This window comes from Tasmannia lanceolata, unplaced genomic scaffold (assembly GCF_043159265.1).
Source record: "Tasmannia lanceolata isolate RefF3 unplaced genomic scaffold, GAP_Taslan_0.1 ptg000024l, whole genome shotgun sequence".
Taxonomy (NCBI): Eukaryota; Viridiplantae; Streptophyta; class Magnoliopsida; order Canellales; family Winteraceae; genus Tasmannia; species Tasmannia lanceolata.
Genome location: NW_027518701.1, coordinates 10,930,809 through 11,002,897, shown reverse-complemented (window position 1 = coordinate 11,002,897; position 72,089 = coordinate 10,930,809). Strand labels below are relative to the sequence as shown.

The following is a 72,089-nucleotide window of genomic DNA, read 5'->3' as shown; positions in this document are numbered from 1 at the left end:
GATTCATGTCCAATAATAAAATTAATATGTACTCAATTAATAGTATGCCACAAAACCTTAAGAACGAGGAATAAAAATGGTTAAAAGACAAGTAAGGGCATACACAATGTGTGTTTGGGTGCATAAAAATAAACCAGACATGCATATCACAAGAAGATATTTTCTGCAACTAATGTGTCCAAGTAAGACCAAACAAGTATCAATTGTGAGAAACCGAAAACTACAACTCTAAAGGGTCCAAAACCTACTCACAAAGGGAGGCCCTCAAGAACATTTACACATGAGCTATAAGATTCGATCCTCAGATGGGTTCAAAACCTATGCCAATGGATCCGGAACACCGGAAAACCTTAGGATACATTCCTATCTTGTAAAAAATTACCCAAAAATGGGTCCAAAAGGCTTGTTATGGAAAAATTCAAATATGTCCTAAAGTTCAAATCTCAAACAAGCAGAGAAGTGAGACCTCTGAAACTTTTACCAAAAGATAAAGGGGACCTAGAGGGTCATGGAACATGTTTCAGTTTGCTAAGAGTCGGACGGAAAGAAGACTATAATGGCCACACAAAATGTTTTTAGAAAACTGGTTCAGGATAAATTCACCCCTGCTGGATTTATTAATCTTCAGGATAAATCACCCCCCATCTGGATGTTGACACAGGATCATTCACCCCACTTTTGCTACTCATGCGTCACTGTCATGCTGATTATACGGATTATATAAAAGTTTTACTTTTTCTCCAAAGTTTATGAAAGTACCAAAATATGGCACTTTCTTAAAAAATTACCATTCAATGCTATTCCTAAAACTTTGGTAATAACCATGTTATAATTTTTTAAAAATACGGTTGAAGGTCATCTTCCCCTCTTTTAACCCTAAAACTTTCGGGATAAATTACAGAATTGCCATCGATCTTTAAAACAATGGTTCTCACTCTACAGTCGTCATATTGACTTGAAACTTTAGGGGAAGGATCATCGGCCAAAGAGGAAGACAATGGTACCGACTACTCGCCGGAAAACATTGCCGGTCACTGGCTAGAATTACTTTTCTGGCAAAGTACAAAAATTGGTATTTTTCATCCAAAATTCAAATTTTCTTTGATTCCAAAGCCCACAACCTACGTTTTGATACCAAATGTTATTCTAAAACATTACTTAACGATCCCTTTGGATCTTTGGCGTTGAAAACAAAGAAAATCAATATTGAATTGAGATGGGTTTGATGTACCTTTAACCATGGCTTGTGCTTGAACGTATGTAATCCGACAATCCTCGTAGCTTTTCTGAGCACAGAGGCAGCCCAGAAACGCCTCTTGATACTTCTCTTACCTTGCATACCAACAGGTCTATGGGAAACCTCTCAAAAGTGAATTCTTTCTCTCTCAATGAGTTCTAGTGTTGTGGCGTGTGACAAGAGGGACCAAGGGTCTCTTTTATAGGCAAAAGCTCCCATTGAGCTTTCCTAAAGTGCCAAATTTGTTTGGCAATTAAACACTAAATAGAAAGTGATATTTGAGCTTAGTTTCTTTCACCAAACGTTTCCGAAGTTAAGATATAACCCTATGAACGAAAGGCTTCTAAACATGCAAGGCCACACTCAAACTAGCGAGCCTAAACTTAGCAATCCTTGTCTTTTAGGGATTCTATCAAGTTTAGAAACACTAGACTTTTTAGAAACTTTCAAACCTGGCATGTGTGTTTGAGAAAATCAAGGGAGCTTGGATTGAGGCAATTGGACCTTTGTTGGAGTATATTTCAAGTCTAGAGGGAGTGAAAAAAGATCCAAGGGTGCATGGACTTGAAGCCTAGAAGCAAAGTTGAAGTTCAAATCGTTTCAATTGCCATTAGAATGTAAAGTCCAGTCCAATGAATTAGGTTCTTTATAGGCTCAAAAAGGAGTTAAATAAAGTCTTGAGGAATGCTAGAATATAGGGAAAAGACCCATGGACCAAAAGCCCAAAAGATCGAGAAGGAAAATCCAAAGATGCGCAAAATTTGCCAGGCCAGTCAACCGGGTCAGGGTCGTCGACCGTGAGATGGGTGCTGGAAAAGATGAAAACGACTAGCCTCACTGGGCCGATCAACTGAGTAGGGCCGGTCGACCACGGTAGTGTAAAAAGTATAGCCGTTGGGTTTCAAACGGCTAGGTTTTGTAGCTTCGTAGATTTAACAAAAATGTCCTCCAAACGGCTAGTTTTGAGTTCCAAGACTATATAAGGGTTCCCTAACCCTCTAAACTTAATAGCAACACCTCCAACTAATTTTGAATATCATCTTGAGTTAGGAAACCCATTTGAGCTTATCTTGAATCATATTTAAGGGATTGGACATAAGATCCATTTGTGTACCTTCTTGAATATCTTCTTTCTTGTAATCGATCATTGAAATTGGCAAGTGGTAGGAGACGCGGGGCCACCTGAGCGAATGTTGGGAGATGCATAGCTATCTCCAACGGCAAGTGGTGAGGAGCATAGCCATCCTCAATTGTAAGGGTTTAATCCTCACCTTTATGGGGATTTGGTTAGTGAAGCCATCAAAGTTTTTGGTGGACTGGATGTAAGCCTTAGTGTGGAGTCAAGAACCGAACCACTATAAAAATCTACTGTGCACTCTCTATCTCTCTATCTTATTTGTGCATTTGATTTTTATCTTCATTATGCATATTGTTTAAATTTTCCATTTACAAGGGAAAAAGTTGCCACTTTGGGATTTCACTCCATCACATAGTTTTACGAATTACAAAGTTGCACATTTTATCCAACGATACATTTTATTGGGACCAACAATGCTTTGAAATGTTGAATATATGATCAACATGTCCCAAATTGTGGTTAAAATGCCTGCATATTGATCGATAGAAACACCAATAAAAATAATGACCGTAAAAAACAAATGAAGAACATGAGAAAAGATAAAGGTAATTCTTACCATTGTGACTGCTCGTATTTTAATGGAATTTCCCTTTAACTAGTATTTTAAATTCTAAGACATATAATCTGTTAAGGAGAAAGGAATTTGTATTTTTACCTTGCTCACATCAATTTGAATTTCAGCCATGCTTTCAGCATACTTAGAAACAGGTAAAACCATGCCGAGGGGTATCTTTTCACTAGATTGTATGAAACCTGGGCAAAAAGTATTGAAGCAACCTGTGTTTTGGAAACCACCTTTCTGTACATAAGAATGTAACTAAGTTAGTTAGCTAGGTCAAAAGTAGAGCTAAGTAAGAGGTTTTTGAAGCTTACATTCCAGTATGTAAATAATCGAGTTTTATGGTCACCAAAAAGTCCTAGATGCACCTGAGAGATCAAATTAGATTTCACATATATAGGATTCTAAACTAAAAATGTGAGTTTAGACATTTGATGAGTAGATAAAAACACTAAAAATAGTCCTAAATTTAAAAATCAAGGATCACCTTGTATATATTTTTATTTTTAAAGAAGATTTTAGTTTTATTTACATATGGGAGAAAGAGGCACAAGTATATTCGTCTAGGCTCAATGATTGGTATTTTGGATCGAGGTGAAACACAGTCACTGAGCCCCTTGTGTTGGTGCTGCTCACCCCATACTTCATCTTAGACAGCTTCAGTTTCTAGTAAACTCACTGAGAATTTTAGTAGCCAATAAAAAAAGGATTACAATATCAATTGTTGTAATTGAATTTGATATATGTGCAATATTAAGGAAGACTTGTGTCAATCAATTGTCATATCTTACAACATGTTCTAAATAGTGTTTGATTGAGCAAAGAGAAAACTTACAATCCATCCTGCTACAATACTGTCCTGTTGGTTCTGAACCCAAGTACCAATAAGGCTGAATTGCTTCTCTGAAAGATATAGATCATTCCATGTATTCAAGAATAATCTAGTTCCGTAATACGCTTCCCCAGAAGTCCTTACCCATGCAACCTGGGAAACATATAGCTACCATTACTCAATTGTTTACATGTTAATGTGATAAGGTATTCAACAACCTAGAGAATAAGTGACGTTAAAGGGAAAATGAGAAAATGAGAGAGTAGGCAAATTAAGTGCGAGGGAAGAGAGTAGAAGAGAAAGAGGGAGAGGATAGAGAGGGGGGATTCTTAACAAATTTGGAAACTTCCATTGGTTCATTCTTGTCGTTCTTGTATGTAAGGATAACCATAATCTACTGTTCTCTTCAAATAAATTTCATAATTAGTTGTTTTCTATCATGACTAAAAATTGAATTGAAATAAGAATCAATTTAATGAAACATAGTAGACATCTAAATATGATCTTCAGCGTCAAATCTTTCTACTTGTTATTCTTTCAGTGTCAAATCTTTCTTCTACTCGATTGCATCCAATCCTGTTCTCTCGCCAGTGGCTTGAGTATGGAAAATACCAGCTATGGGGAGGGTTCGATTCTTCACTTGGACAGTGGCATTAGATAAGATTCTTACAGTGGATCATCTACAGAACCGGCAAATATTGATGATAGATCATTGTGCGCCTTGTGTGAGGCAGGAGAATCAGTTAATAATGTGTTCTTGCATTGCAAAATTGCTAGATTTGTGAGGAGCAAAATCTTAGGTGGATTTGGCATATCATGCGTTTCCCATCAAAGCTAGCAGAGTTAGTGGGGCGTTGGTCTTTGAGTCATTGGAGAAGAAAGGGCAAAATCTTATGGCATGTGATCCTATTATCGACAATATAGGTACTGTTGAAGGAGCGAAACCACATAGTGTTTAGAGGACAAGTGAAATCTCCTCATTTCCCAAGCTTAGAGTATGAAATAGTAGCGAGGTGAGGCCGATGACCTCTCCAATTTGGGGTTCCACCGGTAGTGAGTATTTTAGGCTAAATTTTGATGGTTCTAGCTATGGTAATCCCGAGATGGCCAGGGTAGGAGGCCTTCTAAGAAATTAAAATTGAAATACGTTATGGGCATACTCGGGACCAATAGGGATCGTGGACTCTTACGAAGCAGAAATTGGGGCGGTGCATCAAGGATTAAAGTTGTTGATGGATCACAACATTTATGATAAGGTGATAGTGGAAGGTGATTCCTCATTCATAATAAGATGGTTGAAGGGAAGCTCGTCTCATCCTTGGAGATTTGCAAGATGGATCGACGGGATCTTGGATTGGGTGGAGGGATTGTCATTCCCATTTCAACATGTGAGAAGGTCAGCCAATAGCAAGGCCGAACAACTAGCAAGGGATGGTGCTTCTAGGGTAGAGTTGGAGCTCTTTGATTTCCTCCCTCAACGTTTTTTTTTCTCTCTTTTGTTGCTTTCTTTTCTCGTGTATATCGCTATTGTTGTTTCCTTGTCTCTTGTTTCTTATGGTTATGTACTGTCTTGATCATATTGTAAACACCTAAAATTAAAAAAGAAAATCTTTAAATACATAAATAGAAAGTGTTTTACTTATTCTCTACTTTTAAATAGCACAATCACCTTCTTTTTGTAACCACAAAATCATGTTATTAATTTTTTTTTTAAAAATATTCTCTTACCTCTTGGCAATCCAATCAACCAAATACTTTCTCCCTTTATCTCCCAATTTGTCTCACCTTATTTTGAAACCCAAAAAAAAGATGTTATCTTCGTTCTTACAACAAAAGGAAAAAAGTAAAAAAAAAATCTCTCCACCCCAACGACTTTTTCTTCTCTCAGGCTCCGTTCACTTGTTTTCCCGGGAAAGAAAAAGAAAATGTTTCCCGGGAATCTGAAGTGGCATTAGGAAAAGAAATCCAGGGAATCTATGCAGGAAAAGGTTTCCCTGGACTGTTCACTTGCGCAGGAAAAGGTTTCCAGGGAAACTGCTTGCCCTTCTTTTTGCACTAGTTCCCCAGGGAAACAACGGAAATGAAATCCCTAAAGGGGAGGGAAATGGGCTTTTCCATGTCATTTTTTTACTTATTGCAGAAATTTCACATGTGTAATTCTATTTTCACTGGAAAGCAAGTGAATGCTAGAAAACTGTCTTGTCAAGGAAAAAAGAGGCTGTTTTCGAGGGATTTGTTTTCCGGCGAACACAAGTGAACAGATCCTCAATGTTTTCTCCTTCTACAAAAGGACGAAAACTCTGTCTTCCCTAGAACCTTTTCATTATTACCACTACCCCATCACATCTTTCCCGTTTTTCTTCAAGACACTCTTATAAAGGAAGAGACAAAAGCTCCCATTCTCCCTACTCTCCTTCAAGAAAAGACAAAAATACTCTCTTCGTTTATTAGTCTCCCTCTCTCATATTTCTACAAAAAAGCTTTTATACACAAACCTTTTCTATCTCTCTATAATCCAAGTTCTTCACAATCAACTCTATTTTCTCATTATTTCAATCTTATATCCCGGGGCAACACACATTACGTCACCGACATCCGTACGATCTTCACACAGGGCCTCCCAGGCCCACTTCTCCGCTCGTGAGAAAATCCGTACGATCTTTACACACAAACCTACTTCTCCGCTTGTGACGGCTTCCCCATCAACGATCGGAACTGTGAATAGCAACAACTGGGAAGCATCAAATCCCTTCTAGTTATTTATTTTATCACAATCTTTTGCTTGCGCATAGTCATGTATTTCATTTCATACTTAATATTCATTTATAGTCCATCTTTCTAATCATCTGATTTATTTCATTCATTTACCATTTTTTTCACCTATTAATCAATAACTTTTACTTTTATGCACAAATAAAATAAATTTCAATTTTTGTGTTTTCACATACCTATCGCCAGGTTTCTCCCGGTCTATCATAAATTTAATTCATTGCCATTCAAAAAAATTGAAACATAGTAGACTTAGATAGTGTTGGTCACCAGGGTTATTTGAATCAGATGGATGAAAAGGAAGAGGATATTTCCCTGTATTTGAAAGAGATTTTGCTCTAATAAGGTCTTCTTTTCGAGTCCTCCGAATGGGAACCGTTCCTCTTGGGCACCCTCCATCCTTGAGCCCAATTTGCAATGGTTTCCCAACTGAGGGTACTCCATCTCTCGTCTTCTCTTTCTCAAGGGACTTGGGTCTTATCTGTATATAAGAAAACATTCCATCACTAAATACTAAAATTAGCATTCCATCACTCAATGCTAAAATAGAAAGGGTAAATATCTATCACGATTGGTAAGTTGTGTCCTTAATTACATTTTTTTTTGTAAAATTGTATTCACTTTTTTATAAATATTATTTTTCAACAAACTAATCTAAACCAACTACCCAAAAAAATATACACAAGAGAGAGCTTATGTTATCATATGAGGCCAAAAAATATATACAGGGAATTCAAGACATCCATATAATTTGAAAAAAAAAAAAAAGGTTCTCCCAAAGTTAAAGTAAATGATTTGATTGATCTCAGTTGATTTTCACTATCAATAAAATGTGCTTCTATAAAGCACTTAGATATAAACAAAAGAGATATGATAACTATGAAGGGTGTTAATCCTAATTTCTCTTAACTAACTAATCTAGCTTGGTAAACTAATGACTAATCTTGTCATGCCCATATTGTCCGGTTCTAGGTCCTCTACGCTCCTCGGTTTTATTTTTCAGCAGCACTAACCGTCCCGGCCTACTCCTGCCCCTTGGAGATACTAAAAACATGTCTACAGGGAGAGGAGAAATCCACATGTGTAGCCTCGTAAATTTTCCTGCCTTTCTGATGTGGGATCTTTCAAATCTATCCCTCTATTGATCTAATGGTAAGATCTTGTTAGATCTGATATATGTAACGCCTTGGCCCCACACCATGCAAATATGGTCCGGTTCTGGATCCCAACCTGCTCTGGTTTTGTTTTCCCCGCTGAAAACGCGTCTGCACATGGAGAGAGGAAACCACATATATAGCCCAGTTTCTTTCTCTCCCTTTCCTATGTGGGATCTCACAATATATCTTAACAATTACAATACCTGAAGCTTGTAGTTCTTAAGCAATGGATGATCGAAAGCAGGTTGCTTGTAGAAGTCAACACAATCAAAGATATCACCATCTTCTGTCTGCAACAACCATTAAACTCCATCAAATCTCCCATTAATCGATTGATCTTCTTTCATTTTTATATGGTAAACTAACTAGAAATTGCAACTTCAATGTTTTGCAGCAATCAAATGATTCTCCCAGATTGCCACATGTTTTCTTTTTCATATCTATCTTTTTTTTTCTTCTTTTTCAGATTTCCACTTGATTCTAGGAACAAAAGGGGGGAAACCGGAAAATAAATCACGATTTTTTTCTTCAAAAATGAAAATAAAGAATTTCAATACCAGCCATGCATATGCTATAGTATGCTTGAAATAATGAGTTTGCGTATTTGAAACAAAATTGCATACCTCAATGCTCATGATTGCTGGTTTATTGAGAAGCTTGAGCTGTTTCTCCAGCTCTAAATCTTCTTCTCTAGTCAGATTTCTTCCTCCTTCCACTTCATGATTTCTTAAAATAAGAACCGATAAAATAGCTACTAGCAATAGCATGCCCTTGGAGCCCATATCCTGACCAAAACCCTCAACAAAAGCCATGTTTGCAGTCAACCTTTGCCCTTGGCCATTCATATATAACAGGGACTCATTGTCTAAAAATGGAAATAGTATCCGCTTTCAAATCCATGCATGAATGTAGAATCGACTCAAAAGTATCAATATATTTCTCTTTTCTAATTTGGAAAAGGTAATAGTAATTTTAGTAATCAACAGCAGAAAGAAAAGGACTGCTTGCGTATCTGTTGAAACTGATTTGGCACGTGTTGCATAATATTTGTTGTTCATGCATGCATAAAGCTGGCACTTATGGTAGGGATGCAACATGGGTCAGGTTGGGCCTGGTTCAACCTCATTTTGGATCGGGTTGGGTTGGCATTTCCTCGAGTCGAGTTGGGTTCAGTTACGGTTGGGAAAGGCTGGCCTATTTAATTTCGGGTTGGATTAGGGTTGAGGCCTTGGGCAATCCGACCCGACTCAACCCAACACAACCCGAACCAGATCTCTATCCTTTAATTTTATCGTGATTTTCATAATGTTAGGCCATATTTGGCTACCACGAATTTTTTTTTCTTGATAAACCCGGGTTTCCAATTGGTTAGAGAGGGGTTGGGCAGGTAAAGTGGCTAAAAATCAGGAAAACAAAAAACAGGAAACTAGGATTTCCAAGTGATGAGAATGGCTAAAAAATCAAGAAACAAAACCTCTGCTCAAAATAGGATCGACTTTTTCCTGATTTTTAGCCATTTACTCAGGCTCATCTCAATTGTCCCCTCTCAAATCTCTCTCCTTCTCCCACTGCCCTATCCCTCTCTCACCACTTGGAACACCGATTTGTCATGAAAAAAAAAATCCTACCTGCTAGACATGCCCTTTGATGAGGTATAAAAAGAGCCCTCCAATCTCCAATTGACATGTGGCAAAGAGGCAAAGACGAAATTACAAGTTAAAGCCGGGCGTAAACCCGTAATGACGCTATCAAAGGGAAGCCCTAAAGTAGCCTCTACCCAACCACAGGGCGACACCTGGTCCAAGGGTAAATAGTTAATCTGGCACCTTGGGCTCCCACTAAAAATAGCCCTCATAAATCCAAAGGTAAGGGTCCGAATCCCAAAAAATTACTATTCACAGCTTTACTTTCCTTATCCTATGCAGTTGCTGACTTAGGTATCGGAGGACCTATCCGGAGTTACCACTCCGAGTTGGTCATCTGACCGGGTGTTCCCTTGTGCGGGACATAACTCCGTGCTGAACTAGCCTTTTAGCATCCCAAATCATCGATTATCCATTCACAACTCAGTTAGGCCGATCCTCCTTTGACTACCACATCTTGTTACCAATTTTGACTGCTGGCCCCAGTATGGACACCCTTCTCGCGGGTTCTACCTTGACATTGGTTCATCGGTGCTTCCTCTTCACCTTGAGAGCATACTGCTAGTTCGTCATCCTGTTATGCCATCACACTGAGTAAGCGAATTCACTTCTGTAAGCGCTTTGGTACTGACACGTTCAACACCTCATCTGGTAGGGGAAGGCTTCTATCAGCAAACATGCATTTGTAGATACCCACTCTCATGATCAGCCTACATTACGAGTACATCGAACATCAGGCCTTGGAGCCCAATGCAAAGTCAATCGAGTATGAGGCATGACGATGCCCCGCACCAATCCGCCAACCACTGGAGCTCTGTCATCCAAAGAGCAAGTAACACCCTTGATGTTTTTTTTTTATTCTTTTGCAGGAAAATTACTTGGATGGGAGAAGACTCCCATCACGTCTTCTCCTCCCTGATCGATTGGAGTTGATCCACTTTAAGATCAACGGCCAGGATCTTGTCAAGGACACAACTAGGGTAGGAGAAGCATTATCTTGACAATTATTGGCATCCAACTGATGGACTCAAATTTATGTCAATATTCTCTTTTTTTCAAGAAATATGGGCGTGTTCAGCAACAATCATTATTTGCATGGTTTGTCCTTATTTTGTAGGTGAGGAGAAACTGAAAAGCAATAAATCCCTAAAATGTAGTTTGGCAAATGTGACCCTGCCATACCCGTTTTTTCCTTTTCTACAGTTTATGTGAATAAAGGATGAGATTCTTGGGAGCACTTGGACGTAATTAGTTTGGACCATTGTCACGCCCCAACTGGGTCCCTGTGAGGAGAAGTATAGCCTGTGGTGACATAGTAGTGATGGAGTTTTTTAGTGTGGCCCACATTGGTGGGTCCCACATAAGTGGAAAACATTAGTTTTTTTCCTTATTATTCACGAAGGAGTCTTAGGGATAAATCCCAAGTGTTTAAGAACTCTAAAACACTAAGGTGGTAGAAGTGTGGAATGACACAAATTTGTGTGATCTGAAATTCTACAAATATGCATTTGATGGGAACAACACTCATCCATTATAGCTAAAGTTTCATCATAAAGAGGGTCCCTAATCTGAGAGGACAATTGTGCCTGTGATTTCATTGATCAAGCTCTAAGGTCTTCTAGAGATTAGAAGAACACTCTTTCTTGTTTGTGGGAGTGCGGAGATTGACGATGAATTCACCGAGACGGATCGCTGAAGTTTTCAAAGTGGATCTAATTACCATGACTGGAGGTACGCTTCCACATATAATTACTTCATAAGTCTAGTTTAATAATTGGTATCAGAGCCACCTTCGAATAGTGGTGACTGATCCAGATTAATGTGTTCATTCTTGAAATTCCAGATTAATTTTCTATTAATTACCTCTTTCAATTTGTTATCGGGAGCCGAGCAATAAAGACTTCGTAAGTAACCATGGTGCTATGAAGCTGTTGAATGGCCCATCAAAGTTCATAGTACTAGTGATTATGGTCACATTGCGCTCCCTCATCCGTGCCGCAAATGTGTGTTAGCCCAAGGGTTCTCTATGGGTTCAACTAATCACTTTTTCCTTGTCGTTTTGATGTTAGCAAACCTAAATTGATTAGTCTTTATAGACTAATGTGTTGCTTTGTAATGTTGTGTCTTAGACAAGAACTTGACATGTCATATCGCCATTACACAATACAACACAACGCATGGCTTGAGGATCAACACGCACGAAGGAACTAAGTGAGCTTGCCCATATTGGAGGCATCATCTTTGGAAGATGTCCAAGCATAGAACTCAAGTTGAGGATCCCACAAGCAAGCCAAGAACCATATTGAAGATCAAATGAAGATTGGCTCAAGAGTTCATTCAAGAGTGTCTTAAAAGTGGTAGAATGTATTCCTCTCTCTCTTGGACTTTCTCTTGATCAAGGCACATCTTAAAACCCCCCAAAAATATTGTTCAAAGATACTCACAACCTTAAAAAGGATGTAAATAGATAAGTGAATGACCATGGTGGTATACCAACATGTTAGGACCCATATGGCACTCCATTACATGGTATAAAAATGAGTTCCAAAGGCCAAACTGAGATCAGCACCTAAAACCTATAATAACTGGTCCAACATATTTTCAAATATTTTTAAAAATATTTTTAACAGAAAGACATCATCATTTCCATTCAAATCGAGTGTAAAAACGTCGACATCCGACGAGAAACGAATGAGATATGAATTTTACAAGATTGATGCTGAAATTTGGAATCCAGCTACGGAAATCCGTGGTATATTTGAGTCTCTTCTATAAAAATGAAGGTCTAGAGCTCATTTAAGCTCTCTAACACCTTGTCTACCTTTCTTGGATCATAAGACACATACCTTAGCATCATTAAAGATCCTTAATCTCTCTCCAATTCTCTTTGTGCCTTGATCTTGAGCAAAACCTTTTGAAATCGGATTAGGCTTTATTTGTAATCATTTTTTCGAGAATCTTGTGAGCATTACATTATATCAAGCCTATAAAGAGGCCAAGTGTTCTACCATATCTTCTTCATCTTGTTCATTGTATTTTGGCGAAAGGAATGACGTATTTAAGTTCCTTGGAGCGGTTGTGCTCGGATTGAGCGGTGGAGCTCGGATTGTATTTGGCGAAAGAAACGTCGTGTTTAAGTTCATTGGAAGATCATTAGTGAATTACTCAAGAGATCAACTTTGGAAGAGTTGAGTAGGTCTTGGGTTTAAAACTGAACCACTATAAAATCTTGTGTTAAGCTTCATTGTCTCTTCTCTCTTCTCTTCTTCTCTTTGGTAAGTGCTTCTACTCTTGACTCTAAAACTAATCCCTATTCTTGATCTACTTAAAACTGCCAATGAAATATCATCATGTAAAAATGCCAATGAAATTTGGAACTCAATTGAAAACTCATACAACAAAGATATTTGTTTAATGGCATTACAAGAAAAAGATAAAGAATCTTCAAGTGAAGAAAGTGAGATTTCATTTGATGAACTTCAAGAAGAATATGAAAAGGTTTATCATGCATTACAAAAATAATCTTTGAGAAATAAAAAACTTAACAAGTCACTTGATTCTATTTCTAAAGAGTTTGAAAATCTTCAAAAGGACTTTAATGATTTATTGTTTAAAGAAAATAATTTGATTAAAGTGAAAATTTGAAAAATGATAACTTGATTTTGATTGAGAAATTCGAATTCTTAAAAGAAGAATTTTTTTTTAAAATGAGCTCATCTCTCAAGATTGAAAATTTGAAAAATAATATTGAAGAGATGAAAGTTAAAAATAAAAATCTTAAGTTGGAAAATCACAATCTACAAGAAAGTTCTAAATATTTTTGCCATCATGATCATTCTTGTAGGTCATCATGTTCTTCTACTAGCACCATATCTTGCTATTATTGTGGTAGATTAGGACATTACAAATCTAAATGTAAGTTTAGATTTGTAAAAGCTAGTAAGTATGTTAGGGTCGAGAATGATGCATTACATAGGACAAACTTGGATGGACCCAAGTTGTTTTGGGTTCCAAAACCCCCTACTTGAGGCATTTTATATGCTTAGTAGATTTAGGGGTTGTGCTTATATTGTAAAATCTTTTAAAAAATCTCAAGAAGATACATGCATTTGAAGTTGATCATTATTTTGTATCTCATATGCACTTGATTTTCATATCTTTAAAAAAAAAGAAAAAGGGATTCACTAGATACTTCACTTTATGCATCTAGCTAGTTTGTGCTAAAATGATAAATCATTTGAATTCCATACTAGACATGTTTTAATTATTGAATATCATATGTCCAGCCATTAGTGCTTAAAAAATTACATCATTTGAAATTGAATCATATATACAATATGCTTATCTAGCTTTATGGCTATGTATCTATGATGTAGTATTCATACCATTTATGACATGATATATTTGATTATCATGTCATCGTGCATAATAGATTGTATTCTCTCGTAATGGTATGATCATGTACTATAGTCTAAGTGTTTGGTATATCACTTGAATCTCATTCATACATTTAGTAGCCTCATTGACTCATAGGATTTGCCCAGTTGGTTGAAGATAGGTTTCTAAGTCTTGAATCCAAGCAAGTCAAATTTAATATTTGCTAGATTCACCTAGTCTATCACATTTTATTTAGCAAAATTGAAACAAATATGGGTCAAAACACAAAGCTTAATGAATTTCAAAATCTATAATTATTATATCATGAGAAATTCATAAGTTGATTCATAGCCTAAGGTGACTCTCATCCATGAAATTTTTTTAAAATCACTTAGCTTTTGAAATAATCCATTTGAACTTAAAATCTTACATTATTTAAGGAAAAATGATATTAGTTCAATATGAGAAATCCATATGAGTTACCTTTTTCTCTCGTTAAACTAATCATGTCTATGATCCTCAATATGATCATTCATCTGTGACATGTGTTTCACTTGTTGTTTAAAAAAAACACAAAGATGAATAAAACACACTAACAAGTGAAGATATTGTGAAGTGCTAAGAAACTTTGGTTATCTCAAACCCTTTACAACAAACACAGGTATACATAGTTTATGGAGTATATTACATGTTTACTTATCTATGATATCCATATGCTCTATGATGAGTTCACAAAGTTTAAATAATCTTGAATAATCCAAATTTGTGTGAACTTCAAACTAAAGAGGGAAAATCAATTGTTATATTTATTAAATCTCCTTAACTAATGGCAATTGATTCAAATTGATATATATATATATATATATATATATATATATATATATTGCCTATTATATATGTGTGATCTATGTGTATCAAAAATTACATCTCTCAAGCTAGATCACTATATATCATATAAGTTTGAGCTATTTGAGAACTTTAACTAATGAACTCAAACTTGTATTCATGAAACGATGGTCATATAGCCTAACTTGTGCCTAAATATAAGAAATATAACTTATAAATATGTGCTTTAGGCAAAAATGTGTTTTGTTAATACAACTTTATCTCCTAAACTCAAATCCATCAAGAGACATTAAACAAATTGATAAGGGAACATGAAAATGAAAATGAACATTCCCTGAAAGATGAAAACTAGTTTGTTTCTTTAGAAAAATTGAATACAACTAGTTGTCTCAGAGTTGCTTGTTCTAGGATAGTAGGACTTATCAAAATTTACTTATTAGCTATCTTTGGAGTGATTATGTGTTCATTATATTATAGCACTCTATATATTTACTACCCCTTGATTGGTATTAGCAACATAGTAAAGATGTGAAACCTTAAAGTTAAAAGATATTCAATAGGTGCTCATGCCTTCTTTTGAAGTAATGGTACAATCACCTTAATTAAGACATCTAATTCCTTTTGGCTTACTGCCAGCATCTAAACCATGATCAGTATTATATGTCTTGCATTGTTATATTTATACTATATGAAAATATTCAGGGGAAGCATGTTTTGCTTAGTCATGCCATGATTTTCTTTGGTATTAGCAAACATGCAATTGTAGCCAAGGATTCACCTTCAACTATTCACATGAAGACCCTTGGAGACTATATTTAGGACATCCCTTTGGATTCATACCACATATGAGTCAATAAAAAAGGGAGAGCTTTACAGTTATATATGTCATATCTTGGACTTATCATATGTTTCATCAAGTGTATATCTTTTCACATATGATAAGTAATCACATTTGAAACTACATAGCTTCATTTGTGTTGTTGGGCTTGTTTTGTGTCCCTATTCTGAGAACATCTCTCATATTTGGTATTGACAAAAGCCCTTGGCTTGAGCCTTAATGTTATATCTTTCTTAGAAGTTCAACTTATCTTTAATGTGCTCAGACGTTAATCGTCACTATCAATGATAAGTATCTTGTTCTAGAGTTCTATATTGAAAACTCTCTAAAACTCTCCTTCATAAGATCTTGCTCCAGTTAATCACCTCATCTCCTATGAATTACTCACTCTTATCATGTGCTTTTGAAGCTAAGTACATCACTCTCCATGATAAGATCCATTGGCCATGCACTCACTGTCACATCTGTAGCCACTTTGCATTGTCATGCCTTGCCTTATAGGTTTAACCTAAGGCCAATGACAAACACTTAGGGGGAGAGCCAAAGTATCTCATCTTGTGTTTATATGGACCATAGTGATGTGCTCACATTGTCCATTACCCCATTAGTTGTGCTTAAAATGCAAATCCTCTAGATCGAATAAAAAAACTGCTTATCATGCATTGTACTCAATGTTTCTTGTAAAACATTTATGATAAGCATTAGGAGAGAATATATCATTCATGCTCTCATGGGCCATAGAGTTAGTTTGTAGTATTTCTATATCCGTTGCATGTGCCCATCTTACATAACTCGACATAAAACCAAACATAGAACTGTCTTGCAAATGCGAATCATATCTCTATGTGTTGATTGTCCCTATCCCTATCATGTGTATTCAAGTTGATTACCTTATAATCATAATAGTTTTCTAGTAGAACCTTCAACGTCATATTTTCTCAATCATTTTGCTTGTTATGCCATCATTTTTAGTGATTTATGTGTACGCATAACAAAAATTTAGGGGGAGTGCTTAACTATAAAATCTTATATATTCATAGGCTTCATAGGGTTGTGTTTAGAATGCTTTACTACTAAACACCCTTTGATTGTGTTTAAATTTCATATCTTCACTTGCCTTACAAAAAAAAAATTGGTGATTACTTTAGTTTCATATGTTATTTCACTCTTATCATGAATTTTTCACTTTGAGTATCTTATATTCATGATAAGTAAGTAGGGGGAGTGCTCATTGCACATCTTGGCATTATATCTTGAACTTTTACTGTTAAAACCTTCCTTTTTGTTGTTGTCAAAAGGGGCAGAATTTTGGAATTGATTAGGTAGTTCATATTCTATATGCATCACTTGATTTATATTGCCTATTTAGACTTGTGCATATAGTGAGGGGGAGTATTAAAATTCATTTCATATCTCTTTGATATTATTTGTCTATCTATTTTGGTATCTCCTTCCTCCTAATCAATTTGGTTTGCCATCATAGAAAAGGGGAAGATTGTTGTTCCCCATGGGTTCAACTAATCGCCCTTTTCTTGTTGTTTTGACATTAGCAAACTTAAATTGATTAGTCTTTATGGACTAATGTGTTACTTTGTAATGTTGTGTCTTAGACAGGAACTTGACATGTATATCGCCATGACACAATACAACACAACGCATGGCTTGACGATCAACATGCACAAAGGAACTTGAAATACAGGTGTGACAACCTAAGAGGGGGGTGAATTGGTTAATTAAAATTTTTGGGCTTATTTAAATGGATTATTAAAATTAATTTACTAATTAAGAACTTAATAATCTAACCCTTGTTCAAATATTCAAGATAATGAAATTTAGGGTTTAGATATTACTTTAAGCCTATTTGCCCTAACCCTTGTTTTAATAAAATATAAATACAAGAAATGGTAGAGTTTACCAATCACCACAAGGAGAGAGAATCTACAAGGCACAAGATTTATAGTGGTTCGGTCTATCACAAGACCAACTCCACTCTTCCAAGTTCACCTCCTTTGGGCGCTCAACTAAAACAATGAGATTCTTCAAAGGGTGAATCTTGAAGCCGTACACCCGACTCCTCCGATCTTCAAAGGGAACAAACCTTTCCACACGAAGCCTTGGCGAGGGGACACACCATCTTACAACGTCTTCACCTTTCTTACCGGGCCGAAGAGTAGACCCTCACGATGTCTTCACCTTTGTTACCGAGCCGAAGAGAAGACCCTCAAATACAAATGAAGAAAATAAAAGAAAAACTCTCAATGCCTCTTTAGATAGGTGGATTACAAACTTTAATAGCTCACCAACACTCCAAGGAAAGATAAAATGTAAAGCCTATTGAGTTCCTCTTGATAAAATGTGCAAATGCAAGATCAAAGAGGTTTAGCTTTTGATAGAAGGTTTTGGCTCAAGGAAAATGGGATTTGATCTTTCTAAAATGATCAAAAGCTTCTTTAGATAGGTTTAGATAGTGTATATATAGTGTATTTGAAATATGACCGTTTGGGGTTAAAACTGTAAAAAAATAGGTTGAAAAAGTCAACCTGCGAAAGCCCCAACAACTAGTTTGCCCGACCATAACGGTCGACCGAGTCCCCGCGGTGGCTCGCCCCTATCGGGCGCCCTTTTTTATTTTCAAATTTTCTATCGTCGCGGTCGATCGACCCCATGACGGTCACCCGGCGAGGGCTACCTGTTCGCTCAAATTTTGGCTCATAAACCTAGCTGCGGTCGACCGACCCACGGCGGTCGCCCGCCCAAACCCATGACGGATTGTTCTGTTTGAAACAGACACATATCCGCGGTCGCTCGGCTTGACCCGGTCGACCGGCCTAATAATGTTCGTAATGTCCTGGAATTCCAGGTATCATCCCGCTGTCGCCCGGAATAGCCCGGTCGACCAGCCCTGTATAAAATTCCATTTTTATTTAAAAGTTTAGGGGCTTTTGGGCCATGGTCTTTGGGCTTAAGTCCTAGGTTTTCAAACACATTTTTGGGTGTGTGTATTATTTTCAAAGATGTGAAAAGTTAAGTATGAAAACCATTTGAAAACCTTTTGAAAATGCATTTAAAGATAAAATCAAGAGGACTCCAAATAAATTGTAAAAATAAGAACCTTGAGTCTTCTTGGAATGTCTTGGCTCCTTTGCACTTTCTTGGACTTCTTCGGCTTCTGAATGAACTTCTTGACCTTGTTTGGCTCTTATGACTTGTCCTCCAATATTCAATGCATGTTGCATGGTACATGAGGTGTCACCAATGGCATGTTCAACTCCAAGCTTCTTCTTGACACTTGCTTAGAAAATTTATTGGATCTTCATGATTAGCTTCTTTACTTGAACATCTTCAAATGAGGATGTCTTCACTGTAGGTGCAAGCTTTTGATTCTTTTGATCCATGATGCACAAGACATGTGTTGAGAAGAGTTGTGTAATGGCGATTATGACATGAAAATCCTGTATACAACACAACATCTCAAAGCAACATATTAATCTATAAATGCTAATCAATTTGGTTTGCTAGTATCAAAACAAGAGATAAGGTGAATGATTAACCCATGGGAACCCTTGGGCTTACATTCTCCCCCTTTTTGATGATGGCAAACATATTGATTAGGGAGGCAGGAGATATTAAACAAATAGATGAATAAGCATTAAAGACTATAAACAATGAAGCAATGCTCCCCCCTCATTATATGCACAAGTTTAAAAGGATAATGTAAAGCATGTGGTGCATACAAAATATGGACTACCTAATCAATTTCCAAAACTCTCCCCCTTTTGGCAACAAAAAGGTAGGGATATGCAAGTGAAAGTTCAAGTGGGGTGTCAAGATGAATGATAGCTTGTCTAAGCTATATATATGGTATATGATATAACATTTATACTCATAGAATGCTTATCAAAATAGAAAACAAAGTAAAGTGCATGATAAGCCCCTTTTTTTTAATCTAAAAGATTTGTAAGTTAAGCACAACTATGGGGGTAATAGATCATGTAAGCATATCATAATAATCTATATTGTTAGCCCAAGGGTTCCCCATGGGTTCATTCAATCACCTTGTTTTGATGATTAACAAACGCAAATTGATTAGTCTTTTATGGACTAATTGTTTGCCTTGAGTGTTGTGCTATGGACAGGAACTTCACAGGTTAATCCATGATAGCACCAACGCATAAAGATGGCCCATACTTGAAGATAAACCAAACAAAGAACAAAGGAGCTAGAGCATACTTGGACAAACCATACCTTGGAGGATCAACCAAAGAGAAGCTCAACACAATCATCTCAAAGCATTGAACAAACAAAGGAAGATCAATAAAGGCCAAAGCTTGTGGATCAACAACTTGCAAAGGAGTTTGAACCAAATGGTGGCATCATCCTTGGAAGGTGTCAAGCAAAGAAGCTCAATCTTGAAGATCCCAAAGCAAGCCATGCACTCAAAGAGAAGATCAAGCAATTGCTAACTCAAGAGTTCATTCAAGAGAGTAGTAAAAAGGGTAGATTGTATCACCTATCTCTCTTGTATTTTCTCCTATCAAGGCACATCTTAATACCCCTCAAAAATATTTTTTTCAAAGAGACTAACACACCCTTTAAGGACTTAAGTGGATAAGTGAATGGCCATGGTGGTGTACCAAAATATTGGAAGTCATATGGCATTCAACACAACATTGAACAAAACAGAGTTCCAAAGAAACAACCTGGACCAGCAACTAAATCCTATCAAAAATTCTTGAAAATATTTTCAAATATTTTTGAAAATATTTTTAACAGATAGCTCTCATTTTTTTATTATCCGTAGAGTATAAGAATGTCGAAACCCAACAAGAAATGACGGAGATATGAATTTTTCAAGTTGGAAGCAGATTGTTGGAAAACCAGTCTCAGAATTCTGAGAATATTTCTTGGAACTCCGAGCTTGGAACTCCGAGACATTTTTCGGAGCTTCGAGAAAACAACCAGGAACAAAAAAAATACAGCCGTTGTGGCCCAACGGCTAGTTGACTGTTTAATCCAGTTTTGACTATTTTGCCCCCCAAATGATCATATTTAGTTGAGACTTCATATATACCCATTCAAAGGGTCTAAAACACATGATGAACATACTCCAACTCTAATAAACCCTAGAAAATACCTTTGCATCAAATTTGGGTTTTCCTCTCCCACTTCTCTTTGTGCCTTGATTTTGAGAAATCATTTGAGAGTGGATTAGGCTTTACTTTGTGCATCTATTTGAGAGATTTGTAGTGAGCTCAAGTGTTATAATGAAGCCTACAAGAGGCTATCCAAGTGTACTTCAAAGTCTCCACAACTATCACGGGTCTCTAATTTGGCCCAACAAAGAAAGGTGAATCATTGTATTGAGGGTCTACTCTTCGGCCCGTTAAGAAAGGTGAAAACTGTAAGGGTCTTTACTTCGACTCGATAAGAAAGGTGAAGCGGTTGTAAAAGGGTTCCCGATCCAACCCGTTAAGAAAGGAGGATCACTTTTAGTGGATTTCCCCGAGGAGACCAAACTTGGGAAGAGTGGACATAGGGTGTCGCCCGAACCACTATAAATCTTGTGTGCACTCCCATCTTCTCCCTCCTTCTCTTATGTGGTAAGATCTTTACCTTGCTTTACATTTTCATTCCGCATTAATCTTGCAAAGTAATAAGAGCATTGTTGTGTGTGGTGAATTAATTGTTAAATTGGATTAATTTGTTTTTAACATTGGAATTAAATCTTTAAATTCATATAAAGTCAATTCACCCCCCCTCTTGGGTTGCCTAGTGGGATTTCACTTGGTATCAAAGCTAAAGGCTCTTCTATAGATCTTTGATTATTTCAAATTTCTACAAGAGAAAAGATCTAAAATGGCAACCCCTATGGATTTTGAGAAAGGACGATCCTATCTTGTTCCTCCCATCTTTGATGGAACGAACTATGGATCGTTGAAAGTCAAAATGAGGTTCTTTCTAAAATCTATAGGTTATGATATATTTGACATAATTGATAAAGGCTTCACCTTACCTAAAAAATGCAACAAGCTTGCTTTGAATATGTTTTCATTAAACTCAAAAGCTATGATTGCATTGTGTTGTGGAATATCTAGTGATATTTTTGTGAAAATCTCTTCATGTAAAAATGCAAAAGAAATATGGACCACTCTTGAAAATTTATACGAGAAAAATATTTGTCTTAGTGCTTCTATTGAGGAAAATACTACCTTTGGACAAAACAAGATTTCTCAAAAGTCTTTTGCAAACGAGAACAATTTCAAAACTTCAATTTCCGAGTTGCAAAATCAAATTGAAAACTTGAAAATGGAAGTTGATTGTTTGGGCAAAAAATGAAAAGTTTGGTCAACTTAACCAAATTTTGATAAACAAAAATGTTGACTTAGTTCAAAAATGTAAAGTTTTGGAAAATGAAGACTTTGAGCTTATTGAAAAATTTAATTTTTAGAAAGAAGATGAAGAGGAATTAAGAGCTAATTCATCTCATGAAATTGATCGCTTGGAAGATAAACTTGAGGAGATGAAATTAGAAAAATAAAAACTTGAGTAGGAATATAAGACCCTTCAAGAAAAATGTGCTAAACATGTTTGTGATTGTAAACATTCTTGTTGTTCATCTAGTCCATCTACACATGCTTCTATTTGTTGTGATTATTGTGGTAGACTTGGACATTAGACATCTAAATGCATGTTTAGATTTGTAAAATCAACCAAATTTGTATGGAAAATAAAAGACACATCACATAGAATAAAATTGGTTGGACCCAAAATGGTTTGGGTTCCTAAACTCCCTACTTGAGTCATTTCACGTACTTAGTAGATTTACGGGATGTGCTTAAAATGTTAAATCTTTAAAAAATTTGGTTGTATAGATACCATATGCTTAGGTTGATTCCTATGTATCTATATACACTTGTGCCTTATTGATAAATATCTTTTTGAAATTCCAAAGTCTATATGCTTAAACTTGTTTTACAATAAGACTTTGATACTTTGAGTTTAAAATGTAAATATCTTTTAGAGATTTTGATGGAATAGATACCATGTACTTATTCGTTTAAAAATCATGGATCTATATCCTTATACTTAATTGTTATATCTATTGAAAAATGTTCCCTAGATATCCCATTTTGATATCTAGTCTATAGTTGTGCAAAAATTGTTAAATTTTATAAAAACTATGATTTCTAGGTACATGTGCACATCACAAACTCTTTTTTTGTATCTAGGTTGAGCTTAAAATGCTATATCTTTTATAGTTTTTCATGATAGATGGTGTATGCTTAAAATAGATTGATTTCCTTGCATCTAGCCTTATGTGCTTCATGATCACATCTCTGTTGAAAAGAAATAAATTATAGATACACTAGATCTATCTTGCTTGATTATTATGTATCTATATGTATTTGGCTAAGTGTACACATTATGACTTCTATCACTTTGCACCTAGTACTCATCAATATGACAAGCCACATTAGATTACTTAATGTGAAAACCATGATTGATCTTACATGAATATCAACATCTTCATTGCCCTTCAAGTTAAACCCATAAGTGTATATCTTTCATATTTGAACTCTAGTTTGGACAAAATTGGTTTTTGCTAGATTATTTGGTATTTAAAGTGATTTATATATCATTTCTAGCAAAACTAAGAAATTAAATGCCATGTCTAAGAAAATGATCACCTCTTAGACATCTTTTATGCTCTAGGTGAGTAAATATAGTCTCATATTACTCAGCACCTAATTGTCATTACAATCCCCACACAAGACCTTCTTATTATGTGCGTAATATTTATTATTAAAAGCAATAAGAAATCTTTGATCGGTTTAAATCATTTGTATTCCCGAAAGCTTTAATTGAATATACTCTCATGACTAGTATGAACCTTGAAAGTTAGATGATATCATATGTATTTAGTCATGGTAGTTCTCTTTGGAATACATGTGTCCAAGGTGTTATCACTTGATAGGTACATCCTTAGAGTCCTTGGATTCTTCCCTTAAAGTCATATAAGATTACATTATGTAGGAAAAGTTGACAATGAGTCTAGATTCAACATGTAAAACTCACTTGAGTAAAAATTAAAAATTTCATTTGAATCTAGTACCTTATTTGGGCATCTACACACTATGGTGGTTGGTACACTATACTTTGTGATGGGAACACTTGTCTTCCATACACTTTGGTTTTTCATGGGATTATGCACTTTGTACTTAATGCCTTGTCATTACATAGGTGGTTGTGGATGTAAGATGTAGATGTTTGGATCATGTACTTCATTTGTCATGTTCTTATGTCCAAACATGGTAGACTATCCATGGATGTGTTTGATATGGATCATCTCTTTCTCATGAGGTATACTCTCACCTTCATGAGCCATGGATGTCTCTCTTAGACATGGTAGTTTATTGTCCATTCTTCTATGTCTAAATCCTATAGAATTGAGTCAAATTGGTATATTTAAATAATCTATAGTTATCACCCCCGGTTGGTAGTATCTACATAATTGAGATGTCAAACCTTAACCTTAAAAGCTACTCAATTGGTGCCCATAGCCCACTTTGACCAAAGAGGGAGTCGATACCTTCACAATAATTAAAATACTTAATCAATTGGCCTTGTGCCACCATCTCAATTATGAATAGGTATATGTATTTGTGTGATCTCCCTAGCTTGTTTGTATGCTATATACTTAGGGAAGAAAATTTGAAATTGTAGAAAATGATATCACACTTTGGGGGAGCATGAGCCAAAAATTGCAAATCTTTTGTGCTATGCTTGTTTATCATGATGAGCTAGACTATGGCTATCATTTTGATCATGATAAACCGACACTTAGAGAGTAAGTGTCATTGTAGCCCAAGGGTTGAGTCTAACTTGGTATCTTTTGAAAAATATATCCAAAAATCCTTGGAGTCTATGTGAGGACAACCCTTTGGATTCATGCATTGCGTGATTCTTTTTCAAAGGGGGAGCTTTAAAGTTAATCATGTTCTCTATGTCTTATCATATGATTCTAAATGTGCATATCATTCCTCATATGATAAGTACACTCATTTGGAGCATGGTTGCTCCATATGGGTTGTTTTGGCATTGTCTTGTGCTTATATGTGTATTTTGAGTTTAAGACAAGTAAGTCCATAGCCTAGATTTTAATGACATATCCTATTAGACTTACCTTGGATCATCTATTTGATTTCATTTTGTATCATTTTGATATCAATATGTGGTAATTGTCATTCCAAGGATAAGTTTTCATTCTAGTGGTCTACCTTGTGTATTCCCTAGAATCTCTTTCATAGGATCTTTCTTAGAGTTGTTTATCTTAATTCCTATGATTAGACAACCTTACCATGCGTTTCTAAAGTTATTTAGTATATATAATCATGAAAGTTTCTTTGTTGGCCATGTATTCACTTTCATGCCTTTGGCCTATTGTGTCATGTCATGCCTTGCATATAGGTTTCACCTAACGCCAATGACAAAGACAAAGGAGGAGAGCTTACTAGTGTTATATTTAGAATCATATAGACCATAATGACTTGTGTGCATTGTCCATTTTGATATTCTCCACATATTTGTGCTATAACTTGTATATCTTTAATAAAAAAGGGTTTCTGATCAACTTTTTGAATTTTGTGCTAAAACCTTAATATCATTGTTGATCCTCATTAATAGAAGTATATTACACTCGCTCATCCTAATTTCTATGAAGTTGAGTGGTTATCATATGTGCTTTTACTTTTTCACTCATGTACCCATGATATACCTCATTATCATGTCATGAAATGTGCTAAAAGTTAACCATATGCATGACAATTCAAAAGGGGGAGTTCTTAACTTTCATTATATATATTCTTGCTTATCATGATGAGTCTATAACTACACATGACCTCATGATAAGATTCTAATAGGAATTCAAATAGTTGGGGGCTTATCATTCTAAGTCTAAAACTTGCTTAATTTCTTTCATGATAAATAGAATATAAGCTTTAACTTGCTAATCTATTACTGTATTACAGGTCATAGGGTAGATTTATATTGGATTTATACATATACTAAGATATACCCTAAAAATTTGAGCTAAATGGTATGTCTCTTCGTTTTCCCAACATAGGCTTGGATTTACATTTGGTATCTTATTTCTATGTTGTTATGCTCTTATCATGGCATTTATACCTTGTTTATCTTGTATTCATGATAAGAACTTAAGGAGAGCATCTAGTTTCAATGAAAATCTTTGATGCTTTATGTATTATCCTTAAATGTTTACCTTCCCTTTTTTCGATGCCAAAAGGGGGAGAATTTGTGTAATTGATTAGATCCATAATCATATGCATTCTTGTACTATATTTGTTAAATATAACTTATGCATATGTTGAGGGGGAGTAGTCACACTCATTTTGCTTATCTAATCCTCATGAGAGGATCCTCTCACCTCTCTAATCAATTTGGTTTGTCATCATAAAAAATGGGGAGATTGTTAGCCCAAGGGTTCCCCATGGGTTCATTCAATCACCTTGTTTTGATGATTAACAACTGCAAATTGATTAGTCTTTTATGGACTAATTGTTTGCCTTGAGTGTTGTACTATAGACAGGAAATTCATAGGTTAATCCATGATAGCACCAACACACACAGATGGCCTATGCTTGAAGATGAACCAAACAAAAAACAAAGGAGCTAGAGTATACTTGGACAAACCATACATTGGAGGATCAACCAAGAAGAAGCTCAACATAATCACCTCAAAGCATTGAACAAACAAAGGAAGATCAATGAAGGCCAAAGCTTGTGGATCAATAACTTGCAAATGAGCTTTAACCAAATGGTGGCATCATCCTTGGAAGGTGTCAAGCAAAGAAGCTCAATCTTGAAGATCCCAAAGCAAGCCATGCACTCAAAGAGAAGATCAAGCAATTGCTAACTCAAGAGTTCATTCAAGAGAGTAGTAAAAAGGGTAGATTGTATCACCTATCTCTCTTGTATTTTCTCCTATCAAGGCACATCTTAATACCTCTCAAAAATATATTTTTCAAAGAGACTAACACACCCTTTAAGGACTTCAATGGATAAGTGAATGGCCATGGTGGTGTACCAAAATTTTGGAAGTCATATGGCATTCAACACAACATTGAACAAAACAGAGTTCCAAAGAAACAACCTGGACCAGCAACTAAATCCTATCAAAACTTCTTTAAAATATTTTCAAATATTTTTAACAGATAGCTCTCATTTTTCTCATATCCGTAGAGTATAAGAATGTCAAAATCCGACCAGAAATAAAGGAGATGAATTTTTCAAGTTGAAGCAGATTGTTGGAAAACTAGTCTCGGAACTCCGAGACATTTCTAGGAGCTCCGAGAAAACAACCAGGAACAAAAAAAAATACAGCCGTTGTGGCCCAACGACTAGTTGACTGTTTGACCCAGTTTTGATTGTTTTGCCCCCCAAACGGTCATATTGAGTTTGGACTTTATATATACCCATTCAAAGGGTCTAAAACACAAGTTGAACATACTCCAACTCTAATAAACCCTAGAAAAACCTTTGCATCAAATTTGGGTTTTTCTCTCTCACTTCTCTTTGTGCCGTGAATTTGAGAAATCATTTGAGTAAATTAGGCTATACTTTGTACATCTATTTGAGAGATTTGTAGTGAGCTCAAGTGTTGTAATCAAGCCTACAAGAGGCTATCCAAGTGTACTTCAAAGTCTCCACAACTATCAAGGGTCTCCAATTCGGCCCCACAAAGAAAGGTGAATCATTATATTGAGGTTCTACTCTTGGGCCCATTAAGAAAGGTGAAAAATTGTGAGGGTCTTCGCTTTGACCCGATAAGAAAGGTGAAGCCATTGTAAGAGGGTTCCTGATCCGACCCGTTAAGAAAGGAGGATCACTTTTAGTGGATTTCCCCAAGGAGACCAAACTTGGGAAGAGTGGATGTAGGGTGTCTCCCGAACCACTATAAATATTGTGTGCACTTCCATCTTCTCCCTCCTTCTCTTATGTGGTAAGATCTTTGCTTTGATTTACATTTTCATTCCGCATTAATCTTGCAAAGTAACAAGGGCATTGTTGTGTGTGGTGAATTAATTGTTAAATTTGATCAATTTATTTTTAATATGGAATTAAATCTTTAAATTCATATAAATCCAATTCACCCCCCCTCTTGGGTTGCCTAGTGGGATGTCATATATAAACATGAATATGATGTCATTAAGCTCTCCCCCTATGAATTTGTCAGAGGCCCTAGGTGAAACCTATGTGATAGGGCATGACAGTACACTATGGTTAAAAGGTGATTGATTTGACTCTTGGGCTACATTCATATTAGGGTTCTCTTGATGAAATGCGGACAAGTCTCTTCCAGAGTATGAATATACTCTAAAATATAATATAACTTTCGAGTTTGCAAGTCGCTTATCCCTAGAATGTAAGAGCTCCCCCTGACTATGTGCAAGAATACTAAATGTAGTAGTGTAAGGTACATGAACTAGATGATGGAAGATTGATACCACATTTCAATTAATATCTCTTGAATTGATAAAAGTTGTATTTAGAAATCTCTCGAAAGAATCTATCCGGAACTCTTCTACTGATAAATGTTTAGAAGAGCTTAGATCAATGCTTGACCCTTTCTTCCATGTAAGGGCAGCATCTCTAAAAATTCTTTCCGGATTGAGAGATTGGGTACTTGTTTTAATTCTTCACCTTCATCAAAAGGTCATCCTTGAGAGGATGAACATGAAGTGCACATGCCAGCATTTAGTCATGAATCTTTAATTTTCTTAGTCTCTGTTCATTCTTCACCATAGGATTGGACAGAGAAAAATTGTGTGCATCTATCATCTCATTACATCTGGCATGATAGAAGGGGACAATTACTTTAGACAAGCTATGAATGACTGATTATCTGAAATCAATCAACTTGAGTCCTTCAAAGCTAAAATCTTGGAAGAGATGATGAGACATGATAAGCTTAAAAACATTTTTAATACTTTATCAGCTCAAAGAATAGACATTCTCTCAAGAATTTATCATTGGCCTTTGATAGAACCTATAAAGTAAGGCATTACAATACAGAATGGCTATAGATATACCTGTAAAAGTATAGCCATTGAATATTATCATGATGAAGTATATGTTTTCCTTCAAAAACTCATGATAAGAGACACACTTCATAGGCAATGAGATAAATAGCTCAAGCACTATCCTATGAAGGAGAGTTCTAGAGAGTTTTCAAACTCTAGAACAAAATACTTATCATTAGAAATGATGAAACCATAAGAGTATATCCGTCTAAAGCCTAAGAAGATATGACACTGAGGCACAGGCTAAGGGATTTTGTCATAAAAGAGAGATGATCTCGAAATGAAGGTATAGGACAAATCCCAAACACCACACATATGAAGCAATAAAGCTCCATATGGGTGAACTCATCACATGTAATGTGATACCCATATCAACCTACATATGATAAGATGGATAGGACAGATATTTTCATGTATTGCTCCCTCTTTGTTAAAGACTCATTCATGGCATGAATCCAAAGAGTTGTCCTAAAACAAAAGCACCAAGGGATTTTGGGGTGAATGCTTGACAAACAACCCTTGGGCTACTAATGCATGATTGCAATAGGTAGTCGTGTGATACTAAAAGAGATGACCACCTGGTAATCCATACTCCCCCTAAATATGTGCATATATATTACATGTATAAGTGACACTTTAATGCACATATGGCTTATCATGGTAAAGATGTTGGCTAGAAGCCAAAGAGATTAGATGTTTTAATTAAAGGTGAGTGTACACTCTCCAACTTACAAGGTAAGAGGACTAAGAGTACCATTTGAGTAGCTTTTAATTTTAAGCTTACCATCTTTATGATGTAGCTAATACCACACAAGGGGAATTAACTATAAATTATATACATATGTCTATTTAGCACAAATCTATAGGACTCAGACAAAAGACAAGTAGACTATAAAGGATTATGTATGAGAGAGACATCCATGGCTCATGCAAGTGATAATATATCACTTATGGGTAAACATGAGCAAGATATGACATTTTAAGCCTCCATGGACAGTCTAAGGAGATTGGACACAAGTAACATGACACATAGGGTTCATGGTCCAAACCTCAACATCTACATCCACAAGCTCTATAGGCAAAGATACATTATATTAACTCATGTATAAAAATATGTATCTAAGCTCAATTAAGAAAAATGATATAACATTAAAGCACAAGAATTCTAGATACTAAAATATTAAACTTGAAATGAAGTATCTAGAATGAAAAATTCATATGATTTAACATTTAAGCACAATCCCATTTATCAAGATATTTAATGAATGTTTTGAATGGGGGATTTTGGAATCCAAATTGCTTTGGTTTCACTCAAGTTTATTTGCGGGAGTGTATCTTTTCTTACCCAAATGAACTTGTTTGACTTCACAAATCTAAGTTTGCACCTAGATTTGTGATGCCCTAATCTACCACAATATGAGCAAGAATAAGCATGGGTAGATGAAGAGCAAACAGAATCACAAGACTTTGAATATAAACAAATATATTTATCTTTTTCATCTTCAAGTCTATGATTCTTTAACAAGAGTTCTTCATTTACTAGTTTTATTTAATTAATTTTTAAGGCAATTTATTTGTTCTGATAAATTAGCATTCAATTTTTCTTCATTTTCACAAACAAGTATATATTTTTCATTTAAATCCTTGTTTGTGTTTTCAAGGCTTTTATTTTCTATTTCAAAGGCATTGCACTTTTAATTAAGTCATCATTTTTATTTATTAAAATTTTGCTCAATTAACTTAATTTTTCATTTCTTTTTAAACTTTTATTTACTTCCGATTTCAAATTATTAATTTGACTTTCTAAATCGGAGATTGAATGTTTGAAAGAATTTTCATTTGCAAAAGATTTTTGTAAAGTCTCTTTTTGTCCAATAATTTTATCATTTGAAAAGAGACAAACATTTTTCTCAAAAATATTTTCTAATGAATTCCAAATATCTTTTGCATTGATGCATGTTGAAATTTTCTCAAAAATGTTTGGATTTATACCACAACACAAAGTAATCATTGCCTTTGAATTCAAGGAAAATAATTTTAAATCATTTTTAGTACTTTTCCTTGAAATAGAAAATCCTCTTTCAATGACATCTAAGATGTCATAATCTATGGATTTGAGATAAGCAAGCATTTGCACTTTCCAAGCTCCATAATTCGTTCAATCAAGAAATGGAGGAATTAGGGAGGATCGGCCTCTCTTAAAATTCATTTGGAATGTCACGGATCTTTCTCTTGTAGATTTTAAATTTAAAAATATCTTTAAGAGCCTTCGCTTTGATACCAAATGAAATACAGGTGTGACAACCCAACGGGGGTGAATTAGTTAATTAAAAATTTTGGGCTTAATTAAATGGATTATTAAAATTAATTTACTAGTTAAGCACTTATTAATCTAACACTTGTTCAAATATTCAAGATAATAAAATTTAGGGTTTAGATATTACTTTAAGCCTATTTGCCCTAACCCTTGTTTTAATAAAACATAAATACAAGAAAGGTAGAGTTTACCAATCACCACAAGGAGAGAGAATCCACAAGGCACAAGATTTATAGTGGTTCGGTCTATCACAAGACCTACTCCACTCTTCCAAGTTTACCTCCTTGTGGCGCTCTACTAAAACGATGAGATTCTTCAAAGGGCGAATCTCGAAGCCGTACACCCGACTCCTCCGATTTTCAAAGGGAACAAACCCTTTCTGCACGAAGCCTTGGCGAGGGGACACACCCTCTTACAACGTCTTCACCTTTCTTAACGGGACGAAGAGTAGACCCTCATAATGTCTTCACCTTTGTTACAGGGCCGAAAAGAAGACCCTCAAATACATGAAGAAAATAAAAGAAAATTTCTCAATGCCTCTTTAGATAGGCGGATTACAAACTTTAATAGCTCACCAACACTCCAAGGAAAGATAAAATGTAAAGCCTATGGAGTTCCTCTTGATAAAATGTGCAAATCCAAGATCAAAGAGGTTTAGCATTTGATAGAAGATTTTGGCTCAAGGAAAATAGGATTTGATCTTTCTAAAATGTTCAAAAACTTGTTTAGATAGGTTTAGATAGTGTATATATAGTGTATTTGAAAATATGACCGTCTGGGAGTAAAACTGTAAAAAACTGGGTTAAAAAAGTCAACCTGCGAAAGCCCCAACGGCTAGTTTGCCCGACCATCGCGGTCGCCAGCCCTGATCGGGCGCCCTTTTTTATTTTCAAATTTTCTATCGTCTCGATCGACCGACCCTATGGCGATCGCCCGACAAGGGTTACCTGTTAGCTCAAATTTTGGCTCATAAACCTATCTGCAGTCGACCGACTCACGACGGTCGCCCGCCCAAACCCATGATGGATTGTTCTGTTTGAAACAGACACATATCCGCGGTTGCCCGGCTTGACCCGGTCAACTAGCCCGATAATTTTTGAGATGTCCTGGAATTCCAGGTATCATCCCGCGGTTGCCCGAAATAGCCCGGTCGACCGGACCTGTATAAAATTCCTTTTTTCCTTTAAAAGTTCAGGGGCTTTTGGGCCATGGTCTTTGGGCTTAAGTCCTAAGTTTTCAAACACATTTTTGGGTGTGTGTATAGTTTTCAAAGATGTGAAAAGTTAAGTATGAAAACCATTTGAAAACCTTCTGAAAGTGCATTTAAACAAAAATTCCAGAGGACTCCAAGTATATTCTAAAAATAAGAACCTTGAATCTTCTTGAAATGTCTTGGCTCCTTTGCACTTTCTTGGACTTCTTCGGTGCTTGAGTGAACTTCTTGACCTTGTTTGGCTCTTGTGACTTGTCCTCCAATCTTCAATGCATGCATGGTACATGAGGTGTCACCAATGGCATGTTCAACTCCAAGCTCCTTCTTGACACTTGCTTAGGTGCAAGCTCTTGGTTCCTTTGATCCTTGATCCACAAGTCATGTGTTGAGAAGAGCTGTGTAATGGCGATTATGACATGAAAATCTGTATACAACACAACATCTCAAGGCAACACATTAGTCCATAAATGCTAATCAATTTGATTTGCTAGCATCAAAACAAGAGGTAAGGTGAATGATTAACCCATTGGAGCCCTTGGGCTTACAGAACGAAGTGAGCTTGCCCATATTGGAGGCATCATCCTTGGAAGATGTCAAAGCATAGAACTCAAGTTGAGGATCCCACAAGCAAGCCTAGAACCATATTGAAGATCAAATGAAGATTGGCTCAAGATTTCATTCAAGAGTGTGTTGAAAGTGGTAGAATATATTCCTCTCTCTCTTGAACTTTCTCATGAGTAAGGCACATCTTCAAACCCCCCAAAAACTGTTGTTCAAAGAGACTCACAACCTTAAAAAGGACGTAAATGGATAATTGAATGACCATGGTGGTGTAATGACCATGGTGGTGTACTAACATGTTAAGACCCATATGGCATTCCATTACATGGTATAAAAACGAGTTTCAAAGGCCAAACTGAGATCAACACCTAAAACCTATAATAACTGGTTCAAAACATTCTCAAATATTTTTGAAAATATTTTTAACAGAAATAAATCATCGTTTTCATTCAAATCGAGTATAAGAACGTCGAAATCCGAAGAGAAACGAAGGAGATATGAATTTTACAAGATTGGTGCTGAAATCTGGAATCCAGGTACGGAACTCCGTGGGTTCCCACAGAGCTCCGAGAACAGAACTCCAGGGAACCTCACGGAGCTTCATGGGGCAACCTGTTGGAAATTAAAAAATGACCAACGGTCACTACGGAGCTCCGTGGGATGCCTCCGTACTAGCCGTTAGAGACTCCCAAACAGTCATATTTGGGTCTCTTCTATATAAATAAAAGTCTAGAGCTCATTTAAGCTCTCTAACATCTTGCCTAACCTTCTTGGATCATAAGACACATACCTTGGCATCATTAAAGATCCTTATTCTCTCTCCAATTTTCTTTGTGCCTTGATCTTGACCAAAACCTTTTGAAATTGGATTAGGCTTTATTTGTAATCATTTTTTTAGAAAATCTTGTCAGCTTTACATTATATCAAGCCTACAAAGAGGCAAAGTGTTCTACCACAACTTCTTCATCTTGTTCATTGTATTTTGGCGAAAGGAACGACATATTTAAGTTCCTTCGAGCGGTTGTGCTCGGCTTGAGCGATGGAGTTCGGATTGTATTTGGCGAAAGGAACGCCGTATTTAAGTTCCTTGGAAGATCATTAGTGGATTCCTCAAGAGATCAAGTTGGGAAAAGTTGAGTAGGTCTTCGGTTTAAGACCAAACCACTATAAAATCTTGTGTCAAGATTAATTGTCTTTTCTCTTCTTCTCTTTGGAAAATGCTTCTACTCTTGACTCTAAAACTAACCCCTATTCTTGATCTACTTAAAACTAGTGCAAGAAAGTTCTTCAAAGTTCTAAAAATTTTAAAAAGACACCCAATTCACCCCCCTCTTGGGTTGCCTATTGGGATTTCAATGTGCCTGGCCCACCTCCTATGTCGAGCCCTATACAAATGGTCCCATGTGGCAATGCTCACATGTATCGGTATGAGGCCACGTGATGCTATGAAGTTGTTGAATGACCCATCAAAGTTCATTGTACTAGTGATTATGGTCACATTGCGCTCCCTCATCCGTGCCGCAAATGTGCCGGACCCACGTCCTATGTCGAGCCCTATACGAATGGTCCCATGCGGTTTGAGACGTAGCACGTCATCAATATTCTATTTTTTTATGAACTATGGGCGTGTTCAGCAGCAATCATTATTTAAATGGTTTGTCCTTATTTTGTAGGTGAGGAGAAACTGAAAAGCAATAAAAATCCCTAAAATGTAGTTTGGCAAATGTGACAAATTTAAGAATTTCAGTAATTCTTGGATGGTTTACAATAATCTCAAGCTGTGCTTATATAGAGCACTTACATGATAAACATGGAATGAAATTAGGATAATTATAGAAGGAAATAATCCTAATCAAATCTACTTTCCTAATCTCTCTTGCTTGCCTCTTCTAATCCACTTGGTTAATTTATCTAGTTGCTTCATTTAGCCAATTTACCCAATCTACCTCCAAGATGATCCAACGGTGAGATCTTAACCCAATCCAACCGTTGGATCCCACATATTCTACCATGCCCCCTCAAACGTATATGGATTGAAAATCAATATATGTTTGACAATAATAAAAAAATTCCCAATACAATAGAATTCCCCAAATTACAAATGTAATCAAAATCAACCGATTTGATGCACACTTCCAGAAGTCGATGACGAAGATCCTTTGATGAAGACTGATGTTACTGCCAATGATCATTGATGATGGTTGCCGAAGAAGATGCCGCTTGACATTTTGTCACGAAGAGGGCTTAAAAGCCAATAGATCATAGCCTCGATAGGGCTAGATAATACTCAAGCCTTGATGGGGGAGTAGATATGGGTCACTATCGACCAATGCTGGAATGGGCAAGAATTGGGTCACTATGGACCAATGCCAGAATGGGCAAGAAATGGGTAGCAATGGACCGAAGCCGGAATGGCCAAGAATTTTTGTCACTATGGACCGATGCCGGAATGGGCAAAACTTGGGTCACAATGGACCAATGCCGGAATGGGCAAGAAATAAGAAAAAAACAAAGAGATGGGAGGCAATGAATGACACGCGGCAACAAACAGCGGAAGATTTTAATAACAAATATCGGCGATAACATGTAATTTTAAAACATTGGGCACTCCGTGAAAAAGAGTGCGCATATATCAAATGCAGGGACTCTTGTAAGAGGAGTGCAATAAAATATGCAAGGGCCAAGGGGATGAGAAATTAGAATGAAGGAGGTGGCCATATCAATTTTGGGGTAGATATTTTTCAAAGGACAAAGATCAATGGTGTGGTGAAATAAAATTTGGGGTGCTGACCCGGCCTTTTCTACGTTTTATGTGAATAAAGGATGAGATTTTAGGGAACGACTCAGGGGTAATTAGTTTGGACCATAGTTAGCAAAACTCCGTTTTAAACAGTGTTTTGGAAAAAAGAAAAAAACACATTTTATTGGTGTGCCATTTAAAACTTTTACAATGAAAAATATTCCGTTTTCGGAGGCAAACGTTTTAAACATGTTTTAGAGGTTTTATTTAAAAGTTTTAAACACGTTTTTTTGGCCAACTTTCCAATTTTATCCCAACCATATTTTGTAAATGAAAAAAATTTTGAACTCATTTTCTTGTGTTTCCGTTTTTTTTTCTACATTTCTTTTGAACCAATGCCGTATCAAATTCAAATTATTGCAGTGCCCTTTTTTTGCGGAATCAAGTTTTGCTAACTATGGTTTGGACTTAATAAAGATAAGTCGTAGGGTGAAACTTTTTTAGCTGTTGTTAATTAGTCTAATAGTCCTTATTATATGCATTTTTATCATCATAAAAGCCACCATAAATTAGGCTTTCCAAATTAAATTGTCCAATTTGGTGTCCAAATAGTTGTATCATTACTTTTGCATAAAACATGAGCCATTATACTTAGGGAAATGTTATCAGCACTACTGTATTTTGATGAGGGCACTCCTCACTTTATTAAAAGTACGGTATGGCCCGCACCATAGGATGATCCAAACCGTCCATCAGATGGACCACAGCCTAAATAGGTTGTGCCCCAAAAATCATTTCCATAGGTTGATCCTAACACTCCGATCTGAATGTTAGAGGGTTTATCCTAACCCTCAATAGATCGGAGGGTTAGGATCAATCTATGGGAATAATTTTTGGGGCACAACCTATCTATGTTGTGGCCCATCTGATGGACGGATTGGATCATCCTATGGTGCGGGCCATACCGTACTTTTAATAAAGTGAGGAGTGCCCTCATCAAAATACAGTAGTGCTGATAACATTTCCCTATACTTAAAAAATTAATGCTGTTAATTACTTGCAGGAGTTGTGTTCACTTATTGCACCAAGGCATCACTTCTAATAAGCCAAATGGGGCACTTCTATTTCCCGTTATACATGGTTTATAGATATAGATAGATATAGACATAGATATGCATATATTAATTAATGCATTTGATTGTTATGAGGAAAGCTACATGTACAAGGGTTTGAGATCTAGCTAAAGAGTTTTGTTCTGAGATGTTCCATTCTTTTCACGTATTCTTCCATTTCAAGGTCACTAATTAAGGGAATTACTTATGGTTCCCATGAAATTAGGAAAAATCTTTGGTAAATTTTCATAGCAAAACCAAGCAATCTCTCATGGTCGTATGCGACTCATGCCAGACTCACGCCATGGACCAACTTTTAAAAACAGTAGTCTGGTCATTTGCATCATGGTCTTTATTTCTAGAAAGGAGCCACAATTTGAAAGTATTTTTCTTAGACATAAGTACACTTATCCATGATACTTAAAACTATTTTATTGATAATTAATCTGTTTGTTTAATAACCTTGCTTATCTAGCATGTAGGACTCCCTGTTAAATTCTAGAGATTTCATTAAACTTGGATTCTTTACAAAGAGCCCAATAAGTTATTATATAGAACACTCAAAGGGTTAAACATAGTAAGAGATAAGCATAACCAAGGCAAGAGATAAATATAAAATTCCTACATACTAAGATTGGCCTAATTGCTAATTTAATTAAGCTACCTAGTCTAGCTAGCTTTCCCATTCAACCCACTTGTCTAATCCCATTCAACCCACTTGCCTAATCTACACCAAGATAATCCAACTGTCTGATCTGACAAATCTTAACACTCCCAAAATAGAACAGCCATTCAGGGCAAGTAGAAGTGATGTACAAAGGGTAGCATTTCTCACCATCGGCAACAGTGTGATTAGGATAAGGCATGTAGTAATCTTGGAATTTTAAGACCTTAACGTTGCGAATGTAACATGCCTTTCCATAGTCTTCCTTGCCTGAATGGCCATTTCCCTTCATAGGCAAAGGGCTACCTGGTGGAGTATAAGAATGCCCTCCCCTTCCGATCGTCGAAATGTTCATAGCTAAGCAGATCTGGAAGAATTGCTGTGGCCAATATCTCACCGGTTCGTGCTCCGGTCCCCACGGCAACCAACAATTTCCCAAGATTAGATCCTATCAAAAATAACATTACAATTCAAAAATGCAACCAATTGGGTGTAGCTAAAACAATAATCGTAAGAGTAAGGACGGATATTAATAATCTATATATTGTGAAAATCACTAATTACTCCACAAGCTTAAGCTGTTAAGAGTTGGTGTTATTCAATCATTTATGCTTCGACACTCCCCCTCACGTTTGACCCCTCTTTTGAGTGTGGCTCCTCTTCTAGGTTGGCTATATATGCTGATTTTTAATATTAAGGAGTTGTTGGGTTTTGAACCCAGGACCTGCGGTGAGGCAAGTGCTCTATACTCAACTCAACTCAACAAAGCCTTTGTCCCAAGCTAGTTGGGGTTGGCTAAATGAATCCTTTAGAAAAAAAATTCATGAAAACGGTAAAAGGGATCTACCCGCCTATAATCCTGGTTTTAGTTGGGTTCTTCTACGTGGATCATTTTCTTCTATTCTATCCTATCCAAGGTTATGTTCTCTGTTATGTTCCTAGCTATCAAGTCTTTCCTCAGTGTTTCTACCCATGTTATTTTCGGTCTACCCCTACCTCTTTTTATTCCCTCAATTTGGCATGCGTCACCTCTTCTCACTGGAGCATCCAAAGGCTTACGTTGGATATGTCCAAACCATCTTAAGTGGTGCTCTCTCATCTTCTCCTTGATTGGAGCCACCCCCACCTTTTTACGAATGTCTTCATTTTTAAGTCTATCTAACCTTGTGTGGCAGCACATCCATCTAAGCATTCGCATCTCTGCTACACTCATCTTATGCACATGCTGCTTTTTGGTGGCCCAACATTCTGAGCCGTACAGCTATCTTATAAAACTTTCCCTTCAACTTGGTATTGATTTTACGGTCGCACAGAACTCCTGAGGCAAGCTTCCACTTTAACCAACCTGCTCTTATTCTATGGTTAACATCATCTTCAATCTCTCCTTATGTAGAATTGAACCAAGTTATCGAAATATATCCCTCTTAGGTACCTCCTGTCCACTCATATTTACTACGTCCTCGTCCCACCTCCTTACATTACTAAAGTTGCATTCCATATATTCTGTCTTAGTCCTACTTAGTCTAAAACCTTTAGATTCCAAAGTAGTTCTCCATAACTCTAATTTAGCATTTACTCCTGCTCTGGTTTCGTCGATTAATACTATATCATCTGCAAATAACTTACATCATGGCACCTCCTCCTGGATACCCTCCGTAAGCTCATCCGTAACTAGCGTAAAAAGATAAGGGCTTAGAGCCGATCCTTGGTGCAGTCCTATTGTAATTGAAAACTCACTAGACGTGCCATCCGTGGTTATAATACTAATTTTTGCTCCATCGTACATATCCTTAATCACATCAATATATTTAGTAGGCATTTTTTTCCTTTCAAGGACCCACCACATAACACTTCTAGGAACCCTATCATACGCTTTTTCCAAATAAATAAAAACCATATGAAGGTCCTTTTTATTTTCTCTAAATCTCTCCATTAACCGCCTAATCAAGAAGATAGCTTCCATAGTCGATTGTCCGGGCATGAAGCCAAACTAATTCTCTGACACCTTAGTCTCTTTTCTTAGTCTATGCTCAATTACCCTCTCCCAAAGCTTCATGGTGTGACTCATTAGCTTAATTCCCCGATAATTGGTGCAACTCTGAATATCCCCTTTATTCTTATAAATAGGTACTAATGTACTTTTCCTCCACTCATCAAGCATCTTCTTAGTCTTCAAAATATTGTTAAATAATCTAGTTAACCAAACTAAACCTACATCACCCAAGCATCTCCAAGTCTCAATAGGAATATCGTCATGCCCCCTAGCCTTACCTAATTTCATATTTTTCATAGCTACTCTTACCTCTGATATTCGGATTCTACGAACAAACCTCTGATTTGTATCATCAAAAGCGTTATCAAGTTCTCCCAAATTTGCTACAGGTTCTCCATTAAATAACTTATCGAAGTAACTTCTCCACCTCTCTTTAACCTTGTTTTCTTTTACAAACAATCTTTGAGTCTCATCTTTGATGCATTTTATATGATTCAAGTCTCTGCTCTTCCTTTCTCTCATCTTAGGAAGCTTGTAGACATCTTTTTCACTCTCTTTCGAACCTAACATGTGGTACAAATCCTCATATGCCTTACCTCTAGCTTCCCTTTCTGCCTTCTTAGCTTCTTTTCTAGCCAATTTATACTTCTCAATGTTCTCCTCATTTTTACACTTATGGAAGCATTTATAACACTCTCTTTTAGACATAATCGCCTTTTGGACCTCCTCATTCTGCCACCATGTGTCTTTAGACGGCGGCCCACTTCCTCTAGATTCTCCAAGTACCTCCCTAGCCACTTTCTTGATATAACTAGGCATCCCACTCCACATAATATTAGTCTCCTCGTCAAGACTCCAAGGTCCTTCTTTAAGCAGTCTATCCTTAAACATCTTTAGTTTTTCCCCTTTGAGATCCCACCACCTAGTCCTCGGATGTCTAACATCTCTATCTTTTCTCTTCCAACGTTTGATGCATATATCCAACACCACTAGCCTATGTTGTGTGACTAAACACTCCCCGGGTGTGACTTTACATGCAACTTTGTTCTCTCTCCTAGTGAGGATAAAATCTATCTGGCTACAGTTGTTTCTACTGCTAAAGGTTATCAAGTGTGAATCTCTTTTCTTAAAAAAAATATTTGTTAACATCAAATCATATGCCACCGCAAACCCTAGAATATCTTCTCCTGCCTCATTCTTATTACCAAAACCCAATCCTCCATGATCCCTCTCAAAACCTCCATTAGTTCTTCCCCCATGACCATTTAAATCTCCTCCTATAAATAACTTCTCTCCATGTGGTATTCCTTGGACTACTTCATTCATATCATCCCAAAATTGCCTCTTGACAGAATAATTTAATCCTATTTGAGGGGCATACGCGCTAATAACGTTAATCGTCTCTTCACCTAATACTAATTTAATTAGAATAATTCTATCACCCTTCCTTTTAACATCTACAACCTCATCTCTTAGGCTCTTATCTATTATCATCCCTACGCCATTTCTATTCCTCTCCATCCCTGTATACCATAACTTGAAACCCGTATTTTCTATTTCCCTTGCTTTTTCTCCTACCCATTTAGTCTCTTAAAGACAAGCTATATTAACTCTCCTTCTACTTAGTGTATCAACTAATTTCCTCAGCTTACCTGTTAGTGAACCTATGTTCCAACTGCCTAAACGAATCCTACTCTCTTGAACTAGCTTCCTCACCCCCTGCACCCGTCCAGTAGAGTGCGAGGACCCTTGCCTATTTTCCACCACACCTGGGCGCCGATGTGGCGCGTCACTAAGGGTGTGACGGTCCAGGACTTGCCTCCTCACCCCCCGCACCCGCCCATGAAGGTGCAAGAACCCTTGCTTATTTAACACTACATCCGGGCGCCGATGCAGCGCGTCGCTAAGAGGGTTATGCCCCAACGAAAGGCAAGTGCTCTATACCATGTTAAATAACCACTTACTCCAAAAGCTTAAGCTTTTACAGTAATTGGTTGTTTCACATGATATCAGAGTAGGTTTGCTTGCTAAACATGTAATTATTGTGTAGTCTAATATATATGATTAGGGTTAACCGATCCACTTCCGATCGGATCCACCTATGTCTTTGTCAAAATCTGGTCGGATCCTTTTTGGAGTTCATTTTGGATCTTACTTCTAAGTCTGGGTTACGATCCATTTCGAATCGAACTATCAATAAATGTGTCCTAGGCCTTGGTTAAGTTGGACATAATATACGGCCTAGGATTTGTGGAGGGAAGAGGGGGAAAATCCTGAGATAAGAGTACTCATTGAAACAGAAAGCGGGGAAACAAAACAGTTGAAAGTCGGTTTAAATAGGGTTTTTAACGTTATGAAAATTTTCCACGTGAATAGACTTAAATGAATGAAAATATGAATCATGTTTTTACGTTGATGCCCTCCATTGGATTTTGTGGCTATATCTGAGTCACACGTTAAAATAATTTTGGAGGCTTGGAATAAATTCTGAGTCCAATAATCAGGAATCAATTCCCAAAATCCAAAACTATCATACCTTCTAACTGTGAATTTCATCGTAGTTCCCAAAATCAATTCCCACCTCGTGAATCATGACAAAATCTGATGAAATGTGAGCCTTGTGGCTGCTCTGACATGCGACAAAGCATGTGAGAAATGCCTTTTGCGATGGATGCTAGCAAATCCCATCACAAAAATTAGAACATAATTAGCAAAAAAGAATGAAAATAAGTAGCATAAAAATTTACCTTTTGACGTTCTTATATAGAAGCGACAAATTGCCTCTTTGCTTCTCACACATTTGATAGCAACAACTATTTCATTCATAAACTTGATTTTTTAAAAGAAACATTTCATTCATCAACAGTTATTACCTCAACCTCTACTACAACTATTTCACAAACTTGTTCTATTACAATCATTTCATATATTAACAGCAATTACACTCATTTCATCTCAATTGCTCTGTTTATAGGTTCAACCTGCAAGCAAAATAAACCAAGAATCAAATAAAAAATAAATTAGTAATCATGTTGACAAAACATTTTAATTATTGAAAAGCTGGTAAAATAATCAGTCGTATACTTACTAATGAGGAAACCCAAGTAACATTGGCTCCAATGGAATCTCTAATGGTTCTAAATTGTACATACGGTCTTACCAAAGGCTCGCCATGCACACACTTCACAGCATCCAGGTCCCAATGGTAAATCCCCTACTATTTTGGATGGATCTTCATTCAAAATAACTGCTCGTGCCACTTTGATACCAGGTCTTGCGATACTCAACAAAAAGACCTCAGAAACATCCTACAAATGAAATTTATCTATTTAACACAGTCAAATATACTTAAAGCAGTAATCCATGTCGATAGAAATATAATAAACGTGGATACCTCGGTGGACGGAATCATGTGGCTTGTAGAGGAAAATCCAACCGATGCAGCCCTTTCCCCATGGAAAAACCATGTGGTGTAACCCCTAAGCATTCCATCACATACCAAATGTTCGAAGGCCTCTCGTCGATCAACCCATTTGATATGGACGCATTTGTTACATGGACATGAAATCCTTCCATCATGAGATCCATTAGCAAAGGCAAAATGAAGAAATTGATGAACCCCTTTCCAATATGCCGGTTCAGTCCTATCTTTCAACTGAATCCAACTCTTATCCATTACTGTGTTCCTAAAAAGTGCCAGAAATGGAATGGAAATTAATGATAAAAATGGCAAGAGTATAGTTAAGACAAAACGCATAAAGGCGATCATGATAAAGACTAGAGCATCGTAATCATCCTTATTCCTAAGGATGGAACATTTGCTCTCAGCGGAAGCGTAGAGCCAACTTTGTGAAGCTGCTCCAACAAAAAATTTCAGTAAAGCAACGTCTCATTTCGTTCATTACGAGGTTAGGAAAGGGAGCCCAAGAATCCACCGCGTAGTGTGACCTAGCTAACTATTCTAGCATTGCTTAAGCTACCTTACCACTAGACACCGGAGGCAAGTAGATGTGGAAGCCTCAGCTAGAGTTGCAAAGTCAGGTTGAGAGTGCAATCCCCGATTCTTCAATTGAAGAATCTGCATTTAGGGCCCCTCTCACGTAAGTGTCAAATGTCAAATGTCAAATGTCAAGTGTCAAGTGTCAAAAAAAGGTTCTTTGTCTGTTTCTTAGTGTTAGGGGCACCGAACCTCAAACCCCTTCTCCATTACTCAACTGGATCGACACAGTCCCCGCAGCAACACTCGGTAATGAACCTTGATTGGACCTCCTTGATACTTCTCCCTTGAACGGTGCCGAGCTACCAAGGGAACCAAACACAATCGCAGAGATCTCGCCCCCAAACAGGATATCCGGACGGCCGGTAAGCGTAAAGCGCGGCTTTCGAATTCAAAACATCCCGCCTAAATCACCATCCCCGATCTTCGCCCATAATCATTGGAAATCGTATCTCCAAGTGTTTATTCGTCAGCTATCAAGCTCCACGTGGATTGAATCTAGGGTATGATTGATGTCTCTACGATCTTATTCTCCCGCCATCACGCCCCACGTGGACGAAATCAAATGCACGATTGATATCTCCAAGATCGTGGATCTCCACCCCTATAAAAAGGGGACTACGCACTCAAGCAAAGAGATCCAACTCATTCTCTCTTCTTCTCTGGTCTGGTAACTTGACTTAGCTCTCTCCCATTCCCCGTCTATTGTCTGTGATTGTCCGTCTCTGACTTGAGTGTCAAAGTGGTCGTCCGGAGCCACAACTCCTGGCTCGCTGATGCTTTTTCTGTGAGCGCAGGATTATAGGTTCTACGAAGTTAGTTCGTGCAGTCAGATTTTGGGCATCATCAGATTGGCGCCATCCATGGGACCCGACATGCCAAAGTCGAAAGCTACCTCCCAACTCAACGGTGCAATGGTCACGAGAAGCCAAGCAAGCCAACAAGACCACGAACCGCTATAGGAGATGGAAGAGATGGTCACCTCCGGCGACACTCCAGTGACAATGACCGCCTTCAATCAACTCACACAGCAAATTGGAAGTGTTGCGGTCGCCCTACAGCAAGTGCTCCAAAGGATCCCTCTCCAACCAGTGGCACCACCTCCACCCGTGAATACACCGGACGGAGGACTTAGCCCTGTCGAGATTCCAGAAGAGCAAGGATCCTCAGAAGGACGAAGCCCTCAGAGTCAAAGACCTCCTCATCGTCAACAAGGGTCTGCTTCCATCACTAGCCCACCACCCGACCATCGCCGTGATGTTCGGCATCGAAGGGGTGACAACTCAAGGATGGAACCGACGAACCTTGCTCATCGAAATGAGAATCAGAGACCTCCGCAAATAAGAAGCCCAGCGAGAAATATCCAAACAGAAGAGAGCCCCACCATCATGGCTAAATCCAGCGTCAGATAAGAGAACTTCAACAGCAAATGAAGACACCGTGTGATCCGGACCTCCTGGCAGAATGGGATAGCGAGATTGCTTCTCTGTTCACTCCGAGAGTCGCCAATGCCGTCGTTACCACAAACTCGGACATGCCTCGGTTGGATCTCTATGATGGGTCATTAGACCCTCTTGAGTTTCTCTGCACCTATCGCCGTGCGATGGTAATCAGAAATGCTTCTGATGCGACGATGAGAAAAGCCTTTTCCGCCTACCTGAAGAAAGACACTAGCAATTGGTTCAGTCGATTGCGGCCCAACTCCATCGAATCGTTCCACGAACTGGGAAAGGAGTTCGTTGCTTACTTCATCAACAGTCAGCCCTGAAAGAAACCACCCGACGCTCTCCTGGCTCTGTGACAGGGAAAGGACGAAACTCTACGGATATTTATCGGCCGGTTCCAAATGGAACTCCACCAAATTAGCGAACCGAACTTCGATATGGTTCGCGCAGCGCTCCGCCATGCCATCCGAGATAGAGATATGAAAGTCGCGTTAAATGTGAATCCTTCCCGTGATATCCAAGACCTCATGGCTACGGCGGACAGGTACATTAATAATGAGGAATCATCTGCCATGGAAAGGGAATTGGAAACCACCCAAGGTGCCGAAAAGCGAAAGGACAACTCTAGGACAACATCAAGTCATAAGCAGGCAAGACATAATGACCATCAAAACTGTCGCGCACCAAATCACCAGTTTAATAGGGTCGACTACACCCCCTGAACAACACTATCTCGAATATCCTGTACGAAATCCGTGACAAAGAACCCATAAACTGGCTTGAGAAAATGAGAAACTAGGGAAAAGGTTGTAGACACCCCATTTTGACCGTACCCTAAACCTCCCATGTTTGAGCAAAATCCTATCAAACCAATGCTTTAGGTTCCCAAATTTCACCCCAAGGTAGGTTAGGGTCCCAGCAAGGTCCCTGCAAAATTTCGTTGAATTCCGAGCGCGTTTGCCTAGCGAACGAGATGGAGAATGTCCGTAGTGTAAACCAAAAGGGGGGTGGATTATCCTGGATAGGGCCGAGCATGGGCCGAAGATGACAAAAATGGTGGGTGCGCCATATTAACTTTCCGCGTGCCCATCAATCAGTAGTGCAAGTATCATCACCCAATTTATTTTTATAAATACGAGTTTAAGTCTTTTTTCTAAAGAAAAAAAGAAAAAAAATTTCGCAGAGATAGAGAGAGAAAGTAGATCTGGATTAAAACCCTAACCTTTTTCGATCGGAATTCCATCTTCTCCGGCCAAATCCACTAGATTCCGACCCGATTCCGGTTCCAGCTCGATTCTGGCTAGCTATTTCTCTCCGGCTGACTTCCGATTGATCTCCGATCTGGCTATTCCTTTTAGTTAGGAACATTAACCCTATTTTCTCTTTTCGATCACAAATTCATATTCTCCGATCAGATTTCGACTAGATTCCGGTCACATTCTGGTCATCCTCCGGCCAACTCTCCTTCCTTGAACTACTTCATTTCTTATTAGTTTTAATTTTCAGTTTCTTTTCAAGGCAAAATCCTTAAGTTTGGGCCATTGAAACCCTAATTCCTTCCACTTTCTTCTCCGACTAAATTCTTGATGGATTCCGGTCGGATTCCGGCCAGTTCTTGTTGATAACAACTTTGAAACCTTAGATCCCCCATTTTCGTTCAATTTCGGCGAAGATCCAAGCTTCTCCGACAAGATTCTGTAGCTCCAAGTGTTTTTGTCATCAAAAGGATCTATTAGATCTCGGCAATTCGTCAACAATTTTAATTTCTGATAGTTCAGAAGTTCAGATTTGGCCATTGGCTTTGTCATCTGTCAACTTTGCCTTTGATCTGCTTTGAATCATTAACTTCTCTTCAAGTTTAGTCCAATTTCACTTCGGATCTGAGGAAAATTTGAAGAATCTCCGCTCAAATTGCAAGAGAATCAGGGAAAGGAAGAGATTATTACAGGTATTTTAATGTCTTATGCTTTTAAATTCTTGAAATAATGTCAAATATATTTAAGAATTCTTTCGTTGAATGATGTATATGTTTCTCAGATTGTTTTTTATTTATTTTTATTTTTATTTATTTTTTTATATAGTTTAGACTTTGGAAATTATGTCTTGGTAATTGATTCCTCTGTATTTAGAATTTTGTTTGTACGCATGATATTTGATCTAAGTATATGTATGTTGATTTTGTCGTTTCAATAGTGTTGACCTTGAAATTGAGTTAGGATAACCAATTTCTGACCCATTGAGAAAGTTGATTTGGTTTTACTATTTTTGTTATTTCTTTAGTGATGATTTTCTTTGATAGTATCTATATTTGTGCTCTAACCTGTTAGTATGAATTGTTATCATGTTCTAATTATTTTCCAAGGTTGACCGTAGTTATACTCTTCTTTGAATTTGTTTGTGGAAACTATTATAGCATTTGATCATTTTGAAAATAAGCTAAAAGATAAGTTTAGTGAAAGTAAGGGAATACTTTTCAACATTAAAAGAGCTCTACGCTGAATTTTCTAATTTGAACTGGTGATCATAGTATTTTTGTTGGCTTGTTTTTAAGCTTTCTTGAGTTCTCAAGATGCATGCTATTGAAAGTGCGTGCTATTGGTCAAGCAGTTATCTCGTTTTTTTTTAACTTGGATAATATTTTTCAAGTGGGTATTAAATTCATTATTGAACTGCCCTGTATGCTAGCTGAATTCATAGAAAGTGATTCTATATTTGTAAAAGCCTTGTGAATATATTTGTTGAGAGCTACAGTTGTGTTTTTGGTATTTTAGTTGCATGTGTGACTTCATTGAATCATTTGTTTGTATACCTAAAAAAAAGAGAGAATGGTGAAATGGACAATTTTAGAAATCGGTTTTTTTTTTATTGTTATGAATTTCACATGCAAAGGACTTATGGATTAATTGTTTTGTGCTGTCGAATTGTTAATTTCATCGTTTCGATTTATCAGGGAGAATCTCAGTATTTGTATGGTATTTTCACTAGTTTTTTTTATATCGATTTGTGGAATAGTCCTTGTTGATGTCATATAGTTTCATTATCTTGGTATGATTTGTATTTTTTTTGAATTCTTTGATGTTTGCTGGCCAAATTCATTAAGTTCAGTTTTCTCTCTACAGTGTTAGCACTATGTGTATAAGTAGTGACCCAAGTTTAGTTTCTCCCTTCATGGTAGCATTGTATATTTGATAGTTGTACAGGTTCATTTTATTGTGCCGGAACATTGTAGTTCATTTTTGTGGTGCCTAAACTAAAACTTAAACATAGTTCATTTTCATTGTGTGGAAATGAAAATCTTTGTAGTTCATTTTCATTGTGTCCAAACTGAAAACTATTGAAGTTTGATTTCATTGAGCTGAATTGGATATTCTCAAAGTGTTCCAGATGCTAGTGTGTATGCCTGTGATGACCACCATGAACAATTACTGTATAGTCTGTCCTAAATATAACAGTATGACTTCACTCCATTTCACCTACATTATCGTATTAGTAGAAACACAGATTAAAATTTTTATTTTTTTTCAATATCCTCATGTTTTGATTTCATTTGGTTCCCATGTGTTCAGTCCAAAGCATGTTTTAGTTTAGATATGTCCTTGTATTCACTTATGTGTCCAATTCAGAGTATTGTTTCAACTCAGGTAACATTCTCACTCTCTTTTATAGTTAAGGGTCTATAAGTCATCTTATTTTATTTTTCTCTTTCTCTATGTCTTTGGAAAATGACACACACACAGCCATGTGTTGTTGATAGCACCATTTGGCTTAGCTATCCCTTTTATTTAGTTTGATCCTCTCACAAGAACTCAAGAACCGATGGAATTTCTCAACAGCACTTTAAAGGTGGTTGTGTTGATAATTATACCATTTGGCTTATATATTACTTTTATCCACTCACAAGGATTGTTGGGATTTCTCAACATAATTTTAAATTACTAAAGACCCTATTGGTTGGTGCAATTGAACAAACATGGTGGTGCTAATATCATATTTCCTAGAATATAGAGGATTAATGCCAATATTTTGTACCCATTCTTTTTCTTCTTTCACTTGATTTATAACTTTCATTTTTTATCTCAAAATGTGATTGAGTGCTCATGGTTAAAAGAGTTACAAGACATCCTTTGATTTGATATAAATTCACTAAAACTATTGTTTTGTTTTAAAGTGAGTTCTCATTTTGTACACACTCTTTTGGCAGCCCATACACTCTCTTATTAATGACAGCCTATACACTCTCTTATTAATGACAACTCTTACCCTTTTGGTAATGACAGCCCTTTAATAGCTTTGATTTTGGGTAACCATCTCATCATTTTGATATGTACAACCTTCATCTTATTATTGGAATGGGAAAGTGATCATAACGGCCTTCATCTTTTTGTTAGAAGATAGTAAATGCTTATAGCAGTCCACACACATATTTTGTTAGCATATCCATGTTTTAGCACATAACTATATGCTATTAATGACGCAAGTCCAACCTGTTTCATTTTAATTAGGTAGCATGTTATGCTTGACCATTAGAGGTGTCTCATTGTAATAATGTCCTTATATTTGCAAACCATTATCTGCTTCTCTTTGATCAGTTCCTGAGTCAAAATAGTCTTAGCAAAGCAGTGTGGTCATCTAACATGGATATGTGCTTACTTGAATGTTAAAGTCTGTTGTTGTCCCTGAGATTGTGTTCATGTGAAAACTTAACTTGGTTCATGCTCTGTTATTTTACGAGAAGGATTGTATGATGGACTTGATATTATGCCTTGTTCTTGTCTGTACTTTAAAATGGGTAAAGTCAATGTATGTATTAGAATAAGATAATATCAGTACAACTTATGCTTATTCTGCACATTGTTGTAATTCATCTTTGGTTATCTAACTGTTTGTAGTGTACTTGAGGATTTTTTTTAGTGTTCCCAATTTTGTCATATTTTGTACTGTGCTAATGCTATTTTATATGAGGAATTACATATTTCTAAAATTTATAACGACAACTGATGGAAGAGATATTATAAATAAGAGTGTCATTTAGAAAGCATAGCTATGCAAAGTTTTGATTAGAAAGTGTTGTCTTTACATGTTGTAGACAGTCATCGCAAGGGCAATGAAGGCGATAGCCCAAGCCCATCCTTAGGGGATTAACTAAGTCCAAATAGCATTTTCCCCTCTCATTCAGAAGACTCTCTAAGTCTTTTAGGCATGTATCTTGGATATTTTGATTCTCCTTTTCATTGCAAGGGCAATGAAAGAGCTATCTAGAGCCTTTTTTAAGAGACAGGCCGTGTCTCATTTATCCTACTGATCATCATCGTTTTAGGGAGACAAGCTGTCTCACGAAAACATAATCAAATCCTTTGGAGACAAGCTTTGTCTCATTAGCGAGTCATACATAGGAGACAATCCAAGTCTCAAATAGAACACCTCCTTTAGGTTAAGAACCGACTTGGTCTGTTAAAAACCGTATCCTTCTTATCATTGCAAGGGCAATGGAGCCCATCTCTGTGTTTAGGAGACTTGCCTAGTCTCACTAGCACCCTTCTTATCTCCTCTTCTTTTAGGAGACTAGCCTAGTCTCGTTGGCACCTCCCCTCTTAGGGTTGTGAATTAGGAGTCAGTCCTTTAGCAAAGGATGTCTGTCCTTAGCCAGAGAGTCAGTCTTTCAAGAGTCTGTCCTATCATCATAGGGGTTAGGATTCTGCCCAACCTCTCATCAAATCATGTGTTTTTCTATCCGCTCCTGCAAGGTATAGGATGCTGTCCAACCCTTGCAGAGTTGTTATTCTGTTTTTTTCCCCTCGCAAAGCATAGGATGCTGTCCAACCTTTGCGGGATATTCAGGAGTCTATCCTCCCCTTATGATAATAGGATTTTGTCCTCCGGTGTCAAAAAACTCAAAAACATTCAGAAATTTTAAAAACATCAAAATATCTGAAAAATCCAAAAATCTCAAAAATCTTGAGTCATTAGGAGAGTGGTTAGGAATTCTGTTTTGAACTACGTTGGCTTGATCCCTTTCAACAGGGCACGTAGTGCAGCTTGGGATCTTTATCCCAAGTCCAGCCAAACCTTTAAAAATAAACATTTCGAACATTCCAAAAATACAAAAATTCTTCAAAAACCTTTTTTCAAAAAGATCTTCCCCTAGAGTTAGGAATTTGTCTTAGCTGTTTGGGATGTTTTAGAGTTAGGAGTCTGTCCTGATTTGTATTGATATGGTGTGTTCTGTCGTGTGAGTGTCCCTAGAGTTAGGAGGCCTCAAGTCAATCGGTTAGACATTTAGTCCAACCGATGGCTAGACTAGGAAGCATATAGTCAGCCCATGGTTTTCATTAGGTTGCACAGCCTAGATACATATAGGATGTAGGGCCCACCTGCATTAGCTTAAGGCTAAACAAGTTGCATTAGTTAGGGCATATAGAGAGTCCTAAAAATTACAATTCACTTGAATTTAAGTAATCGTACAAAAAGCTTTAAAAATCAGTCGAGTCTAGTGGATCGAGTCTAGGATAGCGGTTCTAGAAGGTTAGGCATCGTAGTTAGAATAGGTCATCGAACTACGTTGACTCCGATTCTTCCCGAGGCCGAGATACGTAGAGCAGTTGAGATGGACGGCCATCTTGGTCCGAGTCAATGTATTAGAGTTTTATGATTCATTTTATCCAGTTATGTTTAGAATTGATTTATGTTGTATGTTTTGCTGTGTTTTCTTACTTTCATGTACTGATCCTATACCTTTAGCTGTAGCATGCATGTGTTTGCACACCAAAATTCAGACACCAATTAGGTATGACACTCATAACCTAGCTATTATTAGGCGACACTTCTTTCATTTCTTTTATGTGTGTTTATTATTCATCTCTGAGACATGCATGATTAGATAGACGTCTTCTCGGAGATATTCGTTCTCATTTCATATGACTTTCGCCCAAAACTCTTCAAAATTATTAAGTAAATGGCATAAGAGACCAGGTGTTTGCACTTGGGCGGATGAGGTGCTCTTCAGACCTTCCAAATTCGTAACCAGGCACGAACCTTCTTTTATATCTCTGGTTATCCGTTGCAACAGAGCATAGTATGGGATCCTTGGCCCACTTCCTTGGATGGCGACTCTTCTTTGTTTAAAGTACGCCTCGAATCTGGGCTAGTCCCCGAATCGAGGTATCTCACCTTTGTATCGCCACTCATGCTGTGAGGGGCACTTCTTTCGAGAGTTCCTTGGTAGAGCTCTCCATTCACGTGGATGATCCATAGAGACTTCGCGCATGGGGCCCGTCCCCCGCCTCTCTCGGATCGGGGTCCACAAAGGTAAGACTTCCAACAAGTACTGTCGTTTTCACCAAGACCATGGTCATACCACCGAGAATTGTTACCATCTGAATAATGAAATTGAAAGGCTCGCCGGACTAGGAAAGATCGACAGTTATCTCCAGAATCCCCCAAGGAGCCATCAGCGACCCCGATCCGAAGTTCATCGGCCTGACGAACGTCATCGCTCGCTGAACCACCAAGCAGAAAGCAGTCGACATAGAGCCCCGGATTAAGAAGTCGACATAGAGCCCCTGATTAGGAGGAAGCACCAAAGGTCATCAGAAATATCGACACCATTTATGGAGGCCTGGCGTTCGGAGGACCAACTGACGAAGGGCGCGTCCTTTATGCAGGACAAGTCAACTCCATAGAAAACCCCGCAAAGAAGCCAAAGACTGGACCAAGTACCAATGCACCTATCACCTTTACCGAAGCAGATTATGGGACCATAGATTGACATCATGATGACGCCGTGGTAGTTCGGCTTACCATCGCCAACTGTAGCATGGGGCGAATCTTGGTAAACATGGGGAGCTCAGTCAATGTCCTCCATCAGAACAGCCGCCAGAGAGACCTTCTCCATAGGCGGTACTGACCCTCGAGTTGAAGTAAAGCATGGAGAACCGGTCGAAGAACTCACGAAGATTTCTCTGTTCCCCAGTACTGAGGATCAAACAGTCCAAATAGGTTCTCTCCTGTCAGGTAAGCTTAGAACCAAACTTGTCAATTTCTTAAAAGCTAACTCGGATGTCTTCGCCTGGTCCGCCTCCGACATGTAGGGGATTCCCTCGGACGTTGCGGTCCATAAACTAAATGTGGACCCCAACTCCAAGCCAGTCAAACAGAAAAAACGAAGCTTCACCGCCGAAAGACAAAAGCACATCAGAGAAGAAATAGATAAGCTTCTAGACGCTAAGTTCGTCAGAGAAATTCGCTACCCAGAGTCGCTCGCCAACGTAGTAATGGTTAAAAAATCCAATGGCAAGTGGCGAATCTGCATTGATTTCACAGACCTCAACAAAGCATGCCCCAAATATTGTTACCCACTACCGAGGATCGATCACCTCATTGACTCCACCGCTGGACATGAGATGCTGAGTTTCATGGATGCCTTTTCCGAATACAACCAGATTCAAATGTACGGTCCCGATATTCCAAAAACCTCCTTCGTCACCGACGAAGGATTGTTTTGCTACGAAGTCATGCCATTCGGCCTCAAGAACGCGGGCGCCACGTACCAGCGTCTTGTCAACAAAATATTTGCCGAGCAAATCGGGAGGAACATGGAAGTATATGTTGATGACATGCTCGTCAAGAGCCTCAAAGCGCCAGACCACATCGCCGATCTTGAAGAAGCCTTCACCATACTCCGATGAAACCGAATGAAGCTGAACCCCGCCACGCTTTTGGGGTTACCTCTGGAAAGTTCCTGGGCTTCATGGTTAGTCAGCGAGGAATCGAAGCCAATCCCGAAAAAATAAAGGCACTTTTAGAAATGACGGCACCCAAAGAAGTCAGAGATGTGTAGAGGCTCACTGGCAGAGTCGCAGCCCTCAGTAAATTTATGTCCAAATCTGCTGAGAGATGTCTGCCCTTCTTTAAGACCCTCCGAACTGTGAAAGATTTCCAATGGACGGAAGATTTTCAAGCAACCTTCGATCAGCTAAAAGTGTATCTCCAAGAGCTTCCTCTGCTCTCCAAGCCAGTACCGGGGGAAAGCTTGTACTTGTCCCTAGCAGTTGGGTCTGCAGCGGTAAGTTCGATACTCGTTCGGTAGGAAGGAAAAGCGGAACAACCTATCTACTACGTTAGTAGGGTACTCCATGATGCCGAAATTCGATACCAAGAAATTGAAAAGTTTGCCTTCGCTGTCGTCATATCATCAAGGAAACTCCGCCCATATTTCCAAGCTCATCCTATCATCGTACTAACCGATCAACCCCTCCGAAAAATATTACAGAAGCCTGACACCTTTGGGCGTTAGATTAATTGGGCAGTCGAATTAGGTGAATTCGACATCCAAATAAATCCCCGTCCAGCGATCAAGTCCCAGTCGCTGGCAGATTTTATCGTGGAATGCACGGTGTCGATGGAGGAGCTAGAAGAGACGAGCCTCCTGATCGAAGAATCGACCCTGAACCAGCAGCACCAAAATCCACTGTGGATGTTATATGTAGATGGCTCCTCTAATGCTGGAGGCAACGGTGCCGGACTAGTTATAACAGGGCCAGATAATTTTATTGCTGAATACGCCCTGCGCCTAGATTTCAAAGCATCCAATAACAAGGCAGAATATGAAGCCTTGATCGCTGGAATAGCCCTCGCTGCCGAATTACAAGTCAGCCGAATCAGAGTCCACAGTGACTCACAATTGGTAGTCAACCAAGTAAACAGCTTTAGCGAGGCTAAAGAAGAACGGATTATCAAATACCTAGAGAAGGTGAGAAGAGAAATCTCCGTCTTTGAAGAATTTCAAATAGTTCAAGTCCCCCGAACCTTGACTGCCTGCGCCGATGCTCTCTCTAAGATAACCTCTTCTGGAATGTTCGAACAGGGAAACGTCTACACCGATATCCTCCCTCAACCTAGCGTTGAAAGAGAAGAAGTCCTACAGCCCAACGAAGAACCTAGCTGGATGGACCCCATAATACAATACTTGAAAGACGGTATCATGCCCCCGGATAGAAAAGAAGCTCGACGCTTAGTAGTAAGGGCCGTCCATTATGTTCTCGATGGACAGAAACTATATAAACATTCATTTTCATGGCCCTTGCTAAAATGCCTCCAACCCTCCGCCGAGGTTTTTTCTGGCCAACCCTCCAACAAGACGTTGCTGACTTTGTTAGAAGGTGCGAGCAATGCCAGAAGTTTGCTACCGTGCCTCGTCTGCCAGTGGTTCCCTACAAACCCATCCCCAATCCAATCCCGTTTGCAATGTGGGGAATGGATCTGTTAGGACCTTTTCCTAACTCGACCAGGGGACATCGAATGATGTACGTCGCTATCGATTACTTCACCAAATGGGTTGAAGCCAAGGCAGTTAAGAAGATTACTTCCAGAGAAACGGAGAACTTCTTCTATCACGATATCATATGCAGATTCGGCGTTCGACGGATCCTTGTGACAAACAACGGGACCCAGTTTGCGAGTCGAAGGTTCAAAGACTTTGCGGAAAACTCGGTATCGACCAACGGTTCACCTCGGTTGGTCATCCGCAAGCTAATGGACAGGTAGAAGTAACCAATCGAACTCTTCTGCAAGGGTTAAAGAAACGTGTTGAGAACACCTAAGGCTCGTGGGCGAAAGAACTACCAAATCTCCTTTGGGCCTATCGAACTACTCCCAGAACCGCGACAAGAGAGTCGCCGTTCAGCCTCGCCTTTGGAGTAGATACAATGAAAGGACCAATTCCAACCACCTAAGGAGCAGCCTCGACCTCATTGAAGAAACTAGAGAAAAGGCTTGAGTCGGGATGGCCGCGTACCAGCACAGGGTCGCCCGATACTACAATTCCAGAATAAGGAAAGAGCAGTGAGGATGGGCGACTTGGTACTACGACGTTCCGAAGTCTCCGATCCTCGCAATTCCGGAAAGTTGGCTCCCACTTGTAGACACCCCATTTCGACCGAACCCTTTTAGCGTCGTTAGGATAGAAACCTTATCAAACTAGTGTTTTAGTGTCCCTAATTTGTTCCTAGAATAAGTTAGGGTCTCATTTAGGTCCCCGTAAATTTTCATCCGAATCCGTCTCGGTTTGCCTAGCAAATGAGCGAAGTTTGCAGTGTAGTGTAGTGTAGGAATAAGGGTGGCATTTTAGCCAGAAAAGGGGGTGTGCTGGAACCTTGAAAGCTAGTTCAAATATACTGCGGTGGGGCTATCCAGGAAGATTTGTGAGTGTCCAGATTAATGTGTAATATAATTAGGGGGTGCATTATCCGAGACCAGGGCAGTTTGGTAATTAGGGAAGATTCTTTTCTTCCTTTTCAAGTCTCAATTAAGCCTAATCATGAGCTAATGATGTTTAAGGCTAAGATTAGTTGGAGGAGAATATTAGGAAGCTTCCTTGGTGGTTAAGATTTCTTTGATCTTAACCCTTAAATAAAAAGGTGATTTGAAGGGTTAAGATCAAAGGAGGAGAAGATATTTTTCACAAAAATTTTCCCCCTTTTTTCTACTTGGGCCGCCTCTTATAGAATAATAGTTGTTATAAATTTGCTAAGGGGCTGTCCTGGAAGGAATGGGGGTACAAATATATCATTTCCCTTTCCACCTTGGACCACCCCTTGTAGGATAAAAATTGTCGAAAATTATACTAGAGGTGGTTGTCCAAGGGAGGTTCGGGGGGTCGAATTTATTGTCTCTCATTACAAAACCCAATCGGTTAAGGTTTTTAGGTGGTGGGATTTTTGCAAAGGAGAAGGAGAAAATACAGAACAAGAGAAAAAACACAAAGAGCGGGAGAGAGAGGGTTTGGGGAATTCTCTCCTCCGACCTCACTCCCGCCGGAGCTCCAGCCGAATCTTCTTCTCCATCTTCTCCATCTTCTTCTTCTTCCTCCTCTTCTATCCCTTCTCAAAACCCATTTCCATTGCCATTTTCACCCAAACCATCAAACCCTTCTTCTCCAGTCGGATCCTCGCCGGAATCCGACCTCAAATCCCACCCCATCTTCAAACTTAGCAGCCATCTCTCCTTCCCTTGCCACTGACCCATACCATTCCACCACCATCTTGACCAAGCACCACCCAACCGAGCCACCATCATCATCCCCATCTTAGTCTCACCTCCATTAACAAAACCCCCAACTCCATCAGCCATCACCACCTTCATAAACCTTACCAGCACCTTCATCTTCCCCTCCTTTGATTTTCATTGCAGCCATCACTAAACCCTGTAGACACCCCCATTTTGCTAGACTTTAAAAAAGTAAAAGATTTGGTAGTTTGTCAAGTTTCGAGTCCGTATTTCACCTAGGATTAGGCATCCAAGCATTTTAGGGTAGATTTCATTTCATTATGGGAGTTTTGACGTTGATTCGCGATCCTGAAGGTCTCTAGGGGGTTCCTTTGGCCTCTGAAAGATGAAAGTTCAAGTTTCCAAGCAAATGAAAAAACCTGCTATTTTTAGAATTTTCAGCCCTCATTTTTGCCTATTTTGCACTGCAGGGGTATTTTGGTCATTCCCGATGTGTCTCGTTTGAGCCCCGAGTTATATTTGAGAAATCTTGAGTGATTTTACAAATTTTGAAAAAGCTGCTATTTTTAGAAACTCATGGGGCTCCCACATTTTCATCATCTTATGGATATTTCAATCATTTCTCATATATCCAAAACCATCTTGAGGGTACGGCTGATGGATTAGGAGTAATTTTGTAAGATTTGGGAAACCTGTTAAATTTAGATCTCTCAAGATTTTCTCTTAGTCTTGCACTTCGGGGGTATTTTAGACATTTCCAATATATCATATTTGGTCCCTAAGTTGTGTCTAAGAAATCTTGAGTCCGTTCATAAATTTTTGAAAATCTGTTATTTTTGGAATTTCTCAGGGTTTTCCCTAGTCTCGCCAAATTCTAGCACCACGGGGTAATTTGGTCTCTTCCTGTGCAATTCTTTTGATCCCCGAAATATGTCTGAGAGATTATGAATGATTTTCTGAATTTTGGAAAACCTGCTAAATTTAGAATTTCTCAGGGGTTTCGCTTAATTTGGAAATTCTAAATGTTGAGGGCATTTTGGGTATTTTCAGGGGATACCAAATGATCCTGTTTAATATTACTCACCGAAATGACCCAATTTTAAAAGTTTCTATTTTTAAAATTTGACCACAAAGACTTTCCATTTTTAATTTTTCCCTTTAGGCGTGAACCAATCTGAGGGTATTTTGGTCGCATTTGGATGTCTAACAGTCAAATAGAGGCATTTTGGTCCGAAAAGTTATTTTTCAAAAAAAATGGTCCGATCATGTGTGAGGGATGCACCATAAATGTCAAATGGGTTGGGTCCATATATAGAATATTGAATTTAGAAAGATTTTATTGAATTTTTATGGAAAAACCCGAAACCCGTGTGAAATGGCCCATTGGGCTAAAGCCCGCAAAGATGGAGCTCATGTGGGTTCACCCATATGGGTCAACCACCATGGTGGGCACCCCACATGGCTGACCCACATGATTTGAGCACCCAACCTTGATGATGTCACAATGTTGACATCATATTTGTTAAAAGAAAAATAAAAAGAATAAAAAAAGAAAAGAAGGAAAAGATGAATGATTGCTTAAAAATATTTTCTTCCAAAGAAGGAATGTGGAATGATAATAGCATGTCTTGATTGATAAGAAATTAAGATTGGAATCAAATCCAATTTGAAAACAAGAAAGAAAGAAAGCAAGAGGGGAAAATTGAAAACAAGCCAAAAATGAGAGCTCTCACATTGGAAACTACTATTTCTCTCTTAACCCTAGCTTTTTTGTATAAAAATCAAGCAAACAATCCTGGGAAGGATCCAAAAAAAATTCCAAATTCATCATTTTTCTCTCTCCTCCCCAAAAAAAAAAAGAAAAAAAAACCTCCTCTCTCTTGAAGTGTGTTCATCTCTCTCTCAAGTATTCTTCACAAAATGAATTCTTGAATTCCTTCTTCTTCTCCAAGGCATCACACAATTAAGGATTATTGGAGTGTTCTTTGGATCTTTTTTAGCGCATAAAAGGGTTGGACAAAGCGTATATCTTGAATCACCAACCCTAGAGACAAGGATCGCGATCAACGGTAAGGATTCCTCATCTTTGTGAAGTAGAAAAAGCATGCTAGGGTTTTAATTTTGATGGATCAAATCAACGAGTTTTTCTTTGAAATTCCAGTATGTTATAATATAGATTATGAGTTTTCAAAATCCAAATTTGATCCAAAAATTAATTTTCCTCCATTTAAAAATGGTTTTCTTTTGTTTTTATTCAATATGGATTTAAATTAGATTATCAAAGCAAGTGTTTGAAAACATGGTTATTTTTAAAAACTTATATTTTATGGGTTTTATATAAAATACAAAACTACTGGAAACTTAATTTCCAACCGCGGTTCTGCCGTTTTATTTTTCATTCTATTTTTCAAAGAATAACCCCGAAAAGGGTTATTTCTTGATGAATGGAGCCAAAAGTATATCAAATCATGTCCAACTTTAGTGAAAGTTTGTTTCCAGTTGTTTTACAAGGTTTTTAGATCACCCACAAATTTTCATATTTTTTGGAGTTTATTTAATAGGATTATTAATTATTTTAAATTTCGGCTATTTTTAATAAATACCAAATCATTTTAAAAATTGATGAAACTTTTCAGAATTAAAGCCAAATAATAAATGGAAGTTTCCATTAAAAAATATTTTAAAACAAATATGGCTTTTACTGTTTTCTAATCGCTTCCCCGTTTTAATTGCCATAATTCTTTTTCTTATTAAATTAATATATTTTCAAAAAATTTCTTTATAAACTAGTAACTTTGGTTACTGGAATTTTAAAGAAATATTTTCAATTAATTTTGCAAAGATTTGATAAGGATGTACAATTTATTTTAATAAACGGGTTTTAACGCCTAAGAAACAAATTGATCTCTTATATTTAAAAACCAATTTTATGGAGGAGATTTAATTTTTAAGTTTTGAAATTTTGATAAAAAAATTTATAATCTATTATATATCTACTGAAAGTTTTTATTTGATTTTAGGATACCATTAGGTTTTCTTTTTAAGTAATTCTTTGGTTTCATCTGATTTTTGTGTGAATTTAAATGGGCATCAAATCGTAATAAAAATCCATGAAAGTCATACAGTAGTCTAAGATCATGATTATCTTTATACTATAAGAGTTTAAGTTGATTTGAAATTGATATACCATAGGTTGCTGTGTTAATCTATAATCTGATTTGAATTTTGAAAAACCAGAAATTGATATTTAATCTTAATGCTAATTCATGAAAAAAATTTAGTACGATTTAATCATCTATATCTTTATTCTGTAAAATTTTGGAGTAATTTCAAATTGATATGATATAGGTTACTGTGTTAATCTATAATCTGATTTGGATTTTGAAAAATCGGGAATTGATATCAAATCTTAATGATAATTTATAAAATTTATCCAGGAAGCCACAATCATCCATATCTTGTTACTGGAAAATGTCAACTGAGTTGGAGTTTGATTGCTTATGGTTACTGTCTAATCCTAGCAATCTGGTCTTAATAATATTAAATCATAATTTAATAGCAAATCAATACAAAAGTCAGTAAAAATCTCCAAAAAACCTTAACTTTTCATCATAAATTCAATCCCTAACTTTTTTGAAACAGAAACCTTAGGGTTCATAGATTGCCTTTGTAAATTGGCTATGCTGTGACAATTTAACTGCCGAGATCGTAACCATAATCGTATACTAATTGTGATCGATCCAGCATAATTGGAGTGCGTAAATTATAGTATGTTATTGGCTCCGAGGTCCACTGTCCACGAAAATCCTGAGAAACATGCCAGGCAATAAGATACTATAACTTACGTGCTAAATTATACAAGGGTTGAAAGCACGATTCCCTTCCATGGTTGCGATTCGAGGCCGAAACTTGCGAACCATAGAGCCTTTGGTATTCCTTAGATGTTTAGGAATTGAAAATTCTCAAAAATAAAAAATCATTAAGTTCAACAAATCGAATTAACTCGATCCGCGTCTTAGGAGCCGTTGGATTACGATCTCCTATCGTAGGAACCTTTAGGGCCCCTTAGGAACACTTACGTCACGTTGTGTCCTAAGTTTTAGGGAGTCCTAGAGTTAAGAGTCCAGCCTCATCACGGGCGTTTGCTATGGATAGCAACCGTGCCATAGATCTAGTTACACTAGTCACCCAATTTTCCCCTAGGACAAACCTAGTTACCTAGGATGTAGGTTAACCTGCATTAGTCTAAGGGACGTCTTGCACTTAGATAGGACCATATAACATCTTAGATGAAGTCCTAGGATAATAAAATCTTCAACTTGAATTAAATAATTTCTCTTAAACTGTTAAAACAGTCAATCCAGTCTAGGTCGGTGTCCTAGATGAGTTAGGCATAAGTAGCTTAGTTCAGGTGCACCGAACTACAATCGACTCTGATTCCAATGAGGCTGGGATACGTAGGCAACTTGGATACTTGAGTGGCATACCAAGCCCGAGTCGGCTCCACACATAAGTGGTGGGATTTTGTACATTAATCCTTAAATTAAAAGTAATTAAATCACTTAGGACTTTCCATGAAATTAGAATTTTAGGAGAACTTTCACTTAGATTGAATTCAAACAAATTAAGAAAATCAAGATACACATTTAGGAATTACACTGAAATTAGATCTTAGGATGCATGTCATGTAGTTCGCACATTAATATAGAGTTAAATGAGCCATTTAAAAGAAATTCAAAAGAGTTAACTTTTGGAATTGAAGACCGATTATCGGGTAGGAATGCTGCATGTGGTGGTAACTCCCCATACCTTCCATTCTCGTAACCAAGTAACGAGTCTAGATTTCTGGTAAATTATGGGTCCTAGATCCCTCATCTAGGTGGCGACTCTGTCACTCTCTTTTGCGTGGAATTCGGATTGCCTTAGTGATCACAAGTTCACGGAAAAGATGAATTAAATCACACCTTGCTAGGCTCGGCGGCTTACTCCTGCCCTTATGGGTACTGGGTTGCACGTTTGATTGTACCCTATGGCTTGGTTGCTGCCTGCTTGGTTGGGTAATTAAAATCAATAATAAAAAGCACACGCCATTTGCGTGGGTACGAGAGACCAAGAGAGAGCGTGGCGGCTCGCGCCTCACCTCTCTCGCAGGATCGGGCACCACAAACCCACTTCATTTTCTATATTTTATCATCTACACCACCATTTTAACCCAAATCCAACACCAATTTCTCCATCTCCGGCAAGATCCGCCGGAATCCGGCCATCACCATCTGCTTCTTCGTAACCCCATAAACCCATTAACGAACCCCATTTTTTATCCCTTCATCTCCACTCCTAACAGACCCATGTGATTCCCACCTTTGAATTCCATACCAACAGATCTCATTCTCTTTCTCTTTATTTTTCCATACCCAAACCCATTTCTCCAAGGTCCACCACCATTTTTTTTCCCTCAAACCCATCTTCAATACACCTTCATACCCACTTCCATCTTATTCTTCTACTTCTTTTATCCTTTTTCTTCTCAAAAACCCATTCCATCGCCATCAACCATTTCTGCCAAAAACCTGAAATCCTAAAAACCCAAAACCTGTACTCATCTTCTCCGACCAAATCTGGAGGTCAATTACCATTGCAAGGATCTAGGACCTTTTGGAAGGGGAGTAGAACGAAGAGCAGAGGAGTCATCAAATCTATTCCAGTATTGTCTTCAAGGAGAATGCAATCTAAGAAAAATTGGATAGTTTTAATCAATTGAAAGGTAATATTCTCATTTTCTCTTCTTATAAGGATTTCTTCAACTGATCCGTTGAGCTGTGTGGTTTATTGTCTTTGATTCTTCTAAATCTCAGCTCTAATTCTGTAAATATATTTAGTATTGATGAATTCATTAAGTTCTTTCGAAGTCTCTGGTTCTAGTTGTGATTTCATTTTTTTTTTAAGGAAAGAGAAATTCATGTTAAAATCTGCGAATAAGTATAACTAGCTGATTATTTAGTTTATTTCAGGTTTGTTTGATGCCTTATAAAAAAAGAGAGAGAGAGGGAGATCAGACATATTTTCTCCAATTTTATTTTTTATTTCTATAGTGTTGTTATGATAACTGTAAAATCAAGTCTTGTTTGTTTCCCTTTATTTTTCCATATGATTGTCAACACGCGGTCATGTGAGTCACCTTGGATAGATTAAATTGGTTGTTTGAGTTATGGTCCCTTTGGCTGAAGTAATTGTCTTTTAATATTGCAGATATATATGTGTGGATTTACTTATCTTGTGTAGGTTAGGTCGCACACATTTTTTTCAAATGAATAGCTCTACATGCATGTTTTGGGTCCTCACATGTAGCGTGGTCGTTTTTTTCTTTCTTTCTTCGAACAGGTTGCCTATGATCATTATATGGATACTAAGATAGTACCTCTAATTTGTGTCTCAGTAGTGCGATGGGAATATTTTGGTGTGAGTATTTTCATTTCTCATATAATTTCAGAAAGTATGGAAGAGCTGTTTGCAACCTGTTGTTTCTAAGTATTTAACATTTGATATAAATAATTTATTGCATAAAAGAGACAGAAGCGGGGTCTCGTTTTCAACCTGAATTCCATATTAATATTTAGTTTTCGAGGTGAATTGGGGCTGAATATTTGCGGGGAAGTAGTCCTTCATACTCTTTCATTGTAACCTTATGGTCTGTATCGCGGGTATTCAAGAAGTGTGTGATAAGTGCTTACCCTCTGTTCTAGCTGTTTTCACCTTGGATTGTCAATGCCCACGATGTACATTAGAATTCCATGGAAGGAGGCTTGAGATTTTGAAGCTTGATTCCATTCCAGCTGTTGTCCTACAGTTCTCTACTCTTTGCAGCCGTGATTTGTATGTGTTTAAAGGCATATAGTGGCTGTCCTTGTAGGGCTTTATATATACTCCGGTCCCGATTCATCTTATTGTGCAGTTCTCTCATTCGGATTGCACAAAGGCTGAACCGGATTCTGTGGCAGTGTTGTTGACAGTCATCACTTTGTTTTGGCAGCCATTTGCATATTTGCATCCATCTTCATTTTGATATGTGAAGCACCCACCTTGTTTTAACATGTGCATCCCCCACCTTGGTGTAACAAGTTCAGCCATCATTTCAGCCCTGTTTTTACACAGGTTCAGCCCCTGTTTTGGGCACAGTTTGGTTAGCAATTCAGCTCTTGTTATGCACAGTCCGAATCCAAAATTCAGCCCAAGTTTTTTGTGTCATAATGTCAGCTCATTCATTTACATTTCAGCCCAAGTTATGTGTGTGTACATATATATATATATATATATATATATATATATATATATATATATATATATATATATATATATATATATGTATATATATGTATGTATGAGTATGTGTGTGTGTAGTTGGTTCATATGATAAAGAGGAGAAGGTATTATAAATATCTATATTTCAGTTGGGATATATGATTATATGAATGTGATCGTATCATATAAAGTGTCTTCTGTCAAGCTTTATTGATGAGTAATTTAGCTTATTCACTTGTTCATAGCCATGTTCTGTGTAAATTGGTTCTTGCTCATCAAATTTATGGGAATAGCTTTGAGCAGGGGATTTTCATGTATTTACACCATCAATTTCAGTTAATGGCATTGAATCCTTTTTTGTTCCTCCCATCATATTAGGCAGTTGGTTGAATTCTCAGAAAGGTGGTCATTTTGCCCGGGAGCAAGACAAGAAATGCAAGCTTTTGTTCATATCATTGCTCTATTCTATGTCCTAACCTTAGCATTAATCAGTTTTAGCAATAGTATGAAACAGGTCTGCCATTGTTATTTCAATCAATTGCTCATCATATCCGTTTGTGAAACTACAATAGTTTAGGTGGTTACCTTGGTATAATTCTTGTGACATGGCGATGCCCATAGCAGCCTCACCTTGTTTTCCTTCAATTTTTGCTTATGAGTTGGTGATGCTTCTATTAATTCTAGATGAATTTTGTGAGAATCCTTTTTAGGAATGGTAAGGACCCTTGATTATTAATGTTGTCATCATTTCTTATAATGGCTCAAGCTTAGCTTATCTAATCGCTTGTCCCTAGCAATTTTTAACCAACTTCGTTGAGCATTGGGTCAAAATACATGCCTCAACATGTTGCTATGATATTAGCATCATCCATGTTTCCATGTTTGCTTGAGTGTCATTTTGTTCATGCAATGAAAGTGAATGTTTCTTTTATTTTACATTTGTATGCTTAGAAAATACCCCTAAATGCATGCTGTCCAGCCCTTTGTTTTCTATTTTCGGATTTCTAAAGCTGAAAATCACCAAAAACAAACTTCTCAATCTTGTAGATCTCGGTCAGTTCAACATATGGCGGCCCAAATTTGGCCAAAAGACGAGTTATGCCCGTTTAGAAATTATCGCGTCGAGTAACTTTTGGGCTGCTTCTGGCCGGAATTATTTGAAACTATCAACTGGAAAAGTGTTCTTTATAATACTTCCCAAAACTGTCTTATTGTGCAAATTTTTCTATAAATGCTTTTTAATATGTCAAAAAACTACTTACAAGCTTCAGTTTTCTGAAAAAACTATCATTTCTGCAACAGCTGCTTGTTGGCCATTTTTAGGCTATTTCATGTTTGTTTCGTCCGAAGCCATAGAAGGATAAAATGTTCTTCACAAGATTTTCTAATACTTTGTCTTTGAGCGAATATTTCCAGAAGCGATGTTCTGAGTGTCAAAACTGAGCCCGAACTTTCAGTTAAAACACTAATATGTCTTTAATAGCGATGGATCGGAAGAGGCCATTTTCCGACCACTTCTGACCAGATCCAAATGAAGTGGTCAACTGAAAGAATGTTTCTTATGCTGAGATCTACAATTTTGATTTGTAGATTTTTTGATGGTTTTGATGTTTGAGGGGTCCAAAAGTCAGTGCAAAGTTGCATTTTTTACACTATATGTCATAACTGTGCCATTTTTTGAAAATCACCGACAACTTGAGCTCTATTTAATTTTAATGATGGTTTTGGATGTTTTGAGCTTGGTAGCAAGTTTTAAATCATATATTGAATCATTTCCATGAATTATTTCGCATTTGTTTACCCTTTTTGGTGAAAATTACGTGTTGGGTGAAATTTTCATTTTTTTGTTTTAAGATTGTTTTGAGCCTATATTGATTCTAATGCTTGTATTGTGATATGATGAGCATGCTAGCAAGTCACAAATCATATATTGATCAATTTTCATGATTTACTTTATATTTTAGAGCCTTATTTGCGAAAATTGCATGTTGTGTAGAGTGCTTTCAATATATTTTTTTTATGCTAAATGAGTGGAACCCGTGCTATATGTCAACCTAGACGTCTAAACTTCTAGGATCGCTTCCAAATCATGTCTAGACCTTCCAAGTTCCGTAAGTCCCCTTTTAGGAGACAATCCTTGTCTCATTTAGAGAGTTTCCCCTTTAGGAGGCTTACCTAGCCTCATGTTAGAGCCCCCCCTTTCTTCTAGCAAGTCTTTGACTTATTTTCCCTCGCTTTTGATAGTATTTTTAGAGAGTCTTTGATTCATTTCCCCCTTCTTTGGTGTTAGTAGCTGGGGGTTTCTCCTTTAGAGTTGTAGTCTTTCTTCCTGCGATTAGAGGCTAACTCAATCTTCTTGAAGCTTTGCTTGTTTGGCATCTCGGATCGTTTTCTCTGTTCTTGGGACATTTGTTTATTTGTTGTGGTTCGTCTCTTTGAGACGCTAGTTGCTTGTTCGGAATTTTTCCTTTAGATTTAGGGCTTTGCCCTAGTTTGTGGTGTTATTTGCGTGTTCCCTGTAAGAGTGAAAGCATTTAAAGGTCCAAAGGCATTGGAATATTTGAAAACTCAAAAACATTAGAAATTTAAAACATCAAAAAAGCAGTTGAAAACTTTAAAAACTTCAAATCATTTGAGAAGTTAGGTTTTTATGGGCGTAGTTAGGAAGTTTCTTTCGAACTACGTTGGCTTGATCCTCTTCCACGAGGTACGCAGTGCAACTTGGGATATGTATCCAAAGTCCAGCCAAACTTTGTAAATAAAATTTCTAAATTCTTTTAAAAATGAAAAAATTCCTTAAGCAAATCTTTAAAACCTTGTTTTCAAAAGGATCTTCCTCTAGAGTTAGGAGTTTGTCTTTTGTTGTGTGCTTGTTGTGTGTTTGTGTTAGAGTTAGGAGTTTGTCCTAGGTAGGAGCGCCTCCGTCCGGTCAGTTGGCGATTCATATCGCCGACTGATGACTAGGTCTAAGATGCGCTAGTGATCCCATTGTTTTCCTTAGGACACACAACCTAGTTACACATAGGTTGTAGGAACCACCTGCATTAGCTTAGGGCTAACTTGCATGTAGTTAGGGCATATAGGGTGTCCTAAAATTCACAATCCACTGGAATTTAAATAATCGCACAAGAAGCTTTAATAACTAGTCCGATCTTTTAGGTCGAGTCTAGGATAGAGGTCTAGATGTCTTAGGCATCATAGCATAGAATAGGTGCGAAGAACTACGTTGCCGTGATTCTCGTGGAGGCGGGGATACGTAGGCTTCTTTGGATGAACATCAGATCATCTAAAGACTCGGGCTTAGGCATTAGAGTCGTAGGGTCCGTTGTTAGCACTTTAGGGTTTGTGTTTGTATATTGATGATAATTTTTGCATAGAATCTTGATAGTGTGCATTCATTTCTTTGATTACTTGCATGTTTAGCTGTAATATTTACCTGCTTGTTTACCTTGATCATATGTTTAGTTGTTTCTCATTTATCTTGTTTATTGTATTTGATATATCTTGTGGAGACCTTATACCTATAGCTGTAGCATGCATGTGTCTGTCCACTAAAACTTAGACACCCATTAGGCATGTCACTCATAACCTAGCAATGCTTAGGTAACACTTCTTTAATTTATTTTGTGTGTTCTTATTATTTCATCCCCGAGTCATGCATGATTAGATAGACGTCTTCTCGGGGATATTTCGTTCCCATTTTACATGATTTTCACCCAAAACTCTTCAAGGTTAATAAATAAAATGGCATAAGAGACCAAGTGTTCGCACTCGGGCGAATTGGGGGCGCTCTTTGGACCTTCTCCATTCGTCACCAGGCACGAACCTTTTGTATCTGAAATAAACAAGAGGGGGTGAATTGATTTTAACACTAAATTATGCCTTTCGAAAATTTAATTGTGAAACCTAATTTGATTTTTCTTCTCTTAATTAGATTTTTGGTTAGTGCAAATAAGATTAAAACAAAATGAAATGCCAAACCAAAAAAGAATGAAAGTGCAAAAACAAGAAAGAACACACCGATATATAGTGGTTCTTAAGATCGTCCTTAAGGTTTTCCACTATGTGAGACCTCCACGATGTCCGGCTCCGAGGTGATTACACTTTCAAGGGATATTAAATAAGGATGCCCTTACACCTTTACACCAACTCTCCTTCTTCGCCGAGTTCTAAGCGATGCTCCCTAGGGTATTAAGGTAGGATGCCCTACCCACTTTACAAGTAATAGAAGTTGAATAGCTTGGCTTCTTTTGAAAGCTTGATGCACTTTGTAGTCCCTTGATTGCTTCTTGAATAGTAGTTGCAAGTGAAAGCTCTAAATCCCAACTCAATAGATTTGCAAGTGCAAGGCAAGTTTGGGGAAAAACAAAATCTTAAGCTCAAATGGGTTGCAAGTTTTCTTCAATGCTTAAGGAGGTTTTTCAAATGTTCAAGAGAGAAAATAATCCTCTTGAATGTGTATTTATACCCTCTTATGAAAATATGACCGTTTGGAATAGAGGAAATCAAAAAAACCAATTTTTAATTCAAAACCAACGGCTATTTTTTGAGCTGTTGTGAGGTTCTCGGAGTTCCGAGAACCATTCTCGGAGCTCCGAGAAATTCTCAAAGTTCCGAGACAAATCCTCTTAAATGTGTATTTACACCCTCTTATGAAAATATGACCGTTTGGAATAGAGGAAATCAAAAAACCAATTTTTAATTCAAAACCAACGGCTATTTTTTGAGCCGTTGTGAGGTTCTCGGAGCTCCGAGAAATTCTCGGAGTTCCGAGACAAATTCTCAGAGTTCCGAGAGAACGGCCAGAAGAAGAAAAATTCTACTGGACCATTTCTCGGAGTTCCGAGAAAATGGCCAGAAGCTACTGGACCATTTCTCGGAGTTCCGAGAAGCCTAAAATAAGCAGATTTTTGAGATTTTATTCCTTATTTGATTTTGGGCTTTTGAAACTCAACTCCTATGATAATTTTGGAATGTTTATGAGGGTCCCAACATGTTGGTCCACCACATAACCATTCACTTAACCATTTTAGTTCTCAAGTTATTTTTGAAAAACTATTTAAAAACACTTTGCCTTGACTTAGAAATCTAAAAAGAAATGATGTACAATGATATCTATGTAACCTTCAACTTCTCTTTAGTCTTGGTCTTCAATTGATCTTCCATCTTGTGTATGCTTGCTTGAGAGATGATGTGAGCTCTACTTAGCTCCTTTGACTCTTGTTTGGTACATCTTCAAGCATAAGCATGTAGTGCGTTGGTTTCTTCAATGATAAATCATATCTTAAATACAACACTTCAAGGCAAATTGATTAGTATTCAATAACATAATCAATTATGTTTAGAATCATCAAAACAAGATAGGAGAGTAGACCCTTGGGCTTACAATCTCCCCATTTTTTATGATGACAAACAAAATTGATTTTGAGGTGTGTGTGTGGAGTGACATAGTAGGCAAGTGAATGCTGGAACTCTCCCTCAATATATGCACACAGATAAATTATAACAATTAAAAGCATATGGTGCATATAGTCAATTGAATAGATAATCAATTTCAAACTTCTCCCCCTTTTGTCATCGACAGAAAGAGTGAACTAAAATATACAACAATTTAGGAGTAAATGAAGATTGAGTTAGGTACTCCCCCTAAATCAATGCTTACGGTATAAAAATATTTAGCCAAGTAATGCACATATACCTGTTCATGATCGAGATGTTGACAAATATCAAATTGTTAGGTATTTTTAATTAAAGTGAAGGTACCTCTCCATCTTAGAGGACTAAGAGGGCTAAGAGTACCAATTGAGTGATTTTTAAGATTAAATATTTGACATCTCATTCATGCAGATACTACCAAACAAGGATGATATATAAATACTATATAGATAAGCTGGTGAAACGCACAAAGTATTTATTTGGCAATTTCTTTGACTTGATCCGCACTCCAAATGTTTAAGGCACTTCGGATATAACATATTCTATCATCACTAAGAGGTTTTGTAAAGATATCCGCCAATTGTTCCTCAGTGTTGATATATTTTAAGCAAATATCCCCTTTTTGTGAGTGATCTCTAATGAAGTGGTGCCTAATTTCAATATGTTTTGTTCTAGAGTGTTGTATGGGGTTCTTTGTCAAGCTTATAGCACTAGTATTGTCACATTGGATGAGAATATTTTTTATTTTAATTCCGTAGTCCATCAATGTGCTTTTCATCCATAGGACTTGTGCACAGCAAGCTCCAGCTGCCATATATTCTGCTTCTGTTGTTGACAGAGCTACTGAATTTTATTTCTTGCTAAACCAATAAACTAGTGATTTTCCTAAGAGTTGACAAGTCCCACTAGTGCTTTTCCTATCCACTCTACATCCAGCGAAGTCTGCATCTGAATATCCAATGAGAGTGAAGGCAGTAGATCTCTCATACCATAGTCCCAGACTTTGGGTTCCTCTTAAGTATTTGAAGATCTTCTTGACTGCCGATAGGTGAGACTCCTTTGGATCCGATTGAAATCGAGCACAGAGACAGACAGTAAACATAATGTCTGGTCTGCTGGCTGTCAAATAGAGTAAGCTACCTATCATACCCCTATACATCTTTTGATCTATAGATTTGCCAAATTCATCCTTTTCTAGCTTAGCAGTTGTACTCATGGGAATTATTGATGTCTTACTGCTATCCATGCCATACTTCTTTAACAACTCCTTCGTATTTTTTCTTGGTTTAAAAATATCTCATTTTGGTATTGTTTAATTTGGAGTCCTAAGAAGTAGGTTAACTCACCCATCATGCTCATTTCAAATTCATTTTTCATTAGAGTTGCAAATTCATCACACATTTTTTGATTAGTTGAGCCACAGATGGTGTCATCCACATAAATTTGAACAAGGAGGATATCTTGATTTTCTCTTTTCATAAATAATGTTTTATCCACCTTTCCCATCTCAAATCCTTTTTCCACTAGGAAAGTGCAAAGCCTCTCATACCAAGCTCTAGGAGCTTGCTTTAATCCATATAGAGCTTTATCAAGCCTGAAGACATGATTTGGATGTTTGTAGTCCTCAAAACCTGGAGGTTGCTCAACATACACTTCCTCTTGGATATAACCATTTATGAAGGCACTTTCGACATCCATTTGATAGAGTTTAAATCCTTTGTGAGATGCATATGCCAAGAGTATCCTAATGGCTTCCAAACGGGTAACAGGAGCAAATGTCTCATCATCGTCTATTCCTTCCTCCTGATTGTACCCTTGGGCTACAAGCCTAACTTTATTTCTAGTGATAATTTTATTTTCATCCAATTTGTTTCTATACACCCATCTCGTGCCAATGACTGGATGATCACTAGGTCTAGGTACTAGCCTCCACACCTTGTTCCTTTCGAATTGACTCAACTCTTCTTGCATAGCCATCAATCAATATTCATCCTTTTCGGCTTTCTTGATGAACTTAGGCTCTAATTCGGATACGAATGCCAAGTTGTTACTCACACTTCGATAGTATGATCTAGTTCTTACTGGCGATGTGGCATCACCTAAGATTTGGGATTCAGGATGATCTACCAATATTCTCCTATCCCTAGGTAATTAGTCATCCTCTTCATTCTCTACTTCCTCCCTAGGTGATGTATTACTTGTAGATGCATGGGGAGGAGCATTTGTCTTAGGTAAGAGGTATTCAATAGGTTCATCCTCATCATGTGGCATTTCTTGAGGTGTTGGCTCTCTCTCATCAAATGTAACATGCATGGATTCTTCTGCAACTAGGGTTCTTCTATTAAATACTCTATATGCCTTGCTATGTGAAGAATACCCTAAGAATATGCCATCATCCGACTTCTTATCAAATTTGTGTAGGTTATCTTTAATGTTCAAGATAAAGCATCTACAACCAAACACTCTAAAATAGCTTATATTTGGTTTCAAGTTTTTCCAAAGCTCATAAGGTGTTTTCTTAGAAATTGGCCTTATATATACCCTATTTATGATATAGCAAGCGGTGCTAACCGCCTCCGCCCAAAAGTATCTAGGGAGATCATCTTTATGCAACATAGTTCTAGCCATTTCTTGGAGGGTTCGGTTCTTTCTTTTTACAACCCCATTTTGTTGAGGTGTCCTAGGTGCCGAAAAATTATGTTTGATGCCATGTTCATTACAGTAAGTGTCAAAATGTACATTTTCAAATTCCATTCCATGGTCACTCCTAATGTAAGATATGGCAATACCTTTTTCATTTTGTATTTGATTAC

At 37.4% G+C, this 72,089-nt stretch overlaps 3 protein-coding genes across 6 annotated transcripts in view; 1 reads left to right on the top strand and 2 right to left on the bottom strand.

Annotated features, from left to right (window-relative positions):
- LOC143857296 (protein neprosin-like) overlaps window positions 1-8,627 on the bottom strand; it is a 13,526-nt gene extending 4,899 nt beyond the window's left edge. The window contains exons 1-6 of one of the 4 annotated variants that reach the window (XM_077367720.1): window positions 8,316-8,367; window positions 7,896-7,982; window positions 6,806-7,016; window positions 3,770-3,919; window positions 3,249-3,302; window positions 3,031-3,174 (exon numbers count right to left, since the gene is read on the bottom strand). In XM_077367720.1, coding sequence (XP_077223835.1) covers window positions 3,031-3,174; window positions 3,249-3,302; window positions 3,770-3,919; window positions 6,806-6,979 — 522 coding nt within the window. In that variant the 5' untranslated portion in view covers window positions 6,980-7,016; window positions 7,896-7,982; window positions 8,316-8,367. Of the gene's footprint in view, window positions 1-3,030; window positions 3,175-3,248; window positions 3,303-3,769; window positions 3,920-6,805; window positions 7,017-7,895; window positions 7,983-8,315 lie in introns of all 4 variants that reach the window. The other 3 variants (XM_077367717.1, XM_077367718.1, XM_077367719.1) reach the window with 3 other exon arrangements.
- A 28,534-nt stretch (window positions 8,628-37,161) lies between these two features.
- LOC143857020 (uncharacterized) lies at window positions 37,162-40,617 on the bottom strand. The gene is made up of 2 exons (XM_077367293.1): window positions 39,688-40,617; window positions 37,162-37,551 (listed from the first exon to the last, which is right to left on the bottom strand). The coding sequence occupies exons 1-2, from the start codon at window positions 40,615-40,617 to the stop codon at window positions 37,162-37,164; spliced, it is 1,320 nt and encodes a 439-aa protein (XP_077223408.1).
- Window positions 40,618-53,410: 12,793 nt separating this feature from the next.
- On the top strand, window positions 53,411-55,080 carry LOC143857019 (uncharacterized). Its single transcript, XM_077367292.1, has 3 exons — window positions 53,411-53,599; window positions 53,831-54,713; window positions 54,803-55,080. Exons 1-3 carry the CDS (start codon window positions 53,411-53,413, stop codon window positions 55,078-55,080), a joined length of 1,350 nt encoding a protein of 449 aa, XP_077223407.1.
- Window positions 55,081-72,089: the final 17,009 nt, after the last annotated feature.

Bases quoted from the DNA above. Each gene is read 5' to 3' on its own strand.
- LOC143857020 (XM_077367293.1), bottom strand. From the start codon at position 40,617: ATGGAGAGGAATAGAAATGGCGTAGGGATGATAATAGATAAGAGCCTA. The intron at 37,552-39,687 runs GCATATGAGGAT...TATTTTTGATAG, and splicing joins AAAGGGAAGCTAGAGGTAAG to GATCTAATCTTGGGAAATTG.
- LOC143857019 (XM_077367292.1), top strand. From the start codon at position 53,411: ATGTCCAAATCTGCTGAGAGATGTCTGCCCTTCTTTAAGACCCTCCGA. The intron at 53,600-53,830 runs GTAAGTTCGATA...TTTGGGCGTTAG, and splicing joins TAGCAGTTGGGTCTGCAGCG to ATTAATTGGGCAGTCGAATT. The intron at 54,714-54,802 runs GTTTGCTACCGT...TGGATCTGTTAG, and splicing joins AGGTGCGAGCAATGCCAGAA to GACCTTTTCCTAACTCGACC.